Source organism: Silurus aristotelis (assembly GCF_946808225.1).
Source record: "Silurus aristotelis genome assembly, chromosome: 13".
Taxonomy (NCBI): Eukaryota; Metazoa; Chordata; class Actinopteri; order Siluriformes; family Siluridae; genus Silurus; species Silurus aristotelis.
In genome coordinates, this window is record NC_139586.1 from 29,019,888 (window position 1) to 29,082,387 (window position 62,500).

A 62,500-nucleotide genomic window follows, 5' to 3' on the forward strand; every position below is an offset into this window, starting at 1 on the left:
TGGTGTAGTGTAGTGTAGTGTATTGTGGTGTGGTGTAGTGTATTGTAGTGTGGTGTGGTGTGGTGTGGTGTGGTGTAGTGTATTGTAGTGTGGTGTAGTGTAGTGTAGTGTGGGGTGGTGTATTGTGGTGTGGTGTAGTGTAGTGTGTTGTGGTGTAGTGTATTGTAGTGTGGTGTGGTGTGGTGTAGTGTATTGTAGTGTGGTGTAGTGTAGTGTGATGTGGTGTGGTGTATTGTAGTGTATTGTGGTGTGGTGTAGTGTAGTGTGTTGTGGTGTAGTGTATTGTAGTGTGGTGAGGTGAGGTGTGGTGTAGTGTAGTGTAGTGTATAGTAGTGTATTGTTGTGTGGTGTGGTGTGTTCTATTGTGGTGTGGTGTATTCTAGTGTAGTGTATTATGGTGTATTCTATTGTGGTGTATTGTGGTGTGGTGTATTGTTGTGTAGTGTATTATGGTGTATTGTATTGTGGTGTATTGTGGTGTGGTGTGGTGTGGTGTGGTGTGGTGTGGTGTAGTGTAGTGTATTTTGATGTATTGTATTGTGGTGTGGTGTAGTGTAGTGTAGTGTAATGTATTTTGGTGTATTGTATTGTGGTGTATTGTGGTGTGGTGTGGTGAAGTGTAGTGTATTTTGGTGTATTGTGGTGTGGTGTGGTGTGGTGTGGTGTGGTGTTGTGTGGTGTGGTGTAGTGAATTATTGTGTATTGTATTGTGGTGCGGTGTAATGTATTGTATTATGGTGTGGTGTATTATGGTGTATTGTGGTGTGTTGTGCTGTAGTGTATTATGTTGTATTGTAGTGTGCTGTGGTGTGGTGTATTGTGGTGTAGTGTATTATGGTGTATAGTATTGTGGTGTAGTGTATTATGGTGTATTGTATTGTGGTGTGGTGTGGTGTATTGTATTTTGGTGTATTGTGGTGTGGTGTCGTTTAGTGTATTGTGTTGTATTGTGGTGTGGTGTGGTGTGGTTTGGTGTTGTGTATTTTGATGTGGTGTAGTGTATTGTGGTGTGGTGTGGAGTGGTGTAGTTTATTGTTGTGTATTCTGGTGTGCTGCATTGTGGTGTAGTGTATTGTGGTGTGGTGTATTGTGGTGTGGTGTAGTCTAGTGTATTGTGGTGTATTGTGGTGTGGTGTAGTGTAGTGTATTGTGGCGTGGTGTATTGTGGTGTGGTGTGGTCTAGTGTATTGTGGTGTATTGTGGTGTGGTGTGGTGTGGTGTAGTGTATTGTGGTGTGGTGTGGTGTGGTGTATTGTGGTGTGGTGTATTGTGGTGTGGTGTGGTGTGGTCTAGTGTATTGTGGTGTATTGTGGTGTGGTGTAGTGTAGTGTATTGTGGTGTGGTGTATTGTGGTGTGGTGTGGTCTAGTGTATTGTGGTGTGGTGTGGTGTAGTGTATTGTGGTGTGGTGTAGTGTATTGTGGTGTGGTGTATTGTGGTGTGGTGTGGTCTAGTGTATTGTGGTGTGGTGTGGTGTGGTGTAGTGTATTGTGGTGTGTTGTAGTGTATTGTGGTGTGGTGTGGTGTGGTGTGGTGTGGTGTAGTGTGGTGTATTGTGGTGTGGTGTATTGTGGTGTGGTGTGGTCTAGTGTATTGTGGTGTATTGTGGTGTGGTGTAGTGTAGTGTATTGTGGTGTGGTGTATTGTGGTGTGGTGTGGTCTAGTGTATTGTGGTGTATTGTGGTGTGGTGTAGTGTAGTGTATTGTGGTGTGGTGTGGTGTGGTGTGGTGTAGTGTGGTGTATTGTGGTATATTGTGATGTGGTGTTTTGTGGTATATTGTGGTGTAGTGTTGTGTGGTGTAGTGTTTTGTCTTATATTGTGGTGTGGTGTAGTGTTGTGTTGTGTAGTGTATTGTGGTATATTGTGGTGTGGTGTAGTGTAGTGTAGTGTAGTGTTGTGTTGTGTAGTGTTGTGTGGTGTAGTGTATTGTGGTATATTGTGGTGTGGTGTAGTGTAGTGTAGTGTAGTGTAGTGTAGTGTAGTGTAGTGTAGTGTAGTGTTGTCTAGTGTTGTGTATTGTGGTGTGGTGTAGTGTAGTGTAATATGGTGTATTGTATTGTGGTGTATTTTTATAATTATTTACAATATACAATAACATTTCTAATCACACACATGCATTAAATGCAACACTGCAGAATAAAGTGTAGCTGATATTTTACCCAGATGTGAATAAAGTTCCCTTTTGAGCTTCTCAGGGTTTCTTTAAGGAATATCAAATTTAAACTCCTCATCTATTGATTTCTCTAAAGCTGTTGTCGGACAATGTTAAATGTTAAAACAAAGTTAAATGGTTGTGAAACTTGTGTTAGAGTTTTGTTGCGTTTTTTACTCCGACAGGTCTCAGCTCACCGCCTGCAAACATCACGTCTCCAGCCATGCCCAGCATCATCACTCCGATCGTCAACGGCTTCACCGGCATCCCTCACCAGCCGAACGGCCACCCCACAGTGGAAGCTGTGTATGCCAATGGCCTGCCCCCCTACTCCACCCAGAGCCCCACTGCCGCAGATACGCTCCAGCAGGCCTTCACTGGGGTGCAGCAGTACACGGGTAGCGCTCACACTCCCATCAACTATCAATTATTCCATGCAGCATTAGTGAACATTCAGGGTACATGGTGCAGTAATACTTTGACACGATTGTTAATTAAAACCAATAGTGTTTGTGCTGCTTTTCAATGGTGAACTCACTCAATTTAACTCCTGGATCTGGAGTTTTCAGCTTTAATGCAATGTTTTGAACAAATAACTGTTGGGAAGTGTAGCCCCTATGCATGACACCCCTATTTGATATTTTTAAAAATCCCAGTGCGAGTGTGTAGACCAGACATAAAGCTCACTGCTTCCATTGTGTCCTTGTGTGATGTTTTGTTAGAAACGAGGTTCAGTCATTCTCCAACAAGTCTATTCATCTCTAAAGAGAGAAGGCGTGACATGCCTCATCCAATGTGATACCCATCAGAAAATAAACTATATTTTTTTTTCTGAGCCTTCGGTTCGGTGTTGTATGATGCGGATTGTTGCGTCTGCCTGAACTCACTGCATCCTTGTGGTTTGTTTCTCAGCGATTTACCCGGCAACCACACTGACCCCTATTGGCCAAAGCTTGCCACCACCACCGCAGGTCATTCAGCAGCAGCAACAGAGGGAAGGTGAGGGTGAGCTGCTGTTCTTTCTGTATACATCACACACATAAGCACTAAAACAAACCTTCTAAACCTCCTTCTGATCACATCTTCTCTCCTGTTCTCCTTCTTACACAAGTTCTTCTGTTAGAGACAAAAATCTCCCATTTGGACTCCACAACATCCACTCCTTCACTGTAAAATTCTTTTATGTTTTTTTAATTTGTTGCATAGAAACAAAAGGAACATTCATAAGTCTGAAAAACAGTCCAGGTGTTTGCATACATTTCACAGTACATACAATAAAAATACACAATAATAATCTACTGATAAAAATAGTGTAGAGTTGAATAGGGACTGAGAGATAGTGTGTGATTGTCAAGAACAATATAAATGTTAGAACTGGTATTTTCTCTCATTCAGCATTTTGTGGAGATGTTTTCTCAGCTAGCTTTTGGCAACAAACTCTTGTATCACATGGTATAATATGGAATCAGATTATGAGTAAATGAACACCCGTATCATCTGATGCTAATGTGTTTTTTTCAAGGCCCTGAGGGTTGCAACCTCTTCATCTACCACCTACCACAAGAGTTTGGCGATAATGAACTCATGCAGATGTTCCTGCCCTTCGGGTCGGTCATCTCTTCCAAGGTGTTCATGGACCGAGCCACCAACCAGAGCAAGTGCTTCGGTAAGCATTTAAGATAGCTAAAACATGTTTGTGTGTGTGTGTGTGTGTGTGTGTGTGTGTGTGTGTGTGTGTGTTTGTGTTTATTCTACACGCATCCCTCTCCTTTTTCTCAAACAGAAGATTCAGAACGCGATTAAGTGAAGTTACGAGAGAAAGTTCCGGCGAGATGAGACGAGACGAGAGGTGTAAATTGCATACTAATCCGAGACCTGCGATAATTGTCTGCGAACCTTTCTTATTAATAATGAATATGAAAAAGAAAGAATTTGCACGTCGGGAAAAGGCGCAGGTTACGTGAGGTTTCAAATTAACACTGGAGCAGGAACTTTTTTTCAGAGATAAGGAGCCTTTCATTATGATGAGCATTTGAATGTAAATGGATATCATTGGGGAGGCTGCGGTCTCGCGTACAAAGCTGCTTGGGTGACAAAGGCTCATTGAAAGATGGGGGGGACGGTGGGGGTTTTAAAAGGATAGAATACTAAAAATAATTGAAAAGAAAAATTTCTTGCAAGTGCCAAATTACCATATTGTGTCACATGGGGGCAGGAGAGAGGGGTGGACTTCTCTGGGGTGTTTGGGAGGACACCAGTTTTGTCCTGGACCAGTATTTCTTCTATAAATTGCCGATTTGTGGGCGGAGCTTAAGTTTAAATGAGGGTGTATGAGGGGACCCTCGTCCCGAACAACTACTACTTCAGATCGTTGCTTCAAGAGAGTTTAATTATAGCAGTGTGTGAAAGGGGATAAAAAAAGCTTATCTGCAGTGCTGCCTTATATAGTGAGTAATTAAAATGCAATGTCAGGTCAGAGGTGTGTGCACTCAATGCTGTAATTAATCCACTGAGGAAGCGACGGATGGCGAGAAATAAAGCTGTGACGTAATACAGAGTGAGTCGGTGTCTCATCCACCTCACAGGGTCTGTTTCATATATTATGGTATGCACACGATCGTGAAAAAGGGCGAGGAGCCTGAGGACGCTGTTGTTCACGGTTCAGCACCGGTTTCCTGGACAGCGCTCATGCAGCAGCTGGAGCCACACGCTACCGAACAACACTTTTTGGTCACTGGCTTTTGAGGTTCGTTTTTTAGAGCGCGACAGGGACATCTGCTGTGTGTGTGTGTGTGTGTGTGTGTGTGTGTGTGTGTGTGTGTGTGTGTGTGTGTGTGTGTGTGTGTGTGATTCACTTATGACCTTTGGAAATAGTTTCCTTCCATATGTGCAACGTAAAAGCTCTAAAAACACTAAGCAGTTCAGGGCATTTAAGTTGTAAAATCTAATGCAAAAAATTATGTGGTTATAGTTATTATCCATAAAAACATGCTCTTATGCCAAATACACAGAAAAAATAAGTACTGATCACAAGGAAACAATGTTTCACGTTGAGATCACAAGAAAATTAAGTTAACGAAAAAACAAGAAAAAAGTCAATATTACAATGCGTGGCCTCTTAGAACTTCCATACATGACAACAGGTTCAGTAAAAGAAGAACTTTTCAGTAGACAATGTTGCTGTTGGTGGAACTGATGTTGGATGTGGAAACCTGCTGAACATTGGGGTTTTAGTCAAGTCAAGTGAAGTTTATTTCTATTGCGCTTTTCACAACAGACATTGTCTCAAAGCAGCTTTACAGAAATCCACAGTGAAGGTGAATGGTGTGTGTGTATCCCTGATGAGCAGCCGTGGAGACTGTGGCAAGGAAAAACTCCCTTAGATGTTATGAGGAAGAAACCTTGAGAGGAACCAGACTCAAAAGAGGAACCTCATCCTCATTTGGGTGACATCAAGAGTTTGATCATAAATCTTTCAACACTACAGAACACTGGAGAGTGAGAACTAACATGAGTACTGGAGTGTAAGATTATAAGATTATAAGTAAATGTTCTTTCAACAGTCTTTGGTATAAAACTACATCAGCATCAGCTTCTCCATGCCAGAGCCATTAAACACTTCAGGAGGTCCAATGTCAAACTCCACACATGTAGTGGGATTTAATTGGCACTGGTACGTCTCTAGATGGTTCAGGATGTTTGCGAGTTTGGCATCTACTTCTTTAAAGTCCATAATCTTCATGAGGTGGGACGTGACTGGAGCTGGCCAAACCTCAAAAAGCCTCGGGATGGGGAGAGAAAGAGAAGCAGTGAAGAGGAATTAGCGTAGCTGCTGTTCATGATATTAACAGCACAAGTTGATAATGTGATGTGATCAGATGTTCTGGAGCACAAGGTTATGATGTGAGACGTGTTATGTGTAGGCTTTGCTAAAAAGATATGTTTTTAATCTGCACTTAAACTGGGAGAGTGTATCTGAACCCCGAACACTGTCAGGAAGGTTTTAGGCCAACCGTACATCTGGGGTCTAAATCATAATGTCTAAACAGGATTAACCGTCTTCCGTTTATTAACTATCAGGAAGATTCACATCATTCAAATCAGGTTTTGTCTCCTGACTTCATGAAGGAGACGTGTCCTCACTCCTGCGTCCTGTTTGCGGCTTTTTTTCAGGTTTTGTGAGCTTTGACAACCCCGCAAGTGCACAGGCCGCCATCCAGGCCATGAACGGCTTTCAGATCGGAATGAAGAGGTTGAAAGTGCAGTTAAAACGGCCGAAGGACGCCAGCCGCCCATACTGACACAGCCCCAACACACACAGAGCTCTCTGCTACAGCACAGGTAACACTCACACACACACTCACACACACACACACACACACAGACCCGTTCGTGTTCCTTTTGTTTCTATGCAAACAAACTCATTAATGCAACACACAGAGGCCCGTGATTGGCTCGTGATTGGCTCGTCTCACAGTGATTGAGAAGAAGGAGAGTATTCCGTCCCGAACATGCAATGATTTGCAAATCTCATAAATCCATATTTTATTCAGAATATGACACAGAACACATATCAAATGTTCAAATTGAGGACATTTACCTTTTTTTAAGGAAAAAATAAGTTAATTTTTAATTTGATGGCAGCAACATTTAAAAAAAAAGTTAAGACCAGGCAAGAAAAAGTCTGGAAAAAGTAAGTGTTATTAGTTTGAAACAGTTGGAGAAACAAAAAGGTTCTGTGACAGCAGGTCATTTAGGTGACTGGGTATAAATAGTGTAGATTAGAGAGGCAGAGTTTTTTTAGAAATAAAATGTGTGGAGCTTCAGCAAACTGTGAAAGACTATCTACAAATTGTGTAACATTTCAGAATAATGTTCCTCAACATCGAATCATTTACGGAACATAATATCATCAAAGGTTTCTAACAGTCCAAAAAAATCTCTGTGTACAAGGGACAAGGGTGAAAAAAAAATCAATACTGGATAGTCGTGATCTTCTGGCCCTCAGGGGCCACTGCATTTAAAACAGTCATGATTCTGTAATGGAAATCACTGCATGGGCTCATGAACACCTACAGAAAACATTGTCTGTGAACACAGTTTGCATGTCATCCACAAATGCAGGTTAAATCTGTGTCATGAAAAGAAGAAGGCATGCGTGAACATGATTCAGAAACGCCGCCATCCTCTCTGGGTCAAAGTTTATTTAAAATGTACTGAAGTAAAGTGGAAAACTGTTCTGTGGTAGACAAATCTAAATTGTATTTCTTTTTGGAAACCATGGACACCACGTCCTCTGTACTAAAGAGGAGAGGGACCATCTGGCTTGTTATCGGCACTTGGTTTAGGAAGCTTCATCTGTGATATTATGGTGGTGCATTAGTGCCTGTGGAATAGGAAGCTTGTACATTTGGAAAGGCTCCATCAATGCTAAATGCTACAACTCAGGGAAGGACTTACATAAGACAGGACTTGTGTAAGACGATGCTAACTGCATACTGCATCTATTACAATAGCATGACGTCATAGTAGAAGAGTCCGGGTGCTGAACTGACCTGCTGCAGTCTCGACCGTTCACCATTTGAAAACATTTGGCACATTGTGTAACGAAAAACACAACAAAGAACACTTAGAACTGTTGAGCAGCTAGAATTGTGTATCAGACAACATTCCTCTCCCAAAACTTCAGCAACTGCTCTCCTCAGTTTCCAGATGTATATGGACAGAAGATGTGATGCTATGCAGTGGGAAACATGGTCCTGTCCCAACTTTTTTAAAACGTGTTGCCGTCATCAAATTTAAAAAGATCATACAATTTTATATATTCTTAAGCATTTGATATGTTTTTTTGCTTTATTGTGAATAAAATATGGATTTGTGAGATTTGCAGATCATTGCATTCTGATTTTATTTACATTTAACACAGTGTCCCAACTTTTCCAGAACCGGAGTTGTATCTGAGAACATAAAGAGGAGAAATACGATAACGTTTTGTAATATTTATTAATTTATATAAGGAACAAAAGAAACCAACGAACACGACGTACAAAGAGCTCTATGAACTCGAATTCTCTTTTAGAAAAAGTCAGTGTTAATACGTTTCTCTTTTGATTCTTTCCACAGGTTTTGAAAAGTGAGATCTCAAAAGGAGCTTGATTTTTTTCTTTCCAAAAAATAAAAAAAAAAACCAAGATAAAAAAGATGATGATGATGACGATGATGATGATGAAGATGGAAGTTTTTTTTTTTTTTTTCTGAAGACATATCAGCATATCCTTACGAAGACGAGATGTTGATCCGAGCGGAGAGATGCTGGGGAGGCGCTGCAGCGCTACAGACTACAAACTACGAGCGTCACGTTGCGAGTCAAAGTCGAGGCGGGATCATGGAGGGAAGAATCTCTAAAGATGAGAACTTTGAAGCTACAGAACATCTCTCCCTAGTCGACGAACACGCAACAAACGAACACACACACACACACACACACACACACAAATATACACACAAAAAGAGCAGCAAGAACAACATAGATTTCTATATACATATTATCTACACGTGCTATATTATGGAAGAGGCGCTTCCAAGCTTTTATCGAAACTGGACGAATAAGGGTTAAAACTTGAAAATCAAGGAAAAAAGACAGTGGAGGAAACGTAAAAGCCACTGGGAGACCTTCTTTCACTTTCTCTTTCTCCGTTTCCTTTTCGACTGTCTTCACATCTCTGAGAAAGCGCAGGACCTTTGGCCTTGTGTGGTCACGGAGGTTTCCAGAGGTACAGTACGACTGAAAAATCTTTCACTCCAAGGGACCAAAGGACCAAAAACCTTTTTATTGTTACAGTAATATATAGTATTATGACTAATACTACAAAAGTAGTACTGATGATGTTACATGTTCGAAGAAAAAAAAAAGAAAAAGAGGAAAATACTTGCTTCAGGTTGGAAGAGGAAAGAGATTTTGATTTCTTTTCCTTTGACATTTAAAACTACTGGCTTTCAGAATATTTAAACAAAATAGAAAAAAAGAAGAAGGAGAAAAAAAAAAAGTATTTTAAAGCTATACTATTTTAGAGGAGTAGAACAACGTGAATGCGAGATGGTACAGGGCGCGATCGTTTCGGTTTAGTTTTTTCCATGGATAGAGGTTGAAACTCTTTATTTGGGACGCGTGGCACGGACCGACCCGCTGCCTTTCAGCTCCACGTCTGACCTTCAGGTTCACTCAGACATTAAATTGAAGCACAGAGAAATCAAACTCGCCGGACTGAAAAGCATCAGCAACAGGGTTTTCGCTAAAATAAATAATTCAGGCATAAACGCACACGATTTACACGAGCTCTTGGTTAGAACTCGTTTTAATGCTGAGGTTTTGCGTCTTCAGTTTCTGGGGCGTCTGATCCAAACATTACACCCTGTGATTCTTAATAGTTCTTATTTTGTTGATGGAAAAGGAAAGTTTTCATACAAACAACTTAGTCTAAGCACACTCGTGTTCACAGGGTTACCAGGACCGAGCAACATTTCCAGGTACGACTGTGTTGCTGTGATAAACGTAAGAAGACCTGAAACCTGCCCAAAATGTTGCTGCTGTATGGTGGAACGTAGCTGCAAATTTGAACAAAAGTCCTTTCTTTTACTTAATAACCTTAAAAAATAATCTTTGTTTTTTTTAAGACTAGTGTTAATGTGTAGGTTGAACTACAACACCAATCCTAAACATACACCTTCCCTAACCCTCACCTTAAATCTAACACTAACCCTGCTAGCTCAATGGTTAAGACTCTGGATTATTCATCAGAAGGTTTGAGTCCCAGCACTATTAAACTGTCATTGTTGGGTGACTGCATTCTGACCCCAGTTTCCAAACAAGCTGAAAAATGCAATGAAATCATTTCACTTCTGTACTGTACATGTAAAAGCCCCTTTCTTCCTGACCCTCACTTTACTGTATCATAAACCTGAACACTCACTCTAATCCCACCCCAAACCCTAACCTAACCTAACCTCAACCTTACCTAACCTAAACCTTACCCAAACCCAACCTAACCCTCACTCTAATCCTACCCCAAACCCAACCCTACTTTAAACAACCTAATTCTCACCCAAACCCTAACCTAACCTCAACCTTACCTAACCTAAACCTCACTCAAACCCTAACCTAACCTCAACCTTACCTAACCTATACCTTACCCAAACCCAACCTAACCTCAACCTAACCCTCACCCAAACCCTAACCTAACCTCAACCTTACCTAACCTAAACCTCACCCAAACCCTAACCTAACCTAACCTAACCTCATCCTTACCTAACCTAAACCTAAACCTCACCCAAACCCTAACCTAACCTATACCTTCCCCAAACCCAACCTAACCTAACCTAACCTAACCTCAACCTAACCCTCACCCAAAACCTAACCTAACCTCAACCTTACCTAACCTAAACCTTACCCAAACCCTAACCTAACCTCACCTAACCTCATCCTTACCTAACCTAAACCTCACCCAAACCCTAACCTCACCTAACCTCATCCTTACCTAACCTAAACCTCACCCAAACCCTAACCTCAACCTTACCTAACCTAAACCTCACCCAAACCCTAACCTAACCTCAACCATACCTTACATATACCTTACCCAAACCCAACCTAACCTAACCTTAACCCAACCCTCACCCAAACCCTAACCTCACCTAACCTCAACCTTACCTAACCTAAACCTCACCCAAACCCTAACCTAACCTCAACCATACCTTACCTATACCTTACCCAAACCCAACCTAACCTAACCTCAACCCAACCCTCACCCAAACCCTAACCTAACCCTCACTTTAATCCTACCCCAAACCCAAACCTACTTTAAACAACCTAATCCTTACCCAAACCCTAACCTAAACCTCACCCAAACCCTAACCTATCCAACCTCTCCCTCACCCTTACCCAAACCCTAACCCTAACCCTAACCCTAACCCTAACCCTAACCTCTATCCTACTTCTATTTCTCAACTTAACTCTAAGTTAACTCTAGCCCACCCTTAACTCTCACATTCCCCTGACTTTGAGTCTAACAGTTAATAAATGATTAGGGTAAATATGACAAAAGATTTTCATTAACAAATTGTTTAAAAAAAAAATCAGCAAACCTTTAAATCCTTCTTTAACATTATTTATTTAATTTTCCATCCACAGACTCACGGAGTAAACAAACGCTCTTTATCCAAGTCTTTTTATTGCTGAAATGTTCATTTATGTGAATTAGATCTCGACAAATGACGCTGACACTCTGCCAGCAAGCCGTCGTGATCGGCCCGGCTCAGCTACAGCGTTCTGTCCGAGTCCTTATAATCTCCTAAACTCTAAACACTTCAGGGTCCTTTAACAGGATTATGATAATCCCGGCCCTACACCCCCACATCATTACCATACGGCTCGTATCGATCGAGCGTCCGGGTTCGGCTTCATGGCCGCCTCCGCACAATCAATTAAACACAACACGTTCATTTTTCTACACTTTATACAACAAAATCGAGAGAGAAGCTCACAGAAGGGACGGCTTAATAATACAGGCTGAAATGTTGTTCGAAAAATAAAGATAGTGAAGAAGAAAAAAAAAACGAGCCTGAAGAGCGAGTGCTATTAGTGAGGTCATGGTGAGGGCGGTTTAAAGGGCATACGCAACGACACCTTGATGTACTTACAGCAGCTGCTGGTGTTCTGTCTGATGAATAGCACACACACACACACACACACACACACACACACACACACACACTCACACTCTGTTTGACAAAAGGTCAGAGCATGGAACTGCATTCCTTTATAACATGGTAAATGTCCACTGAGTCCCTCATAAAGAGCTGAAAGGGTGTTTTTTTTATTTCCTGTTCGCTCTAAATCTCATATATATTTTTCGGTCATCTGTCCTCATGTCACCTACTGATAATTACACATGCCTTCATGTTCACCTTCATGTTTATAGATGAACGTCTGCTACGTCATGGCAGAACGGCATCGCCCTCAGGACCGGCTCTTGACTGTAGATGTTGGTGGGACAGAAAAGCATAAATAACGTGGTTTTATTCAAAAATGAGACTATCGTGATTAATTGACGCTACAGTCAAGTAAAAGTTTTTTAAAGCGGATGTTTAAATGTCAGCGGAATATCGTTAAACGACTTCTAGTTGTCAATATACTGATATTCACTGTCCTCTCGTCTGCTCCTTGTTCTTCAATAATCATAACAATAATGCGAACAAAGTTTTATTAGATTTTACCTTAATCGGTACATATTGTAGTTCTCATGTTTGCCACTAGGGGCAATAATAACCTCAGTCAAGCTAAGAGTTACACATTTACAGTGACTGTGAAAAGTGTGGAAACACTGTGTGTTATGGTTTTTGAGAGACACGTCGATACTTCTTTTGTTTCAAACTCGGTAATGTAACTTTCTGAAAATTTCCTTTGAACAAAACTTTATTGAAAAATCGTCCCTTATTATGAATTACAGCTTTACACACTCTGGCATCCGGACACTTCGTTTCTCCAAACGTTCATCTAAAACTTTGCCGTGTCTGTTGAAAAACTCGCCAAAGTTGTTCTTCACTAGTTGGAGATTTCTATCTTTCTTTCTTGTGATCCAGTTCATCCCAGAGCAGTTCACTAGGATTTGGGTGCGGTGACTGAGCAGACAGAACTGCATGGTGTTGATGTATGGAATGGGAGCCGTGTTGGTTCACTTTCTGGAATATTCCCTGCTCCGAAACAACCTCAAACCATTAAGCTTCCACCTCCATGTGTGAGTGTGGGGTTGAGGGAGTCTAAACACATCTTCTCACCTGTTCTCCTTCTTACTCAAGTTCTTCTGTTAGACGTCTCGTTTGAACTCCACAAAACTTACTTCCACTCCTTGTGTGTTTTTCTCTGGCTTTTGCTGAGTTTATTGCATAGAAGCAAAAAGAACGTGTGTGTGTGTGTGTGTGTGTGTGTGTGTGTGTGTGTGTGTGTGTGTGTGTGTGTGTGTGTGTGTGTGTGTCTCATAAACTCAGTGTTTCTACACATTAGGTAAGAAGGTGGGAATGTTGAAAGTGCCGATTGCTGCTGATCGCTTTGTTTTATATTGGAATTGGAAATTCGCTATTGAACGCGGTTCTGTTATTGTTTTTAATCCGGTTATATCGGACCTCCATTCGCCGCGCCTCTTCCTGCCTGGTGATAATGAATGACAACATGGTAATATACTGTATACGCGGCCCTCGGGCATCCGTGCTCTAATAACGCTCTTGCGGAATCTCTACATTGCAGACGTGTGAATTATTAAAATCAAATTAAATTTGGTCCCACACATAACAGCAGGACTAACGCAAATTAAAAATGGCAACTCGTGCCTGAAGTTTAATACGTTTTGAGACATGATATGATTATGTCCACGTTGCTCTGTTTCTCTGTCGCACTTCTCATAGTCGGACTTCAAACCACCAGCATTTCTCGTTTTGTGTTCTCATTTCAAAATCCATGTTCAGAGTTGATTTTCTTACATCATGATGCCCAACATGTTCAGACCTGGTGGTGGTGGTGGTGAGGGTGTTGTGTGGGGGCGGGGTTCAGGCAGACGGGGGGGGGGAAGTGGGGGGTGGGGGGGGGGATGAAGAATATTTAATGGTACTACTTGTATTATCAATAAATTAATTTAATGGTTTGTATGCTATAAGGAAAGTAGCTTATTATAGATATCAAATGTGTATGTTAGGGAACATGAGCACAGGAACCTTCAGGGGGTCTCTGTGGCGTGAAAAATGGAGGGTGGGTTTCTGCGGGGTCAAAAATGGAGGGTGGGTTTGTGAAGTTTTCTGCTTTATGAGACCGTGTTTAACTTCTGGTTTTCTCAGCACAAAACCTATGAAAGTCTATAAACTGTATACGAGATTTTTTTTTGAAGAAAAAAGCACGTGGACACGTGTGACGGAGGAAGCAGGAAGTCCGTAACGCGGGTCACGTGCATCACAGCCCCGATGAGACGATGCTGTTTACAGTCGCTTTTATTTCTTTACATCTTCTTTCCTTTTTAGTTTTTATTTTAGGTAACAGAAGAGTAAAGTTCATGTTCTGCTCAAAACTGAACTGAAACGAGATGCAGCGCAGTAATGATTTCTTTTTCTTTTTCTTTTCGTTGCAGAAAAATTCAGGTTTTTTTGTTTTTGTTTTTTTCTCCCAAAGACCAGACATTGACTTTTTTTTGTTCTTCGGGTATTTGCAAAGATTTATTGTCATGGCAAATGATATTATATTCATGTTTATTTATTTATTTATTTATTTATTTTATTTATTGGTCCGTTAATGTGATCACGAGTCCTTTTATTTATTGGCAATTCAAAAAAAAAAAAAAAAAAAGTCATCAAAAGGAAATGCATAATGGGCTTTTCTCTCTCTTTTTTTCAATTTTACAATAAAATTTTGAAACGATACACGTGTGTGTGTGTCTCTGTTCCTGATCCATGACATTTACCTCCATCACGTATTGTCTTAATTGTATATTATACTCAAATGATCATGATTATTTCTTATCGAATGAGACACAGACCTTTTACAGCCCTGCGGTTTCTCTTTAACTTTCACAAATGTACTTAAGTATCCAAAGTACTGATTTATTATAACTCTAATGTTCCTGTGATCATTTTTATCACAAGATTCTTCACTTAATCACCTCAGTTGATGTGTAAAGACTCGAATGTGACTCTCAGCACACTGATCTATTAATAGAATGAGATTAAAGAATCAAACACTGATTGATTTCTATTACAATCATCATAAACCCAAAACCTTCTTTTTAACTACTTTAATAAAAACGTGTAAACGAGGTCACGTGTGTTGTGGTGAGTTCGAGTCTGGAGTTTCTTCATCATTTGTTCCTCTCTAAATGTTCTGCTTGATGTTGAACTGATGCTGAACTGTATGTTGGTGATCAGTAGATGCACCGAGCGCCGATCAGAACACGTGTAAAACAGAGCGTGCGCTCGATCCTGATTGGTGACTCGCTGCGTGTTTTACCAGTTACGTTTTAATCCTCATTAATAAAAAGGAACGACTGATTTCACTTAATGTAGAAAAAAGAAACATATTTGACTTCAATCAATTACATTTACTTCGTTTCTGGTCCACCCCTGATTTCTACAGTGCACATCGTCTCACAGCAGCTTTACAGAAGGCAAGAATAACAGAACTATGTGTATTTTTCCCCAATTAGCAAGCGGCCGAGGGCATGACACTTACCTCCCAATACGTATCGTCTTAATTAGTTTAATAATTATTTTATTAATAAATTCTTTATAAGACTAAATAAATTTTTTTAATGCATGGATTAATGAATTGCTGTGATGCATATTATTGTCACATGATCTTGATTCTTCTGAATTTGTCTGAATCATAAGATTTATCGAGCAGAAAGGCAGAATTTATAACAAATCTCTTGAAAATGTCATTCGCCTTTGTGTGTTTGTGAATATTTGATCGTTTCTATTTGTAGCGCTTTTTACGAGACATGGCCACAATGGGGGAATATTCTGATTGAAATCCCCACTGGCCTACAGGCGCCGGTGCCCAAGAAAAGTAGCCAGACTCAAAAATGTGATCGATGTGAACGAATAACTCGTCCCAAACCAAGATTTCGTTTTTCAAAGTGCGCCCCCTTTTGCCCACCAATGCAATCGCATCCTGCATCCTGCCTTTAAGCTCATTACGACTCGACATTGCGATTGAAATTCGCAAAAACAGAGCGAGTGTGAAGGCAAAATGGCATTCCATGATCTTCTTTCCTCATGCCAAGTTTCTTACTTTGTTCTATTTCCGTGAAGCTTCGTGTTTATTTGTGTAGCGCTTTTAACAATCTTCTTCTTCTTCTTCTTTCGGCTTCTCCCATTAGGAGTCTCCACAGCAGATCATCCGTCTCCATACCCCCCTGTCCTCTACATCTGCCACTTTCACACCAACTACCTGCATGTCTTCCCTCAACACATCCATAAACCTCCTCCTTGATCTTCCTCTTTTCCTCCTTCCTGGTGGCTCCATCATCAGCATTCTCCTACTGATATACCCCATGTCCCTCCTCTGCACATGTCCAAACCATCTCAATCTCACCTCCCTCACCTTGTCTCTAAAACGTCCTACATGCGCTGTCCCTCTAATAAACTCATTTCTAATCCTGTCCATCGTCGTCACTCCCAACGAACATCTCAACATCTTCAGCTCTGCTACCTCCAGCTCCACCTCCTGTCTTTTACTCAATGCCACTGTCTCTAATCCATACAACATCAGTAGCGCTTTTAACAGTAGAGTGTGTATTTTATATATGTGTTTATATATCCGCCAATGTTGAGGTTGAACATCAGCTGTTCACTGATGGAGACTCGAGTACAAAGATGTTTGTGTCCAAATGTCCAAAGTGTCCTTCTTCATGATTTCTGAGTTCCTCAGCAGCATTGAGTGATTTTCCATTGATGGGAACTCTGTGAGGGCATCAGGATGGATCAGGCAGGTCTGGATAGCAGAAGTGAACAGGATCACAGAATCACTCGAATTAAATTATAAATGTCTCTTCTAGAGCTGCAGGGTCAGAGAGCAGAAAGTGTGTTAAAGGGATGGTTAGTATGAGTATATTGTGTCTGAGTAAATTCTGGAATGAACACAGAAGAGTCTTCATGATTACAGCAGAAATCAGCAGCATGCATGTGAGATTATCCAGTGAAGTGATTTCAGGGTCGCTAATATTATTTACAGGTTGTACCAGTTCCACTAGGGGGCGCCATGAAACCACGTGTTTCTAACAATACTGACTACATGCTGAGACTCGTGTAGCTAAAAGTTGATCTCAAGAACCCTCTGGTGTAACAAGAAACTCTGTTGAACATGCAGTTCTGTTTGTATATATAAACACTAATCAGCCATATCTTTCAAACCATCTGCCTGATACAGTGTAGGTTCCTCTTATGTCGCTAAATCAGCTCTGGCCCAACAAGGCCTGGACTTCACAAGATCTCTGAAGCTGTGTGTGTGGTATCTGACACCATGACGATGGTAGCAGATGTTTTAAGTCCTGTAAGTTCGGAGATGGCGCCTTAATGGATCAGACTTGTTTGTCCAGCACATCCCACAGACGCGTTCCTCAAAACATTCCTAAACAGCGTGTGAATGTGCAGGGAGCTTTATCCTGGTGAAAGACTTAAACTGAACTTGACTGGCTGAGGATCAAAGTAGCATCCATATGAATTCCAGGACCCAAGGTTTCTCAGCAGAACATCAACCAGAACCTCCTCCCCAGGCCTTGCCTTTTTCCCATAGTGAAACCTGGTGCATCTCCTCACCAGGCAAGCCATACCTACACACCACATAATGGAAAAGTGATTCATGAGACCAGGCCACCATCTTGCTACATGGCCCGGTGGATGGTCTGATGGACTATTGGGGTTTTAAACGGCGTGCAGGGGGTCGACGTTGGATTTCTGATCGTTCTCCAGCTTCACAGCTCCATACTGTTCTGTTGTTTTGACTCCTTTTTGATCACAACCTCACTTACTCAGCAAATTATACTTCGACATCTAGTGGGAGAAGACCGGATCAACTAGCCATCTTTCCTGATGTGCTTCAGTGAGCCTCAGGTCTGCTGGTTGTCCACTTTGCACAAGTCCGCCTGTTTTGGAGACGCTCTGACCCAGACGTCTAGACAGCACGTTTGAAAGTCTCCCAGATTTTTACTTTCGCCCATTTTCCCTGGTAGTTTTCCTTTAAATTGTATGACTGATCGGCGTGTCATCATGATGACGTAATCGGGTTAGATTTTGGGTTTTTGGTCAAAGCAGATTTGAAGTACGAGAGCACGAGAGCAAGGAGGGAAAAAAAAGTGTTCCCCCGATCGTACACACGCTGGAGGAAAGCAGTGTGTGAGAGAGACACAGGTGAAAGGATAGGAAGAGAGAGATAAAGTGATAAAAATGAGAGAGAGAGAGAGAGAGAGAGAGAGAGAGAGAGAGAGAGAGAGAGAGAGAGAGAGAGAGAGAGAGAGAGAGAGGGAGGGAGGGAGGGAGAGCATAAAAAGTAGAGGGAGCGACTCCAGAAATAAATTGGCCCAATTACAATAAAGTGTGGCTCTTGGTCAGCGCACAGAACCAGTAGTTCATCTTTATTACAATCAGTTAATGAAAATCAATCCCCCTCCTGATACACTCTTATCTCCGCGGCCTGTGTGCGCCACACAAGCATGGAGATAATAAATTAGGCTAATATTGTCTTTGATGAGGGAGGGAATTGCAAATTATTATACATTTCTAAGATTTATGACTCAGACGCCTAATGTCTGTGCTCCGGGTGCAGAACAGGCCATTCGTTAGAAAGTTTCCATGGTGTAGACTTATGACCTGAAGTACCGAGAGGGCCATCGAGTGCAGTGTTTTATACGAACAGGCGAAACATTAACACACTTAATAAAGCCGGCTGTAATACACTGGAGAGGGTGTTATCGGGTTACAGTATCCTACCTGGTGATAATGCACTAACAGGGTTCATAAATATCCTATAGGTCATTATTACTAACTCACACACTGTACGTTCATACAACCTTCAGTCGCAATAGCAAGAGAGACGCCCCCTAGGTTTCTACATCACCACTGTTATTGCCTATTATTTTTTCAACATGAATCTTTAACACCTGGCAACCAGTCATTCCATTCAATTTAATTTCTTTAGCACTTTCAATGATAGAAATGAATTAAATATATACTTCATAAATTCATTCCCAATACGTTGATCCCTCATGAGAAGACTACGGTGAAAAAAACACACCTGACTGAAACCCTAAAGGAACCTCATCCTCATCAAGACACCGGATACTCATTCATTATACTTCATTGTTGACGTTATCATCTGCTCACTGATGGAGACACGACCTGTTCCTCTGCTCTCCATCTTCCATTGTTCCACAGTTAGTAAAGTCAGGTTACTGATGTAGGTGAGGAAACCTGCGTTCACATTCATCATGTTTAACAGGGTTGAGGTCAGAGCTCTATAGCTGGAGATCTCCCACTCCACCCAACGTAAAGCAGATCTTCATGGAGCTGTTCATGTTGAACAAGTTTAAGTTTCATAGTTTAAGTGAAAATAAATTACAAACCAATACATCAGTCTGGGGAAACATTTTGAGGAAGACAGATTTGGAGCACGTTTTTAAAGCTGGCGATAAAAACGTTGATTTAGTTCGTGAAATTCTGTCCGGAGAAAATAAAACCACATCACGATGCTGTGCGAGATTTATTCAATAAATATTTAATAATAAAAATCTTTTTTTTTTATATTGAAACGAATATTTTCCCATAACCATTTTCCACAAGGCTACTGTGGAGGGACGTTCGGAATTTTGTATTTTGATGTAATATGGCAATTAAATGCACTAAATCTCTTTAGTTTTCATCAAAATTCTTGTGTGCGATTTCAGCAATAACAATGTTAATATTTCTAGAAAGAAAAAAGATCCGACTTATTTTCTCTCTTTTATTCAGTGTTGCTCTTTAATAATTATAAAAAGTACCGTAATTTCCGGACTATTAAACCCACCCATATATAATCCGCACCCACTGAATTGTACAAAGATTTTTATTTTGAACATGAATAAGCTGCACCTGTCTATAAGCCGCATGTCTACACTGAAACTAATGAACTTTACACAGGCTTTAATAAAAGTCAGTGTCTGTTACACGGCTTGTATCTAAACAGTAGCCTACCAAGAAGGTCATTGTTCACTGTCTTCCTCCTTCCTTTCACAACTATTTCTCTCTGGAGTTTATCTTTTGGCATCTTCGTGCGTTTAAAAATCACCATCGGTGAATCTTTTCTCCCGATGCAGTGCAGCTCAGAACACAGGTGAAGTGTGTTTTCATGCCCGGTTGTTTTCAGCGTGACGAATGATTCACATTTCCTGTAGACAGTCCGAGTGAGCGGCAGGTCAAACGTCAGAGGAACATCATCCATATTTATGATGTGGTGCGGCCCGATTCAGTGGGAGCGCATCTGATTTAATATAAAGAGTTTCATTGGTTCACCTGAAAACGTTCAGCAATTTCATTGGTCTAATGTTCTGGGGTTCAGTTTTTTTGGCTTGAAGTTTGTGAAACCGGGAAAAACAGAAATAATCTATAAATTAGCCTCTTCATTGTTTAAGCCGCGAGGTTTAAAGCGTGGGCAAAAAAGTAGCGGCTTATAGTCCAGAAAATACGGTAGTTCTTATCCGATTAACCAATAGAATAAATGTTAGAATACTCCATTGGACAGTAGCAGTCCTTATATTATATATATATATATATATATATCTAAACAATGTTCTAGAACGATTAGATGCTTATCTGGGACAGCTATCAATCCAACAATTAATCAATCGGAGAAAAGACAAGGGCTGTACCATCAATTTATCTTTCCGTACATCTTCATTAGATTCAAGTCCTCGTTGCGATTATTAATCACTCTCATCGTCAAGCTGTAATTATCCTTGCTTGTTTATTAGAGGACATCACAAATTCAGCGACCTGCGACGTGACTCTGGATTAAATCTGAGAAAAAAGGTCTGCTTTACCCCCCCCTTCACCACCACCCCCCACCCCCCCTTACACATGAACCCTCCTCTTGTACAGTCTGCAACAGTTCCAGATGTTTAAAACATTTTTATCGTCCCCACAGTGGTTTGTGGTATACCAAAGCATTTATGAGTTCCTCCACCCATTACCTGCTTGGTTAGGTAAACAACCGTCTGCTTCGTTTCATTTTCTTTCCAACACCAATAATACGGGACAAAGAGATTCCTTTTTGTGGTAATTGTGATTGTTGTGGGGTAAAACTGAGAGCGGTTATAGTCTGGATTAAAGGTACATACAGATACGAGCACGCAGAAAAAAAAAAAAACAAAAAAAGCAGTAAAACATCAGGGTGGAGTGACGACTTATTTTAATATGGAAAAACCGAGGTTACATATTAGTTCGTTCTGACGATTAAAAATAATATTAATATTAAAAAAAAGAACGGCTGCAAAAACATTACATTTACAAATCATCTATACACAGGAGAATGTACACATTATACACACGTATATACACACTTTCAATATATTATTATATAAAGAATTTGTTTCTTTAGCCGTAAAACGGTAATGCGGGAACCGAGGCGGCTCGGGGACTTGTTCGTTTTTTGTACCTGGTGTTTTATACTGTACCTGTAGAACTCTATGGGTAGGTAGTATTTTCATGTAGTTGTTGGATCCCACGTTGTTGTTAATGCGTTTATTATATATATATATATATAAAAAAAAAAGAGCAGCATAAAGTGCCGTGTTCAAGCCCAGAAAACTGAGTGACGCGTGTCCGCGACGCATCTAAACCTCGTGAATATCCTCCAGGAACGTGATCAGTGATGTTACGCGTAACGTCCGAGCTGATTGGATTCGAATAGCTGCCCTTGTCCTTCACAGATTGTACTGCCTTCTTCAAGATACCGGGATGTGAACATAATTCCATTTCTGTAAAGTTTGGAGGTTTAGAAGACCACGAGTGTGAGCTGTGTAGCGCTTTAGTGTGTAAGGATAGACGATTAGAGTTGAGATGAGAAGAAGAAAGGGGAAGTTCTCTGCTAGCCCGGGGTCTTCAGCAGGATGAGCGAAAGGAGCAGGGCGATGACGAGGATTGATGAAGAGCTCTGTCTTGCTCCGTTATAAACGTGCGGAGTCCTGACTGCGCTCTGCTCCAGAGTGCTGGGAGGAAGAGCCTTTAGGTCCTGCAGCGCTGCGAACGCCGCCATGGAGAACTGCACGTCTCCTGTTGTGAGGACGTCGAAGACGCACGATTGGAAGTAAACGTCTTCGACCTGCAGAGTCTCCCTGCATCTGGAGGTGGCGCGCTCGAGCAGGTCGGTGCGACCCGGATGCACCTGTCCGTCGCTCTCTACCTTCCACTGGCCTCTGCCCAGGATGTGAGCGTTGATGAGCTCGCTGCGTGGGCAGCCGTGTAGGCAGAGCTGTAGGCCACCGCTTTCCTCCACCATCTCTTCGGGAACGCGGATGGCAAAGGTGAGGTAGCGGCCGACCCGCCGCACAATAATGGAGGCGCCCAAGTAGCGGGCGTTGATGGTGACCTGGCGCACGCCACCGTGTCCGCTGCCATCGGTGATGCGCAGGCTGTCCGCGTGGCCCCCGCTGCGTGTGCCGTCCTGGAAGGCGGAGGGAACGTCCTCTGTGGTGGCCTGGTACACCTTCTGCTCAGTGCAGTCGCGGTACGCTTTGAATATGACCGTTATCTGTGAACGAGACGATAATCAAAGTTCTATGGTGCGCCTCTACAGAGTCACATCATTTGTGATTTGTGCACAGAAAGGCATGTGGCTGAATTTTATACGCATGGTTTGTATAAAAGCAGACTATAGCCGAAGTATTAAACCTCACCACAGAGTGGCAGTACGGGAATACAGAGCTAACAAAACAAAAAAAAAAGGGGAGAAGCATCAAAAATAAACTACTAATGTTGTTCTTTATTCTTCTAAAACCATTGATTTACACTCGACATTAGAAAAATCCCCAATACGGTTTAGACACTTTTGATACGTCACTGGAATACGATCTAACGACATCATTTTCTCCTGGAATTTTCCGTTTTGTTCCAAGAAGTCTGCCAATACTTCACAAAGACATTCTAACTTCTCACACACGTTATAATTAAGTCAACAGAGAGTAAATTCCCACAGAGGAGGCCCATGTGCACCAACTACGGCTGCATCTTATTACCTGATGTACCACTGGTTTGTGTATTTGGTCACATGTGGCCTATGAAGTCATATTTACAGAAGTCAGAAGCAAATTTTTATGACCAATAATTAACAGTTACCATTGAAAATTTGTCACCAGGTTGCAACCTAAAACGAAAAACCTGCTACAAAAACAAGCCAGTGTTGATATCTCACCTTGTTGGTTGCCGTGGCGCTCGATCCCTCCACGACTGGAACGTTAGTGACCTGAACGGAGAGGTAGCGATTGTGAATGAGCGGCCACGCGCCTTCCACCCTGCACGTCTGAAACTCGTCTTTAAACGTGCGCAGGTGAGGGTCGCCGAATAGCCCGCAGTGCGCGTACTTTTTCTTTCTTGTGCCTGCCGGTCCTGAAGCCAGCGCCCTGCTCTCGAAATCGCACGTGTCCACCGCCGTGGGCCGGGACGTGCTCGGGGCTTTAACCGAAGCCGTCGGACCCTCGCTGGAGCAGTTGTGCTGAACGAAGAGCTCTTTGATTCGGAACACGGCCGAGTGGAAAACGAGGTCCCCCCTGCAGCCACGGGCTGTTCGCTTGGTGCACAAGGAGTACGCCCTCAGAGCCGTGCAGTAGTCCACATCGGACGCCGTGTCCTCCTGGTGGCCGGTGGCGGGAGACAACGACGACACGTATTCCGCGTTACAGCGTTGGATCCGGCATGACTGACAGAGTGCTGCGAATCAGACGGAGATAAGACTGTCACTCAGTGACGAATTTGATTATATACGAAAAAATTCATTTTATAGCCACGTCCTCAAATATGCAGCACACACAAGTATCAATAATGTATATGACTGAGCGTACGAGTAATGTGTCATAGATTATAAATTATGTTTGTAAATTAAAGATCACTAATCTGCCTAGGAACATTTTAACCCAGAGTTTGTGGCATCCACTTATTCACAAGGTGTGATTTATATCACTCTACATAGAAAGAAGTCATATCCAGACAACCAAAAATCCGGACAGAAAACAAATCCCGGTGGTCTTTACAACTGGAAACACCGAAAATAAAAATTAGCTAAATAAAAAATATAATTATTAAAAAGTAGCCATCAAGTAGTACATAGTAGGTGTTTCATGCCAACTCTGAGTCAACTCTAAGACTCCAAGAGACTACAACTCGGTTTTATTTTCCTATTTCTCTGAAACTCTACACATTCGATTGCTATCAATGTGAGCACTTAAGGGTTCTGGTCAGTGAAACAGTCCTTTAGTGGATATTTTTTATTTACTGGTGAATTAGGGATTGAAATGCAGGTCAGGCCTTTAACAACCCACTCATTTATAACCGTGGATATGAAAAATCAGCACAATCCTGTTTAAACCCCAACTAAAGAAAAGCTGTGTTCACTAGGGTGTTCTTCACATCTTCTTGGTTGGAAAGAGCTTACAAAGCATGCATTGTAGATGTTTTTTATTAGGTATCAGTATAAAAATTGTATAAAAAAAAGTATAGGTAAATATAGTTTATATAAGTATATATATTTAAAATATATATATAAGTTTAAAAGAATGTCAGGAACATCTGCTGTACAATAGAACAATGTAAAGATCATCATCAGCAAATAGAGAAAATGGAGTGTCCCTTCAATAGACAAAAGCTTCCAGGAAGGCTCCTGAGAGACCTACGGAAATGTTAAAGGAGCTGCAGAAACATATGACAAATACAGATTGACTCTCAGCACGTGACAGAAATCTGACACATTATTCACGTGTGTGGGCGATGAAGCCAAATTAAATCAGACCAAATCATGTGGCAAAAAGTATGTCGGTTTGATTAAAAAAAAAAAACGATTCCAAAAGGAAAACCATGGAAGGTTTATAAAAAACGATTAAAGATCAAAAATAAAAAATCAGCAATAACCACAATGAAGCATGGTGGTGGAAACATCGGGCTTTAGGGCTGTTTTTTGGGGGGGGAGTGGGGTGTCATGAATAGCTACAAATACCAGATTTTAGCACAAAAACCTTTGAGTGTCTGCTGGTAAGCTGAAGATGAAAAGGAATTTCAGCTTTCACCACAAACAATACATCCAAATAAACAAAGGAATGGATTAGCCCAAAGACTATAAAGGTTTTTTTTTTTAAATGACTAATGACCAAATCCCAGATTTGAATCCGATCTAAAAAAAAAATATATAAATACCATGAGGTGACCCAAAGCAAGCTACTCATAGAAAGACCCCCTTAGAACTTGATGGATCTGGAATGCTTTAGAAAGAAAGAGTGAAAAAGCCCTTTGATCTGGAGTGTAAACGTGTGCAAATTCTATACTTTTTCTCCTTGAAAGCTGACAGTGTTTGAAAACTTTTCGATTGAAAATATTTTGTAAGAACTCAGTAACACAAACGTATAGAGAATATTTTTAACAAGTGAAAGTCAAAACAAACACAATAATAATAATAATAATAATAATAATAATATCCTGGTGCTGAAATTGATGGTCAATAACAATGTATTAAACTGTTGAGTTCTAGCACAGTGGTAGCAATATTAGTTAGCATTTAATAATAATAATATGAAGTAGTCTTTAAGTGGTACATTATTAGTATTTTAATAGTTATATTAGTGCTGGAATGAAATGCTAGACCTAGTTATTAATATCAGGAAGTATTTGACTCAAAGTCTTATAGTAGTGATTGTAGTATGAGTCAGTGATTTATAGTAATAGAGTAATTTAGTAGTGGCATATATGAGTATAATATTAATGCATAGTAATTAGTTAGTTGTATTTTTAATGCTAATGGTAGCAACATTAATAAGCAGCTGACAGAAATGCTGCACTTAGAAAAGATCCTAAAGCAGTGGTTATAACGTTGGAAAGTTATTGAACTAAATGATGGACTTAGAGTTATGAGTAATATAAGAATGTTGCTAATGTCGGATCTAGATGATAGTAAGAATAGTCAGTAGGTAACTTAAACGTTAGGCCTAGTTATGGATCCTGAAGAAATATTAGTGAAATATGGGATATAATTATGAGTTCTACAGCAGTGGTAGTAAAATTAGTAATAATAATAATAATAATCTATTTTTTTATAGTGCTTTTAGAAGTTACATCACAAAGCACATTCCAAGCATAAATGTAAATAAAATTAAATGAATGAAAAAAAAGTAAAAAGATCCAGAAATAAAGCTGGGTCTAGTTATGATTTCATAATAGTGGTAGAAACAGAAGTACATGCAGAGGATGAACCGTGATCTACACAATCCAAGTTCTATAGCAGGTAGTTGACCAAAATGCTGGAAACGAAAACAATAAATTAACTTGATTAATAATAATAATAATAAAAGGAGAAAGTTAGTAATCCTGATCTGCACTAGTGGTGATCATATGATATACAACAAGTATCTTAATGATGTTGATCTGAATATCGTGAATAATCACATATATACATATTACACACCTTTCTTTAGATATACATATATGCATGCATATAGTGTAAAAATCAGCATATAAATCAGGAAACTAGTTAGAGGTAATATCAGATAAGGATAAACCCTATGCAGGGGTTCAGTAATGCAGATTAGAAGCCTGTTGTTGTAAACAATGTAGTAAACAAACAAATAAAAGCAGGAAAGTAGCTGCAGGAGCCATGCAACAGGCTGCAAATACAACTTTCTTGACGATGGGGAATAATCTCCATGAATTCCATCACTACAAATTTATTATAATTATTATAATAACAAAATCAAAACAGCAGAATGGTGAGTTCGGAGCGCGCGCGCTGAGATTGTGAAGGGGAAAAAAAACAGCAAAAAAAAAAACCTGAATATATATATATATATATAAACAACAAAAACAAAAAACAACAACAAACCGAAAACGGTGATATTATAACATCATGGTCCAGAGAAACTTAGGTAGCAAATGAAAATCACGTTTTTATAAACAGTAATAATACCGTTATCTAAGGGTTAAAAATCCCTCGCGCACAAAGTTTTCTTTGCTAGCTCGGATTAGCATAGCCGCCTGTGGTGCTCGTCTGAAGAAGCGCTCAGATCAAAACATTCCCTTCGTTTAAAGCTTCCTGAGGTAAAACATTTTTTCAGGATATATCAATAAAGAAATAAAAGTCCGAGTGCTGTAGGTTTTATGGAGACTTCGAGAACTTTGAGGAGAGAACTAGCTCAAACTGAGGCGAAGCCGCGGAGTTTGTGAGGAACTGGGAGGAGAAAAAACAGGAAAGTCCTCGCTCACCTGGTTGAAGGATGAGGGACAGGGAAAATATGAGAAGTGAAATCCGGTTAGAAAGCTGCAGCTTAGCCGAGCTGAGAGTTCCGCTTCTCCCCATGCCAATCCATTCAGGTCGAATGGAGATCTCCAACTCGGGCTCCTCAACCGCGCTGCGGAGAAACACAACAACTCAATGCACGGAGCTGCTCGGGGGGGCGGGGCCTACTCGCCTCAGGGGGCGGGGACAGGAAATATAACCCCGCCCCTTGTTGTGCACACGATGATCAGAGCAGATACTCAGCATACACACTGTCTACTTTATTTCTTTAATATATAACTACAAATATTATAAACAAATTACTTATATTACTACCGCTGATATAGAACTCATAATATGCTCCAACATTTGAGTCAATTATTTACTAATTTTACTACTTCGACTATAGAACTAATAACTTTAGTATTAAAGTATTAAAGAAATTTCCGCACTGTGGGACGAATGAAGGTTTATCTTATCTTATCTTATTACTTACTAATATGACAACCAATGCTATAAGATCAATAATCACAACCAGCATTCAATGATTGACGAAGTACACAAACAAAATGATTATTCAATTGAAAGTAAAATTACTCCCCGTTTCATTTGACTAAAAGTACAAAATTATTTGCACTTCATCTTCATGTACTGAAGTATCCAAAGTGCTATGATTAATTATGGCTATAATGTTCCTATTATCATTTGTGACCCATTGCACATTAATAGAATGATATGAATGAGTCAAACACTGATTGTTATCTATTACAATTATCATGAGCCCAAAACCTTCTTCCAAAAATACTGTATGTTGGTGATTCCATCAATCGAAAAACAGATACTTAAGTACAGGAACGAATTACATTTACTTCATTCTGCCAACCACTGAATAAAAGTGTCTGACCAAAACATGTAAATGGAAATGTACTACCACCAATTTAAAACTAATAATTAAGTCCAGCATTTTATTCACCTACTTACTAATATTACTACCAATACCACAATACATTGGACCTTAAACTGCACCACTGCTGAGACCCTGAGTAAATCCCCTTAACCCTCTACTGCTGAGCTGGAAGTCGTTCTGGATAATGGCGTCTGCCAAATGCCATAGTAAAGGTACATTTACATTTTTATCAACCAATTATGTGTCAAGATGTCAGATTGCATTACATCATGCACATAAAGGTCCATTTTTTATATATAGATACAGTGCTCTTTATTAATATTGGCGCCCCCTGGGAAATACTGAAGAAAGCCTGTGTCATCTTTAACTTTGTGCTCTTTTGATCCAAAAATCCATCCACTTCACAGTGTATTAAAACTTAATAGATCCCAATTCAGATTGATTTATAACCTTAAAATTGATTTAGAACCTTCTCAATTATTGCCCTGAGAGTAAAAACTGGCAATTCACTTCAATTCAGTGTTATTTGTGTCACGATTTGTCCCAATGCAGCTTTACAGAGATTAAGAGGTTATAAAGTTGGAATGTATACGTTTAGAGTCTATGAACGTGCATATAGTGTATATAAAGGTAAGCTAGGATACGTAATAAAAAATCTATGAGCAGGTGTTCCAATTACAGTGGACGGTAAAGTGTGCTTTTTAATAATGCACCTTGTCTCAAAGTAGCTTTAAAGAGATAAAAAGGTGAAGAATACCACTTTTAAATGTATGAATCAGTTCATATAAGTTTATCCTGATAAACCTCCTGATTGCCCCCTGACATGAGCAATAAAATAAAACATTCGAATGATCAACCGAAGTCTACTCGAGAGACTGTTTTTGTGTTGACCAATTTCAGGTGTCAAAAGGCTCTGGCATGGAGAAGCTGGTGCTCGATCTGTGATGATCACAAATGTTGAGTTTTATAACCATAAAGACTGTAATAGACTGTAGAAAGAACATCACTTATAATCTTACACTCCAGTACTCATGTTAGTTCTCACTCTCCAGTGTTCTGTATTGTTGAAAGATTTATGATCAAACTCTTTATGTCACCCAAATGAGGATGAGGTTCTGCTTTTGAGTCTGGTTCCTCTCAAGGTTTCTTCCTCATTACATCTAAGGGAGTTTTTCCTTCACCACAGTCTCCACGGCTGCTCATCAGGGATAAACACACACCATTCACCTTCACTGTTAAATTCTGTAAAGCTGCTTTGAGACAATGTCTGTTGTGAAAAGCGCAATAGAAATAAACTTGACTTGACTTGACTTGACTTGACTTGACTTGACTTGAGTGAAATAAAAGTAATTAAAAGATAGATAAAAAAAAAAAAATGACCAAGCAAACTGTTATACAGAAATAATACATATTTGTGTTTATTTACAGCACAACCTGAAGAGTTTCCAAGATTATATGTCAGAAAATTACGCAACACCTTCTGACCAATCAGAATCGAACATTTGACAGCGACATGTTATAAGCGTTATAAAGGTTGTGATGAAAAAAAGATGTTGTGTGTATCCCAAAATACACGTATAAACACACATATACGTTTATAACATATTATCATACATTAAATTTACGATACATAAATACAGAATTACATATGACACAGAAGAATATTGTACCTTCTCAAAAGTAGACTTCCAGAATCCATTTGGAGTCGACGCTAAAATAAAAAAAGGAAGAAGAAGACGGTGATTCAATTTTCTTGAAATAATAATAATCTTACCAAACACGACCGCACATTTGTGTGTAGTTTACGGGTTTTCGGTTAGAAACATAGTTATTATTTAATTCCCAGCAAAGCAAACATGACCAGAGGCACCATCTTCTGCATCTTCCACAATAATGAGTGCATTAATGTTGTGTGTGTGGCAGCAGTAATTACATGGTTGTGGTTCTGCAGTGTGGTTTGCTCTCATAAAGTCATTCATCTCTCGGGCCTGTACGGGTATTGATGGCATAGAGGCATCATTCACATACAGAGCACTGAAGCAAACATTTCTTTCACTCAGGTGGATGGATGAGTGAGCTTCTTACAAGTATCTCCTGTCAGAAGACGGCCTGAAGAGGATGATGGGTGGAGAAAGGCCTCTTTCTTCGACCCTTACCGCCTCCCACCCCCTACCCCCGATCCCAAATCCAACCCCAACCCCCGGGCTTGTGAACATATTGTATTGCATGATCCAGTGAATATACATATTCCCCGCTCTTGAAGAAAGTCGGTGGGCTTTGTCAATTCTTGAGATGAATAGGATGGAAGGAAGAAAAGGAGAGGAAAAGGAAGAATAGGGCCAGCACATTTCTCCTGACACTGACTCACTTGTTCTTATACAATAGAGCAATGATGTCAGGCGGGTAAAATTAGCCCTCTGCTTCACAGCAAGCCTGAATGCCAGACGAGTGAGAGCGAGAGAACGCCAGGGGAAAGAGGAGTAAAAAACGTTTATGGAATGGGGGTGAGTGAAAAAGACAGCAGGATAACAACGTCGCTTCTCGAAAACGAGAAGGCGAGAGATCAGATCAACAAAGTCCAGCTGAAAGTTACAAAGCTGGCTGACAAAGTGAGCTCTTTCTCAGCCCTTAAAAGGAAGAAGTGCGAAACAGAGGTGTGAGTGGAGAGAAAAGCAGGATTCAGATGAGGAGAGAAAGTGGAAAAAGGTGTCGGGTTTCCACTGACTGTATGTCTGGGCAGCTACATCTGTTCCCCATTATGGCACTCACACGGCGGGAGCAGATCCACACCAAGCGGCTTGTTTTTGTTATTAGGACCATCGAACAGACACACACACACACACCCATCTGGTACGGCCACAACCTCCACCAGGACACCACCTCCTCTAATATTTAAGACCAAAGTCAACGAGGAATAAACACTAGCACAGGCTTCATCACGTTTCGTTTCGAGCATTAAATAAAACTAGTCTGGAGTTGAGCTCTGGGATTTGCTTTAGAGCAAAACAGAGACTGGGTTTTTCAGAGCAATTATCATCACAGATAAGCGAAGCTGAAGTGTGAGGGTCTGTAAGAGGCCGCTGCTGATAGCATCTCTGCTGAAGAATCCCACTTAGAAGCTTTGATTGATGCCTGACCAGGCTCTTGTGGGTAGGCAAGGCTGGGAAGTGGGGCCTTCTGGGGGCAGTTCAAGTGGCTCTTTTTTATCTCTGACACCGACAATTTGTTATTTTACACTGAGCGTAGTAGAAAAGAAGGCTTGTGAACTTCTTCAAGGCTGTTGTTAAAAGGCTTCCAGAACTAAAGCGATAAAAAGTCTGGAATTTTTTTTTTTACTCGTTAAAGAATTTAAGCACTATTCTTTTTGCATAAAGTTTTTTTTTCAAAGCTAAAATCTGATAAACAATCAGTTTGCGTCCGAAATAATGATATTACTGTACAATACATGGACAAAAGGTTGTGCACCAGACCATAATCAATCACATTCCCATTTCCTTTTATAATAAGCACCACTCTTCTGAGAAGATGTTCCTCTAGATGTTGTGGAGAGTTGATGTCAGTGAGGTGAGGATTTTCAAATGTGTTCAATAGGATTAAGGTCAGAGATTTTAATCAGGAGATCTTCCAAATCTTCCAACCAATGTAAAGCAGATCTTCATGGAGCTGGCTTTGTGCACAGGGGCATGGTCATGATGGAACAGGTTTGGATCTTCTAGTTCAAGTGAAGGGAAATTTAACTGTCTACCTTTAACAGTTTGTGGAAGAACCACATATGGCGAGAAATACTTTTGACCTATATAGTGTAAAGCCTTACATACAGTTCCAACAGAAATGAATGGAACTCTGGACTTGACAGAGCGTCAACACACCCATTAGGGTCTTTTTTTTTCCCTTTTGAGCTTCTTTACTTTTTCACGTCCCAAATCTTTTTAACTCACGAGAAACTCGTGGCATCACTAACATAATACCTTTCTAAACCAAAAGGTCACCTGTAACCTTAGATTCAGGGTCACAGGGTCTCCTGCCTTTGCCAAGCAAAGGTGGTGTCAGGAAACAAGAGATAAAGGGGAAGGGGGTAAAACCTCTGATCTTTTCTTACAGAACAATAGACCGTGTCAACAAAACTCTGAAGCCTCATAACCTAATCCAAGGCCTTACCCCATAGCAGGTGATAGTGAGCTGGACTGCTTTACTTGAAAGTTTTATGTATTGTGTGTGGGTCGCATTTTATATACAACTCGTTACATCTACATTTCTGCTGCTCCGAATCCCACACTGAGATAAAATAGTGTTGAAGATTCAATTCAATTCAGTTCGGTTTTACTTTTATAGCAGTTTCATCAATGGACGTTTTCCCAAAGCAGCTTTTACAGAAAACACATCCATTTATTTACATGAATAATTCACTAATAATTACATTATTAATCCACTACTAATGAAGCTGCTGAAGTTTGAACGTTTTCTTCTCCAGTTCTTAAAAGAGTTTCTTCAAATTCATCATGTCTCGAGTTGTTTATGAAAATCCATGTATTCACCAAAGAAGTTCCACCACAAGCAAAACTCCTTCGTGGAGCTCAGTGAGGTCATTAGGAAATGTGTACAATATCTGTGAACTGAACTGGAACTGGATGTTACTATGGTTACAGGTGTTTTTAAGCAGCGCATTCATTTAGATTCAACTGAGAAACGTAAACTACCAACCCTCTGAACTCACACCTGAACCCCTTCCAGCCAATCACAATCCACTATTCACACCACCAGCCAATCACATTCACCTATTCACACTCGAACTTCCAGCCAATCACGATCCAGTATTCACACCTGAACTTCCAGCCAATCACAATCCACTATTCACACCTGAATTTCCAGCCAATCACAATCCACTATTCACACCGGAACTTCCAGCCAATCACAATCCACTATTCACAACTGAACTTCCAGCCAATCACAATCCACTATTCACACCTGAACTTCCAGCCAATCACAATCCACTATTCACAACTAAACTTCCAGCCAATCACGATCCACTATTCACACCACAACTTCCAGCCAATCACAATCCACTATTCACACCTGAACTCCTTCCAGCCAATCACAATCCACTATTCACACCACCAGCCAATCACATTCACCTATTCACACTCGAACTTCCAGCCAATCACGATCCAGTATTCACACCTGAACTTCCAGCCAATCACAATCCACTATTCACACCTGAATTTCCAGCCAATCACAATCCACTATTCACACCGGAACTTCCAGCCAATCACAATCCAGTATTCACACCTGAATTTCCAGCAAATCACAATCCACTATTCACACCTGAACTTCCAGCCAATCACAATCCACTATTCACAACTAAACTTCCAGCCAATCACGATCCACTATTCACACCACAACTTCCAGCCAATCACAATCCACTATTCACACCTGAACTCCTTCCAGCCAATCACAATCCACTATTCACAACTGAACTTCCAGCCAATCACAATCCACTATTCACACCTGAACTCCTTCCAGCCAATCACAATCCACTATTCACACCTGAACTCCTTCCAGCCAATCACAATCCACTATTCACACCTGAACTTCCAGCCAATCACAATCCACTATTCACAACTGAACTTCCAGCCAATCACAATCCACTATTCACAACTGAACTTCCAGCCAATCACAATCCACTATTCACAACTGAACTTCCAGCCAATCACAATCCACTATTCACAACTGAACTTCCAGCCAATCACAATCCACTATTCACAACTGAACTTCCAGCCAATCACAATCCACTATTCACACCTGAACTTCCAGCCAATCACAATCCACTATTCACACCTGAACTTCCAGCCAATCACAATTCACTATTCACACAGGAACTCCTTCCAGCCAATCACAATCCACTATTCACACCTAAACTTCCAGCCAATCACAATCCAATATTCACACCTGAACTCCTTCCAGCCAATCACAATCCACTATTTACACCTGAACTCCTTCCAGCCAATCACAATCCACTATTCACACCTGAACTCCTTCCAGCCAATCACAATCCACTATTCACACCTGAACTCCTTCCAGCCAATCACAATCCACTATTCACAACTGAACTTCCAGTCAATCATGATCCACTATTCACACCTGAATTTCCAGCCAATCACAATCCACTATTCACACCTGAACTTCCAGATGAATGAGATAAATGTAAGTCATCTGCCAAATGCCATAAATGTGCTTTTATGGTTTACTATTTCTAGTAACTCTTTAAAGTTTGGATCTTTGCACACTTTCAGAGAGATGTTACTGAAACGTGAAAAAAAGTGTAATTATATAATAAAAATGAAATGCATATGGAATTGATATGCAACTAGAAGTTAATGGTCATGGTGTGTGTAACCAAGGCAACATGTGTTACATGGTATTATGTCCTTAGTATCTGTAAACCTTTTTAGCAATTAAAAGTATATTGTTCGGGCATATACACACCCATATGAACAGTATTGTTTCCATGGTAACAGCTCATTCACAGGGACTTGTACGTGGGTCGAGTTGATTAAATTAGGGTTAATTCATTAATGATATTAATAACTGATACTGTACAATGAAGTTTCTGCAATTCTGCGTCATTCTTATGGAAGGAGTCTCCAGTGTCAAAACTTCATAATGGACTTAAAGTTTTTTCCACAATAAAAATGTCTTCAGGATAGAAAACATTCTGCTTTTCAGTTTATTAGAAACTTGACAAGATGTGTTTTTATTTGGCTTATAAACAAAAAAAATAATTAGTGGCTGATTAAAAAAAAAAAAAAAAAAAAAAGAGAGGCGGCACATTAAATGTAAAGCATGAATAATTAAGAAGAAGAATGAACTTCTGTATTTATTTATTGAAATTTGTGTGTCTGTTTATTTATTAATTAATTTTATATATATATATATATTTCTTTACATTAAATTTAATAACTATCATTATAATTTTTTTTATTTATATGTTTGTAATATTTTCATTACTTATTTATTTGAGTTTATATTAATTATCATCGTTTTTTCTTCTTCTTTTTCTTTGCAGTTGTATCTTGTTTGTGTGTACCACCATTTTCTTTTTACATTGTTTTAGCTAAGATCCAATGTTCTGTTTTTCCCCTGTTCTATTTTTCTGTGTTAATGATGAGGGACGTGAGAGGAGACGAAAGAGGCAGGAAGAGAAGCAGGACAAATTCTCCTAAATTCCCTTCTCTCCCACTCGAGCACCTGCTCAGGATCTCATTTCAAACCCTTCAGCTGTTGCAGTCCGGTGTGTGGGAGCACACAATGGCTCAATAAATCCCTGGAATCAAATGTGACCTCACTCTCAGGCTCTCGCTTCGGACCGGGTCAAAAAAATAAATTCAGGACGTATTGTAACTGTGAAAATACCACTTCTGATGACCAATTGCTCGGAGCATGAAGGACGGATCAAGGAGTAATTCCTTTCTGCGGAATTAGAACGATGTCAGAAAGAAGGCTTTGTGTCCAAAATTCCTGTAATGAAAAAGGCAGCATGGGACGGAGTCCTCTTAGAGCGAGTCGTTGTCTTCTAAGAAGTTTGCGTTTTTATAAATATAAAGCTAAATTATTTATAATAAATTTTACATCGATTCATTTAATATCTCGTACTGTTTGTTTTGGTTCAATCCATAGTGAAATGACTTCATGAATTAGGAACTGATCATATTCTCGAATCCTCGGAAGTCTCCTCGATGCAGTGTAGAAGTTATGGGTTCTTTAATCATCTTAAAATCCAATCAAAACATCAGTCATTTTTGTACAGTGTTTGTGAAAAGTGTGGACACGCCCGGTCTTTTACGGTTTTTAAAAAACATGCATGTTCCTCTTGTTTCTATGCAACAAACCCGGTAAAGGACAAAGAAAACCATACGAGAATTGGACAGTGATTTAGTGCAAGACGGTTCTGTGGAGTCCAAACGGGACATTTTTATCTCTAACAGAAGAACAGGAGAGAAGATGTGATCAGACTCCCTCACCCCCACACTCACACATGGAGGTGGAAGTTTAATGGTTTGGGGAAGATTCCAGGAAAATGAAAGGAATCCTGAACCAACACGGCTCCCATTCCGTACTTCAACACCACGGAGTTCCGTCTGGACTGTGGCTCATTGGATCAGACTTCACCATACAACAAGACGATGATCCAAAACGTACGTCTGAGTTCTGTAAGTGTTATTTATTTTTTTTAGAGTGATATATATCATGGAACGACCTGCCCAGTCACCGCAACTAAATCCTACTGAACTGCTTGGGATGAACTGCATCACTGGAAAAAAGTGAAGAACAACTTTCCAGAGTTTTATAAGAGGCACGGAGAAGTGTTTCAGCTGAACGTATGGAGAAATGAACTGAAGCGGTTTTTCATGCTAAGGGAGAATATTTTTTGTGGAAAAAAATAAGTTCTGGACATTTCTAGATTTGTTTGCTCAAAGAAAATGATCATTCCATCACATGACCTGGTGCATTGAAACAAAAGGGATCAAAACATCATTTGTCTCTCAAAAAACATTAAACTCTGACTCTGGCTCTCTCTGATTAAGAGAAATGGTCAAATAAATAAATAAATGCAAGTTTCAACCCAGGCTCCTAAAGAGAAGATGAATGATGTCACGTGTAGGTGCGATTAGTAAAGAACACGTTTGTTATAAATTGGTGTAAAAATAACAAAGAGGACAAAATGACTTGAAAATCAAACGTCACTTACCATGAAGGTGAAAGAGAGAAAAGGCGAGTGAGGAAGAGTGGAAGAAAAAGAAAGATTAAAGCAAAGCCGGGTTTCTGGGCCGAGTGCACAGAGCGACTGTGCGACTATGTCCGGCTGTGAATTAACACACACATGACACCAGCTGTCTTTTAAAGAATCGGCACTTTGATAAGTGTCTGGTTGAGAGATGTTCTCTGATTCCTGGATATTATTGAAGGGAGATTAGAGGGAATATGCAAACACTTCCACACACACACACACACACACACACACACACACACACACACACACACACACACACACACACACATGAGCACTGGAGATATGACTTGCTCTTTGGCCAGGATCCCATATTCTCTGAGTGAACGTATGCCAAGGCAATAATGTTAACATGGCTACGTGAACGTACGCCTGCGAGAATGTATTTCCGGCCTTTAGTTTGCTCCCTTTCACGTTTACGCACATGCACGTAGAGTATAACGTAACGTCGAACGTGATTCTGCGTATCGTAGGACAACATGGTTTAAGCAAACAATCAAATGTTAACGAGTAAATAAGTCATCTGAAGAAAGGCGAGTGCCTCTGTTCTAACGTTGGTCAGATTCCTTTTATTTTTTTATTTTTGGTCAAATATGTTGAAAATGAGCAGCTGTCCAAACAGACAGCTGAAGTGGCCTTTCATTCCAACGGAGGCGCTTTACAAATCAAGCCAATGTTGTCTTTGAGTTGATCCATTGCTATTTCAACAAGTAATCCTCCTTCTTGTGCTCTCATGAGCACTCTTGGTTGCACGAATATGCGCACACACTCATACACACACCATCCTGTCTTACTATCCTTGTTAGGACATTCCATTGATGTGCTTATTACTATCACTAATTTGTGCAATGCCTTGTTCAGCTGTGACCCTCAGTAATCTACATGGTGCTTCCTTTTGGAAAAGAATCGAATAAAGTTTGCTTTCTGGGGACCAGAACGTTAAGATTCAGCGATTTGTTGGTATTTGTATCGCGATGCGTTGTTTTGAACATATCGCCAAAAGAATTATTTCTATATAATTATTAGTATACGTGTGCTTTGTTTTTATTATTTGGAAATCATTTATGACCAGTATTTTCTATGCAGAACGATTTTCTCATCGTTAAACGTTTATCGAGCGCGTTCTCTCAACACCGCTGCTGCGACGCAAACATTACGTATCACAACACTACGGAGAAGAGGCGTGTCCTGAGAGTCACATAGAATACAGATTAACATGGCAGAGGTAGAGCTGTAACTTCCTGCAGACACAACAGGAAAAGAACGTCTGGTTTTAATTCATCTTTTTGTTTTTTTTGCACTACAAAGGCCTTTGTGTTAAAGAGTCATGCGGGCACTTCATTAAATTGATGATTTGCCGTCTGTGTTGAATCGAATCGCATTAAATAGGCAGCTGCTTTATAAGAATCTTTAATGCATCGTATCGTTGGCTATGCATCGAGATGCAAATTGCATCAATCTCAGTTATGAAGATGCACATCACTAGTATGTAGGTTGAAAATGTGAGATTTTCCTCTACCAGATTTGGCTGCCACCGATGTATATACAGTGTATATATATATATATATATATATATATATATATATATATACACACCCTGGATAGATAATAGACACACACATTAACACAGAAGGTGACTAAGTAGTGTACGAGTCTCGCTGTTGGAATGGAATAAACATAGTTTCCAAATGTGGAAGAGTCGAGACCTTGGCATCATGACTGGATTTTAATAGACCGACCCCACCAGGAGCCTTTTAATCTCTGCCTTGTTGTCGGACACATTTTTTCCATTCCTCCCTCTCTCCCTCTCTCTCACAGTGACCATCTAAAGCCCCAATGGCGACAACCTGGCTTTCCCGAGAGGGTTAAAACAAGTAAAGAACCCACACACACATGATGTCTCCAGTTGTTCTTTGCTCTTACAGTCACACAGCAGGTGTAGGGTGGATTCTCCCAATCTCTGTCCCTGGTTTTTTTTACCCTTTAGAGAACAGCGCTGCTATTGTTACGGCATTTGCGTTTGTTGCGTGATGAGAATGGAAATCCGTGTCACGCTCTGGCCGTGGAGCGGAATGCGAGAGCACAGCTGCAGAAAAGTGTCTGCAACAATGCCAGTTAATGCCTCCATGTGTTTTTCTCTCTGACTATGAAACGTCAAAGCTCTCTGCATGAGGCAGTTTTCTTTATCAGGTGTGGTTGGGGGAAGAGGGGGGGGGGGGGGGGTTCAGAGGTGCCGAGGTAGCATTAGCTTCATGGGAGGAATTGGATTGCGGTGTTTTCAGGTATTTGTTTGAAGTGTCTTTTACTAAACATGGAGTTTAATTGTAAATTGTGCAAGATAAAGTCATTTAATTCAAACTAACTCAAATCTGAAAGGATTAAACCAGAGGTCCCCAAACTACAGCCTGCAGGCCACAACATTTAGAACGGCCCTCTGAACAATGTCAGAGACATATTTTACTCATATCATCTGTATTTGATAATAAAGGTTGGCATTCAAACTAAAATGCCCCTTAGTTATTAAGAGGTCAAAGCAACAATAGTTAATCGCTGAAACAATTGACTATCAGCAATGATAGTTTTTCCGGCCTCCGATCCGCTGTAATAACAGGAGCGACCTCTAGAGGCAAATCACTTCAATTCATTTTTATTTGTATTGAGCTTTTAACAATGAACATTGCGCAGCTTTACACAGATAATGTGGTGATAAAAGATGAATATTTTCTTTATAAGTAAGTTTGTCCCTGATGAGCAAGCCCGTGGCGACTGTGGTGAAGGAAAAACTCCCCGAGATGGCATAAGGAAGAAACCTTGAGAGGAACCAGACTCAAGAGGAAACCCATCCTCATCTGGGTCACACCGAATGTCCATTTGAAGCAGATATACGATGTTGGCGGGGTACAGTGGTGATGATCAGAAGCTAACTGTAGTCCTGAGTCAATGTAGCAGTCTGTTGACATTAACTACAGTCCAGTCCATCCTCAAAGCTCCTGTTCTTACTCTGGAATTTCATGGAACCACCCAAGGTGTTGATGAGGAACCGTCCCAAGCTGCACAGAGTGGCCTTCAATCGAAGAGAACACTATCCAGAGGCAGACCTGGACGAAGTGGGAAGATCCACAGAGGGGAGAGGGGCAGGAACAGTGATTAGGAGCATGTTTAACTCGACAGAGAGAGAGAGAGAGAGAGAGAGAGAGAGAGAGAGAGAGAGAGAGAGAGAGAGAAAGAGAGAAGAGGGTGACAGGAAGAGAAGGATATGGATTATTAAGTGTCTTTATTGCTGTATGAAAGTTAATGTCACTGTGTAGTTAAGACTCTGGCAAGACTCGCTATAGCAGCATAGGTAAAAGGGAGAACCAGAAGGTAACACGGACATGAGGATCTCTGGGATAAGAGACAACCCACCACACCACCGTCAACAAACATGAGTGAACGTGTGAGAGTGAGGAGACGACAGCAAACAAATATCCCAGTTCGCCAAACACTCAATATCCATGTTCCCTCCGGATCTGAGCCTTTGCCTAAGAAAACCTACTGATAAAAAACTTGACTAAATAGATACGTTTTCAGCCTCGACTTGAACACTGAGACTGTGTCTGAGTCCCGATCACTGGTTGGAAGGCTGTTCCATAACCGTGGGGCTTTATAAGAGAAACATCAGCTCCCTGCTGGAGTCTTCATTATTTGAGGTACCAACAAATAACCTGCACCTTTTGATCAAAATAGCACTAAGAGATTTTTTTATAATTTAGGGGATTCTCCTTCCATGCTATTTGAAATACTGTAAATTTTGTTTGACGCCATTTACGTGCTAATTTCCGAGCGGTCTGTTTTAAGGTGCGCAAATGATCATTATACCACTATGCTAATTTTTGTGCAAATCACTGATGCTATGTGCTGTATGTTTGTACACGTGAGATGGCGCGCTGAACAGAGAGCGCTATATTTATTATTTATAATTTATTCATTATATAATTTTATTTAGCAATTAATATATTAATATATACTTTTTTTGCACCTTTTTCATAATTAATGATTGAATATTATATACAGCAAACTTGCACAAAAATCCATTAGACAGCAACATGGTAACTTCGAATGGCAATCATTTATAATTAGATGATGAATCGTTTTTTTTTCTAATTTCCCTTGGCCTAGCTGTGTCTTACATTGTGAAAGGTAAATAAGCTCTAAAGAGCATTTAACTGGACAAGCACATAACCAGTGCATCAATTTTTTTCCTAGATATAAAAAATATAGATAAAAAAATGGTGTCCAGTACAATAAAGGAAATCACTCAATTCAATTTTGTACTGAGGTTTATTCACTTTTCGTAGGATCTTCTTCATGTCCAGGATGTCTTTTTAAGTACCAATTTCATTGCACATTTAGTTGTATAGGGTTGAATTCAAAGCTCTATAGCAGGAGATCTTCCACTCCAAACCATCTTATACAATTGTGTGCTTCCAAGTTTGTGCTAACAGTGTAAAGAAGCACCACATATGCCCGGAAAAGACAGTGGACAGTGGAGTGTACCAATATTTTTCTCCATATAATGTATTTCATTAACAAAAAGAAATTTCGGTTCATTTTGAAGGAACTGCATATAACATTTGGGCCACATTCAGCTGGTACATATGTACAAGTTATGGCATGGATCACCACTGGATTTGGTCAAACCTGATCCAAATAAGAATCATAACCTTGCTTTATCCTGATGGACCAAATAACAGTTGCACTGGGCTTAAGGGAGCCTGTGGGTTTTCCCATACAGGGTGGAATCAAAAAGTTTTGAGAACTTTTCACAGAAATGTACTTCTACATTTCTGTGCGATCACCTTCAAAATAGTCTCCTTGCACAGTAAAACAGCTCCCAGCGTTCTTCTGGAACATGTCCTGGTAGTCTTCTTTTCAAAGCATGTCAAGCACGATGTCAAAACGGCGAGCGGGATCTTCAGGCAAGTAGGGTGTGTGCACAAGTGAACTCATGTGTAAGGATAGCTCGGTGACAGAGTGCCCACGTGGTCAGAATAGCACAGTTCCCAATCTACAAAGGACCATGTCTTTTGGCACACTGACTTATGAAGTCCGGTGCTCCTTGTGACTGTGCGTGCAGCTTTGTGCTGCCATCTGCTGGCGTGTTACAAAACTAGTCTCCAAACTTTTTGATACGACCTCGTACTTCTTCAAACTGACATACATTTGTCATTTACACAAATACCCCAGCAGTGGCACATTAGCAAGGCTGGAATATGAACTTTCGGTTCGGTTCGGTAACCTTCCAATTAATAGTCCATTATCCTCCCTATTGAGCCTAGACCTCTCAGAGGTGAAGAGAAACGAAAAACTTTAGGCATGCTGTGTGGTAGCATACTTTATTCTTCACAATCCTGTCCAACTGATGATTTTCCTAAAACAGCAAACCGGAGATGTGATTAATATCCAAAGAAATGTGCTTACAGTAGCAATCGACTTTGCTGTATACTCAGTATAAATTATATTTATAAGTTCTGTTATTCATAGTATTTCAGAATTAGATTGCTAAATCAAAACCTGCATTTCTTTTGCTAGTCAGCGAACAGCAACCTGTGAAATGTGTGGAACGGAGCGTTAAAAAGGAGTAGATCTGAGCGCTATGGCATTACTTGGCAATTGAATGTGTCAAACCTCGAGTCCTTGTAGTACGTTGTATTGCAGATGTACGTTCAAGAAGACCCAGAATAACGTGAAGCTTTAAACGCTAACCACCAGACGATTATCTGTACACTGATTGCTGTATATACACCTGGGAGTGTAACTGCAAAAGCACCAGAACCAACAGAGAACTAAGATCTGAGGTCTGAGAATGATCAAAGCATGTCTGCTAGCCTGCTCGGAGAAACGTTGCAAAAACACAAACCTATTTTTTATTTAATAAGTGATTATTTTTGAGAGCCCACAGGTGAGATCATGGTGTTCAGTGGATTGTATGTGTGGAGGTTGGGGGTGGGATGATGGTGGGAATCTGAGGGGGGTGAGGGGTCTGGAAGGGTGGCAGGAAACCGAATGAACAATTCTGAAACCTGAGAAGTGGAGCAGCTGTGCTGGGGGAACACAAGAACACTAGCAGACCATATATGGACTTCCAGTTTGTTCTCATTGGTGGTATATATGTAAATAAAAATAAACATATATGAATGATTTGATCAGGAGGCTGTGTAGCTACTCGATCTGTTTTGGATTTGAACTGTGCATGTGCACAAATGCATCTACTTCCTGTCGAAACAATTTACTGCAGTACGAGTATTTATAATAACGTTGACGTGAAAATAGTTCAGTAGTGATCGTCTTTATATAAATACCAGTTTTGGTCAAATATATCAATTCAATTATATTGATAAAATTGATTAATCGATTAAATTGGAACAAATAAAATTGGTTAAATAAAATCAAATGAACAGAAATTTTTTAATAAATGGTGAAATGATATGTTTAATTTAACAAATTTGTGCATTCATGAAACGCAAAATATTCATTTATTTATTTATTTATTTATTTATTTATTTATTTATTTATTTATTTATTTATTTATTTATTCATAAATGAATTAATTCCTTTTATCCTTTATTCACTCACATAGAAATGCTTGAGGCGTGTACATGAACCGCTTAAGGATCCATATCGCTAGACTCAGTTTTGTCAGTAAAAATGTCGCAGATGACTGGAAGTGGCAGCAATTTCGTGCATGCGCAGAACAAATCGTGTTTCCTGTACAGATCGAGTAGCCACAAGCACTGGTGATTCGAGTTAATCCCAATAAGTTTAAACAACAAACAAACATAATCCAGCCATTAGTGTTGCACAAACCAGGTCACTCTCAGTGTCGGTCTCAAGCCCGGAGAAATGTGGAGGGTTGTGTTATGAAGAACAACCAGCGTAAAATATGTGCCAAATTAAATATGGATCCCAAACCTAAATTTCATAGCGGATCGGTCGAGGTCCGGGTTACCAACAACCACCACAGGTATCATTAGCCAACAGGGTACCGGTGGAAATTGGGCTACGTCTACAGAGACAGCAGGGAAAGGAGAAGTGTAGAAGTGGAGGAGGAGTTGTGTGTTCACAAGGCCAAGTGGAAAGGGAATAAGACCAGGGTTAGAGTGAGGAATGTGGAAGGTCAGATGGTGGTAGATTTTGCTAAAAGGATGGAAATGGCAGTGGTGAACACGTATTTTAAGAAGAAGTAGGGTCATAGGGTGACGTCTAAGAGTGGAGGAAGGTGCACACAGGTGGACTATGTTCTATGTAGGAGATGCAACCTGAAGGAGATTGGAGACTGCAAGGTGTTGGCAGGGGACAGTGTAGCTAGACAGCATCGGATGGTGGTCTGTAAGATGGTTTGCTGGATGATTGGGCAGAAATGATAAGGGAGACAGCTAGGAAAGTACTAGCAGGAGAAGAGGGACGTCGCAAAAGCCAAGGAAAAGGCATAAGAGGAGCTGTATGAGAGGTTGGACACGAAGGAAGGAGAAAAGGATTTGTAGCGATTGGCCAGTCAGAGGAACCGAGCTGGGAAGGATGTGCTGCAAGTTAGAGCAATAAAGGATGGAGATAGAAATGTGTTGACTGGTGAGGAGAGTGTGTTGAGAAGATAGAGGGAGTATTTTGAGCAGCTGATGAACGAGGAAAATGAGAGAGAGAAAAGGTTGGATGGTGTGGAGATGGAGCAGGAAGTGAATAGGATTAGTAAGGAGGAAGTGAGAGCAGCGATTAAGAGGTTGAAGAGTGGAAAGTCGGTTGGACCAGATGACATACCGGTAGAAGCATGGAGATGTTTATCAGTCACACCATGAAGTTAGGGGAAAGAGTAGTGAAGCCAGACTGAGAGAAGAGGTGACCATCTGTGAGCAACAGTATAGGGTTCGTGCCAAGGAAGAGCATCACAGACGAGGGACAAGGATCAGCTCTGAGCCCTTTCCTGTTTGCAGCGGTGTTGAACAGGTTGACGGACGAGGTCAGACAGGCATGATATAGTGATTAGTGGTGAGAGTAGGGAGCAGGTGGAAAAAAGTCTGGAGAGGTGGAGGTACACGCTGGAGAGAAGGGGAATGAAAGTCAGTAGGAGTAAGACAGAGTACATGTGTGTGAATGAGAGGAAGGGCAGTGGAGGGGTGCGGTTACATGGAGAAGAGGTGGAGAAGGTGGAGGAGTTCAGGTACCTGGGGTCAACAGTGCAGAGTAATGGAGAGTGTGTTAGAGAAGTGAAGAAAAGAGTGCAGGCAGGGTGAAGTGGGTGGAGAAGAGTGACACCCCTAATGGGAGCAGCCGAGAAAAGAAGAAGAAGAAGAAGAAGAGGAAAAAGAAGAAGAAGAAGAAGAAGAAGAAGAAGGCTTTAACAAACATAAAAAACACACCAATGTGTTTTGAGACAGAATGGCTAAAGCTTCAGATTGAGCTCTCCATCCTGCTTGGAGGAACCTCCATTAAGGTAATGAGTGCTGAAAAATGTTTCCGGTTTGTTCTGGCCAGTATTTCATTTAATTTTTAAATATACTGATACATAAATAGATGGAAGAATGATGATCAGAATGCAGGAACATGAACGTGAAGGGATCCTTGCAATCTCCTTCATCAGCCTGTCAGTGAAGCCCAGGCCTGTTTGTAGCCCTAATTGTTAGCGCATGGCCCACGTGTGACCGAGCGCACCGACCGAATTTATCTGCGTCTATCTTTTATCTCTCTGCTTCGAGTTACAGATTTAAATTTGTTCAAAAGAGCACGAAGGAACGCTCCGGAGTCAGACATCTGCTGAGTATCCAGCTGTTAAAAGAAAGAGGGATGGAGAGGGAGCAGAGAGGACAGAAGAGCACCTTTCTTGTCGTTTCTGTCAGGGTGGAAATACAGAGGAACACTAAAGTGGAGATTGTAGGGGGGAAGCATTGCTTTGCAGAGGATCCTTTATGCTGAAATTGCAACCAGATGGAGTGAAAGCGTCCAAACAGGAACGAGTGCATGCCTGCAATTTTTGGCAATTTGTCAGATTTTATGGTTCACCCCCTGATACCACCTGATAGACAAATAAAATCCTCCCTGCCCTGCACCCGGGCTGTAATTTGAACCATGCAGGCAAAAAAAAAACTCCTTGGTGGCACAGAGCTTCATCTGGATTAATAGCAACCAGAGGGATAAAATGTGCTTCATTTGAGGACTGGGGTTTCTATGTATTTATTAGGGGTGTAACGGTACACATTTTCGTGCTGAACCGGTTCGGGGGTACGGGGCTTTCGGTCCGGTTCGGTGCACATGTGTACCAAATACAATCCTTTTTACATGCGGAACATAGTTACAATCTGAGTTCCCTCAGGAACGTATTATGTGACGGACCGCAAGTTTGTTTAGTCTCCGTTTCGCATTTCGAGTGCAGTGTCACTGTTTTTTTTTTTTTTTTTCGTTTTTTTTTTTATTATTATTCAACACGAAAACATACACAACAACACCAGGGGTTTAAAAAAGAAACTAGAGTTAGCGCAGTGTCACTGCGGCTGCTCACGTCATACCAGAAATACGATTTGTAGTGCGCTGAAATATAATTTGTAGTGTGTTGTACTTTGTTTTGCGCATGAAAAGAAGAAAACCCTGACAAATCCACATATCGAGAGGGAGGGAATGAATGAAGGATGGAAGGAATGATGACATTTGTTAAAGTGTGCTGAAGTAAGTAGAACATTTTAAAATTCAATATTAAATATAAACACACACACACACACACACACACACACACACACACACACACACACACACACACACACACACACACATATTTTCCATTGATTTAATTTTATATACTCAATTGAATATGTGCCAATTTAATCAATTACTCAATTTAATTAATATAATAAAAATGTTTACTGTATTCATTTGATTTATTCTATTTTATTTGTATATCTTGCATTTTTTATAAAATATTATAAAATATTGTTATATTTTATTAAAACGGGCATTTTATTTAAAATTGTTAACAAATATTAATAATAATTCATTGTATATACAGTATATATATATATATATATATATATATATATATATATATATATATATATATATATATATATATATATATATATATATATATAAATAATTAAATAAAAGTATATATGCTGCAGGTATATGTTTGTAAGAATGCATTATAAAGTAGGTATTCCAGTCATTATAAACGGCTTATGCAGGTGCCATGAAGTATTTACAGAACAAATGAAATACACTTAGCATCTAACCAGTAGTGCATAAATTAAATGAGGGTATGAGTTTATATGTACAGGGGTGATAAGGGTAATCTAAATTAAGTAATATACAGTATAACTGTGCAAAGATCTCAAAAAGATAACAGTCAATAACATGCTATAAATATGTTTATATATAATATAAATGTTTGTATGATACAGTCTATACAGAATCAGTATGGTAGTATTTACTTTTCTATAATGAAGTGTACTGCGAGAATGATTGCTTTGCTGTCGAAACCTCCTAAAAGCTCATCTGACTGGCAGATGCCATGGAAAACTTTGGCAGGAGTAGACACTTTTTCATGTGGGCTGTAATGAAATCAGAGGATCTGGCACTCGGAGCATAGAGCAGATGATTTCCTTCTGTAATCCTGTAAAACCATTTTCTCCGATGCGTCATGTCATTAAAGTAGACGACTGAATATAGGAGAAGGATTCAAACTGACTAGTGCTGAAGGTTCTGTGTCAAACCGACTGCTTTCATATTAAACAGAGTTCCAAGACAAACCATGAAAGGAAGCAAAAAAAAAAAAAACCCTATCCAAAGAACTAATATTATGCACTATACCGACAAAAGGTTGTGGACACCTGACCTTAATTCTACATTTAGTCCCCATTTGCTTTTAGAATAAGCTCCACTCTTCTGGGTAGATGTTCCACTAGATTTTGTGGAGGTTCATTCCTCTACAAATGTGTTAGTAAAGTCAGATTGATGTAGATGAGAAAGTGAGGAGGTTCATGGGGTGCAGTCAGCATTCACATTCATTCGTGTTGGATAGGAGCTCTATAGCAGGAGATCTTCCACTCTAACCCGTGTAAAGCAGATCTTCATGGAGCTGGATTTGTACACGGGTTTGGGTCTTCTAGTTCAAATAAAGGGAATGTTTCATATGAACGCATCCTACACAATTTTGTGTCCCAGTTCTTTGGTCCATATAGTGTGTGTTTCATCTCAGGGAAAAGTAACGCTAGGTGTTCATCAATGTGGATATTTTCTGCTTATCTAATTTATCATGCAGGTCCAAAACGAGCCCTTTAAACAATATAGACAAATGAGAGTTGTGGTTCTGTGTTCTAAAACTAAACCAGGAACGGTTTCTGAACTGGTGTTTGTCTTCCCTCGCATTTGAATTAGGCAACCACTGGGTTTTCCAAATAGGCTGTGTAAATAAGGTTACGTAACATTCTGGATGCTGTGACTAGCACATGACCGAAATGTTAAACGGAAAGAATGCGAAGGATGTTGGAACAGTCAGAGCTGCGAGACTGAAAAGAAATTCGTCCAAATCGATTATGGACAATCAGAAGGATTTGGAACATCTGAGGTCAGTAATACAGGAAATCTCATTAGATAACAGGAAGACGGTCTCACCAGTCTATGAATAGGCAAATTGTCACACTTAACTCTGGATGCTTTTGTGTCTGTTTAATGCAGACACGGATTTGTCATCCAGATTTTCAAAATCTTCCCTTTTCATCTAAAAATCCTATAAAAAAAAACAACACAGCTGTACACATTGACCCGTGTTTTACCCCAGTCCTTCAGTGGTGCCCTGCCAGAATCAATCCACCTCTTAATCCATCATTATGATGCCACGTCTATAGAAACCATCACTATTATAGAGAGACACGATAGAACAGAGTGCTGCAATTCAACACGTCTCCTTTCACTGTAGCCACATCTCTAGCAGAAGCATCGGTATTCACCTCATCATATCACCCCCACGGGGTTTTCTGCATTTCTGTACAGTGCGTTACGGTTTTCCTGGGGAGTTGAAATAAAGGCAAAGTGTGTGTTTTTGTGAAAATTGTACACTTTAAGAAAGTTTAAACGCTTAATAAAAAAAGCTTAGCAACTGTTTTAAACTGTTTGAGCGACTTTTTCAAACGATATCCAGCATTCCTTGAAAAGTCCGTCTTGTAAATGTCCTTGTTGTTTCTGCGTCCGAATCAATTTCTTCTCCCCTGTCAGTTGTTGTGGAAGAAATAAAAGCCATTAAATCCACATGAATATATTTGAGATTGTGTAGTTTGCTACAGATGCAGTTTGCGAGCTCTGACTAGTGCGCTCTCTGACCGCCCAAGCAAAGGACGTGAAAATGCAGACGTGATCGGACACCGTCTAGAGGGACTCAGAGTCAGCAAGTCGAAATCTGATTGGATTGTAAGATAAAAGCTGTCTACAGGTGCAGACTCTGAAAACCTTACAGCAATAGATTATTGGGAATAATTGAATACATATTCATTGGAAAAAAGTCGGATATTTACTCCTGGTAGACTTTAGGCTACAAGGGAAGACCTTGTAGCACTGATGACCCTCTACTGTGTAACTGAGTGGACACACATTCACAGAACAGGTGAAGACTGGAAAAGATTTTGTCTGGTTTATGATCACTGTTATCTTCTATCTACCATCTGCAATATATTCAAAATTCTGCAGTAAAAGCACTGACATTACCATTATACTATTTAACCTTCACTGATCTTATTCTTTCTTCAAAATCCGTGACCTTCTGCACGTGAACTACTCACGAGGTGATTTTAAAAAGTTTGGATCTTCATCTTCAGAAAGAGGGCGAAGTCTCCAGGAACCAAATCTGATGAGTAGGGTGGGTGGAGAAGTGAGTTCGTGTGGATCGGTTTCTGACGATCATCATGCACAAGTTGCTGAATGCTTTTTCGTGGGTTGAGCTCGTTGAAATCTTTCTGATCTCCAGTGATGTCCTTCCGCTCATGCCGCTCAAAACACCTCGAACATATGTCGTGTCAAACTTCTCTGTGGCAGATTTTCCCAGTTTCACAGAATTTCACGTTTGTTCTTTGTTCTGATTCGCTGTTGGTGCCGAAATCGCAACAAGGTGCTACATGTAACTGAACTGGCTTTTGTTCTGGTCTGGTTAAATGTCCATGTCCATATCATTGGCTGACGTATTCTCTGTCTGTTATTGTTCATCCTTGAGCTCGGGACAGATGTTATATAAATTCAGCGTTCTGGGATGCTTTTCTGCTCACCATGGTTGCCATGTGTTATATTTTTCTTCCTTTTCGTCAGGACGACCCAGACCGGTGTTTCAGCTGCCAGGTTTGTTGTTTGTGTTTTTGCTGTGTTAAAGCGGCAGAGTGAACATATGCAAATTTTTGTCGTTTATTTTATTGTTTCCTTTTTAAGTAAAGGGAAAAAAAAGTCTGAAGCTGTTCAGTGTGGCACTGCCTGGATTTCTCATTGCAGGCCTGCGCTTTCGGCACTGCACCTACGGTTAGAAACCTGTGTGGGCGTGAGAATGAGTAAAACCGGCTTACGCTTATTTTCCACACTGCTGTTTGTGTGTGTGTATGTGTGTGTGTGTGTGTGTGTGTGTGTGTGTGTGTGTGTGTGTGTGTGCTTAATGCTCACTATGCATTGTGTGTAAAACTCCCACCTGTTTGTTTAACTCTGTGTGTGCATGTGTGTGTGTGCATGTGTGCATGTGTGCATGTGTGTGTGTGTGCATGTGTGCATGTGTGTGTGTGTGCACATGCAACACGTGTCTTTATTCTTGTCTGTGTTTCTTTATAAAGACCCAAAGCAGTTGGCAGGCAGCATCTGTGCCCCCTGTTGCCAACCGCCATCATCCTCCTGCCACACCCAGGACACACGAGGACCTTATGTTATGTCTACAATGCATTGATTGAATACACACCAAACTGGAGCATGTTTTATTCTACACACACGTCTGCAATTGTTAAAATAGAATCCAGTTCCATCCATATCCAGTTGTAATAATATGGTCTGTCTGAATACTTGATTCCGATTAGCTGGAGGAAAAAATAAATGAATAAATAAATCCTCTCAACAGATTTGTAGGCTGATTAAACTTAAGTTTGTAATCCAGTGTACCAGTGTGGATTAATTCATTGATTGAGACTCGAAGCACCTTTGTATGCCACAAGTGTAAATGTAGATGTAAGAAGGGTGTGTATTTAAAATGCTTCACACACACACAAATTTAAACACTATTCCAGGCCTCCTCATCTCACCTACATCAGTACCGGACTTTAATCCCACTATTGGGGCTGAATGAATCGCCACAAATCTTAACAAAATCTAGTGGAACATCTCTAAGTGATGAGTCAGTCATTTTGAATGACTCTGTAATGTGACTCAGAAGAACGAGTATCTTTAAAGAGTGATTTGTTTATTTTGAACGACTCCTTAATGTGACTCAGAAGAATGAGTAGCCTCAAAGACTGATTCGTTCTTTTTAAACGACTCGTTAATGTGACTCAGAAGAGCGAGTATCTTTAAAGAGTGATTTGTTTATTTTGAACGACTCCTTAATGTGACTCAGAAGAATGAGTAGCCTCAAAGACTGATTCGTTCTTTTTAAACGACTCGTTAATGTGACTCAGAAGAGCGAGTATCTTTAAAGAGTGATTTGTTTATTTTAAACGATTTGTTATTGTGACTCAGAAGAACGAGTAGCCTCAAGGAGTGATTCGTTCATTTTCTATTGGAAGTGCACGAGTATCTCTGTAGGTTACGTACAGGAAACAGTATTGAGTAGTTAATCTGAAAAGTCCTCTGCTTTGTACTTGACTTGACTTGACTCTTAACTTGACTTAACTATAGGTTTTTTCCTTATAAGCTTATCCCTTTAGAGGAACCAGATTCAAATGGGAACCCATCCTCATCCTCAACACCTATGTCTATTTATTACAGTGCAACCATTGGTCCTGAACCAGTGATGTTGATTATGATCCAAATCCATCCTCAAAGTCCTTCAGTTGCTCAGGAACTTTATGAATCTTTAGAATGTTGAGGTTGAACCATTCTCACACAACTAAAGAGAATTTAAAGTGGAGGAAGCGTGTCAGGATCAACTGGGAAGAAAGAGAAAGAAAGATATACAGTATATTTATTTTATACAGTATGAATATATGAAATATTACTATAATACAGTAGAACCTATAGGCGGTTCTGGAGAGGGGCCAGGTGGAACCTGTGGCTCTGTGAATGCGAGCTTGGACCCCTTATGTATAATACAAATGTATAGTGAGGTCTTTTTGATATAAATATTTATTGCTTAAGTCTTAATATGTCCTTTGTGTGTGTGTGTGTGTGTGTGTGTGTGTGTGTGTGTGTGTGTGTGTGTGTGTGTGTCCTAAAATGATTACAAAGACACACAAATGAAACACAAACCTTTTTGGGAATAGAGCAGGTTTTTTATATTAGGCTTTTGTTCTGAAAGTCTGAAAGAGGTGTAGAGGGAGGGAGGGAGGGAGGGAGAGAGAGAGAGAGAGAGAGAGAGAGAGAGAGAGAGAGAGAGAGAGAGAGAGAGAGAGAGAGAGAGAGAGAAGGATCTGTACATGTTATTTTAGAGTTGTGGGGGTTCAACTCCCACAATGCACTGCTGAATTCCTTTAACATATGGCACATCAGGAAAGAGGTGGTTGACCTCTAGCTTCCCCAAGGGTCCCGTGAGAGGGTCTAACCCGGCTTGGCCATCATCACTCGTTTGCAACTGGTAGAACAATCATTCCGCATCTTCTTTCCCTCCCCCCCAGCTTTTAACGACGTGGAATTCCATTTGGTGTCTTCTGATGACTTGTGACGGAGGAGTGATGTTTTCTCTCTCTGTGCTGTACGCTCTGTGCAGATGCTTTTCGTTCAGGGCCATACATCATTTTCCACATATGTGATCCATTAAGGTAGAGTCGGGAGAAAGCACAGGAAGCGGTCACACTGAAAACATGCCTACTTTCAACTGTTTCCAGAGGCAGCGTATGGCCCCGACTCCCCTCCACTTCCTCCCAGAAGAGGTGATTTTCTGACCATTTACACATGAATACTGTCAGATGTCAATGAGGACTGGTTTTAGCAAAAAGCTAACAGGGAAGCAGGAAGCAAAAACAATGGTGCAGGAAGAGAAGAAGAGGCGATCAAATCCAAAATGGCTGAATTTCTTTTTAGTCATTTTAAATAAATAAAGAATGCATTTAATATCCTAATAATACCTTATATATCTATTTCTATATATATATATATATATCTGATATAGTTTAAAAAATAATTTATATACAGTATATATATATATATATATATATACAGTGAGGAAAATAAGTATTTGAACACGCTGCTATTTTGCAAGTTCTCCAACTTAGAAATCATGAAGGGTCTGAAATTGTCATCGTAGGTGCATGTCCACTGTGAGAGACATAATCTCAAAAAAAAAATCCAGAAATCACAATATATGATTTTATAACTATTTATTTGTATGATACAGCTGCAAATAAGTATTTGAACACCTGAGAAAGTCAATGTTAATATTTGGTACAGTAGCCTTTGTTTGCAATTACAGAGGTCAAACGTTTTCTGTAGTTTTTCACCAGGTTTGCACACACTGCAGGGGGGATTTTGGCCCACTCCTCCACACAGATCTTCTCTAGATCAGTCAGGTTTCTGGCCTGTCGCTGAGAAACACGGAGTTTGAGCTCCCTCCAAAGATTCTCTATTGGGTTTAGGTCTGGAGACTGGCTAGGTCACGCCAGAACCTTGATATGCTTCTTACAGAGCCACTCCTTGGTTATCCTGGCTGTGTGCTTTGGGTCATTGTCATGTTGGAAGACCCAGCCTCGACCCATCTTCAATGCTCTAACTGAGGGAAGGAGGTTGTTCCCCCAAATCTCGCAATACATGGCCCCGGTCATCCTCTCCTTAATACAGTGCAGTCGCCCTGTCCCATGTGGAGAAAAACACCCCCAAAGCATGATGCTACCACCCCCATGCTTCACAGTAGGGATGGTGTTCTTGGGATGGTACTCATCATTCTTCTTCCTCCAAACACGTTTAGTGGAATTATGACCCAAAAGTTCTATTTTGGTCTCATCTGACCACATGACTTTCTCCCATGACTCCTCTGGATCATCCAAATGGTCATTGGCAAACTTAAGACGTGCCTGGACATGTGCTGGTTTAAGCAGGGGAACCTTCCGTGCCATGCATGATTTCAAACCATGACGTCTTAGTGTATTACCAACAGTAACCTTGGAAATGGTGGTCCCAGCTCTTTTCAGGTCATTGACCAGCTCCTCCCGTGTAGTTCTGGGCTGATTTCTCACCTTCCTTAGGATCATTGAGACCCCACGAGGTGAGATCTTGCATGGAGCCCCAGTCCGAGGGAGATTGACAGTCATGTTTAGCTTCTTCCATTTTCTAATGATTGCTCCAACAGTGGACCTTTTTTCACCAAGCTGCTTGGCAGTTTCCCCGTAGCCCTTTCCAGCCTTGTGGAAGTGTACAATTTTGTCTTTAGTGTCTTTGGACAGCTCTTTGGTCTTGGCCATGTTAGTAGTTGGATTCTTACTGATTGTATGGGGTGGACAGGTGTCTTTATGCAGCTAACGACCTCAAACAGGTGCATCTAATTTAGGATAATAAATGTAGTGGAGGTGGACATTTTAAAGGCAGACTAACAGGTCTTTGAGGGTCAGAATTCTAGCTGATAGACAGGTGTTCAAATACTTATTTGCAGCTGTATCATACAAATAAATAGTTTAAAAATCATATATTGTGATTTCCGGAATTTTTTTTTAAATTATGTCTCTCACAGTGGACATGCACCTACGATGACAATTTCAGACCCCTCCATGATTTCTAAGTGGGAGAACTTGCAAAATAGCAGCGTGTTCAAATACTTATTTTCCTCACTGTATATATATATATATATAGAGAGAGAGAGAGAGAGAGAGAGAGAGAGAGAGAGAGAGAGGTAGAGAGTGAGTGAGAGAGAGAGAAAGAGAGAGAGAGAGGGAAAGAGAGAGAGAGAGAGAGAGAGAGAGAGAGAGAGAGAGAGAGAGAGGTAGAGAGAGAGTGAGAGAGAGAGAGAGAGAGAGAGAGAGAGAGAGAGAGAGAGAGAGAGAGAGAGAGAGAGAGAGAGAGAGAGAGGTGATCTTTTAAGTATTGGAGAAAGAGGAAGACCTTTAGATGCTGTTTGAAGACTGATAGCTGCTCTGACATTAAGTGGAGGTTTGTTCTAAGACTTCTCAGTGCCAGAACACAGAAAATGGGAGTTAAGAAATGGTATTTATTTATTTATTTATTTATTTATTTATTTATTTATTTGGAACCCCATTAGCTTCCATGAGTGGTCGCTAATCTTCCTGGGGTCCATTTTACAAAATCAAAACATATTATATACAATCACACCACACTTTTTACAATATGTTATTAAAAAAATAAATACAATTCAATTTGAGTCATTACACTTAAGTTTTCATTACAAATCATAAATTTTTTCACCATCTTTTTAAAATAATATCTGTTACTTATTTGTCTTATACACATTGACAGTTGATTCCAAGCTATATGCATAATGCCATCTATAAAAATAATCCCAGATTTTTTGTGGATTATTTTTATAGATGGCATTATGCATATAGCACAGAAGACTTATCTTTACCTTATCCTGTACCTTCAGCCATACTAATATAGTGTGCATCTCATTCACACTGGTCCTGTACGAACAGCCAAGAGCTACCCTGGCAGCTCTATTCTGTGCAAGTTGAAGTTTTTTCAAGTGCTCCTGTGTAGCACTGGACCAAATCACTGAGCAGTACTCCAGGTGTGACAAGACCAGAGACTGGACAACTGTTCTCATGACTGAGGGTGGACAAAACGGCACACACTAACTAGACAAAGCAATGCCTCTGCCCATCCTGGAAACAATATGATTTATCTGATCAGTCCATGAGAGCTGATTATCCAGCTTGACACCCAAGAGTTTAATTTCAGTAACCTGCTCAACCAAAATTTTTTCAATAGTCAAATTTAGGTTACAAGGTTTATTTAACAAATGTTTAGTACCAAAAATGATACATTTGGTTTTGAAAATATTTAAAAGTAATTTGTTCAAATTAACCCAGTTGATAATCAAATTTAATTGGTTTTGAAGGTTCAGACTTAAATTAGTGATTGAAGGAGATGCACAAAATAAACTTGCATCATCTGCATACAGTACAACTTCTGCATTTCTAACAACATGGGGCAAATCATTCACAAAAATTGAAAATTAAAGTGGACCCAAACAGCTGCCCTGTGGAATACCGCATGATATACATTTACTGTCAGAAAAACTACCATTAAAAAATACTTGCTGAGTTCTGCCATTAAGATAACTCCTTATCAGTGAAACAGACAGTTGTGAGAACCCATAATACTTGAGCTTTGACAACAGAATATCATGGTCAATTACATCAAATGCAGCTGTAAAATCTAAAAGTACTGCACCGACAAGTCTTTTATCCTCCATATATGTAAGCCACTGATCAACCATATGCACTAATGCAGTGTTAGTTGAATGGCCTGGTCTATAGGCATGCTGTGAACTAGTAAGCAATTCATTTAATGTAAAGTACTCTAACATTTGATTAAAAAGTAACCTTTCAAAAATTTTGCTTAATACAGGAAGAATATGAATTGGTCTACAATTCATAATAAACCCTGCCTTATCTTCTTTAAGTAAAGGTACGATTTTAGACTGTTTCCATAGCTTAGGAAAAACTCAGCTGAGCACTGATCTGTTAAATATGTGACATATTGGTTTGCACAAAATATTTGCAACAATTTAAAAAATTTTGCCATCAAGATGATCAGTACCAGGCGTATAAAATTACAAGGAGCAAGTTTTCCCTCTCATAATAAATCTAACATTGTCACAAGGAGATTCAATATCTAGCATTGTCATACAAGATCTTAATTGTTCTACTTTGCATATAAAAAAATTATTCAAATGATTGGCAATATCATATGGTTTACTAATAATGTCACCATCACTAGTCTCCATATACATATTCAAATTATTTGGCTTTTTACACATCAGTTCCTGTAATACTTTCCACAATTGTTTGCTATCATTCATAGTATTAGAGATTTTTTTTGTCCATAATATGCTTTCTTTTTTATGTTATTTAAGTTTGTAGTTTTGTTTCTCAACTTGCGATAATGTGCTCTGTCTACATCACATTTTGATTTAAAGGCCAGATCTTTGACATTGTCCCTTTGCCTCATGAGGGACATTAGCTCTTCATCTAACCATGGAGCGCTGTTGATTTTTATAGATCTTTTCCGGAGAGGTGCGTGTTTATCAACTATTTTACTAAAAGTGTCCATAAAAATGTTAAGAGAAGCATTTACATCCTCCTCCTGAAGAACTGCCGACCAATTTGAATTATTGATCTCATCGACGAACAGGCTGGGATTAAAGTTTTTATACGATCTACGATACGTGATCCTTCCACCAGGTTTAGGAATTTTCATCATTATTGAAATTGCTATCAGGTTATGATCACTGCATCCTACACCCACAGAAACTGCTCGTGAACATAAATCAGGAACATTAGTAAAAATATGATCTATACATGTTGATTTAGACGTATTATCCATAGCAATTCTTGTGGGTTGTGTCACCACCTGTTCGAGATTGCATACATTAGCCATTGTGATCAACTTTTTATGTAATGAGCACTTTTTTGAAAACCAATCAATATTAAAATCCCCAAGCAGAAAGACCCAAATTCTCAGCTAGCACTTGTTGAATCTTGATTTCTAGACCACTTGAAGTTTATCCTTTTTCCTCTGCAATCCAATCAATTAGAAGATTGGATCTGCTGGACTGATTATCAATGTAGTCCAATTTATTAAATAAATCGTCCATCTCCTGCTTTGACTTTGTAATGCTGCTTTTAAATGATTAGATTTTTACATCAATGTCTATATATCCTTTTTTCATATCTTCCATGATGCCTTGATTGAATTGTAGGCTTGTTTTCAACTCCTGGACATCTCTGATAACACCATCCAACCTTTTTGTGTTTCCATCCATGATTATTTGAATAAAACTCTTGAAGTTTTCTTGTTGCTGTTGTAACATGTCCTTGTAGAATTCTTTCTGTTGATCCAGTAACTGGGTCAGTGTACTCATGGTCACAACAGCATCATCATCAGGCATTGCTTTAGATTTAGGAGGCATGATTACTCACTCTTACCACGATGTACCAAGTTGCATGTTAATGTGAGGATATCTCTTAAGGCCTAACAAGGCCAGAAGCCTCCAAAGCGCAGTACAAAATGTTGCAGATTACAAAGTTCTTTACAGCTCGTTGTTCTCAAAATCCACTGTATATGATCAAAGTGCATATATTGAGCAAATCTCAAACTTGATGTAATGGTCCTTAATGCGATTAAGTTGATTTTTAGTAGATTGTAAGCAGCCATCCTTTGGTAGAGGATGGAGGGATCAGTGCAGCAGTGGAAGATAATAGAGGGATAAATGGCAAAGTGGTATAGGATGGAGGGATTAGTGGAGCAGTGATAGAGGATGGAGGGATTGGTGGAATAGTGGTGGATAATGGGAAAAAGTGGAAAAGTGGTAGAGGATGGTGGAATCAGTGGAAGATAATGGAGGGATAAGTGAAGAAGTGGTAGAGGACCGAGGGATAAGTGATGAAGGATGGAGGGATTAAGTGGAATAGTGGAAGAGGATGGAGAGATTAATCGTGCAGTGATGGAGAATGAAGGGATGAATAGAAATATTGGAAGAGGATGGAGGGATAAGTGGAGAAGTGGTAGAGGATGGAGGGATAAGTGGAGCAGTAATAAATGTTGGAGGGATTAATGGTGCAGTGATGAAGGATAGAGGGATGAGTGGAATAGTGGAAGAGGATGGAGGGATGAGAGGAGCAGTCATAGAGGATGGGGGGATTAATGGTGCAGTGATAGAGGAAGGAGGGATAAGTGGAATAGTGGAAGAGGATGGGGAAAAAAGTGGAGCAGTGGTATAGGATAGAGGGATTAGAGGTAAAGGATGGAGAACTTGTGGTGCAGGCTGTGGCACATTTAGAGCTGTGAGGTAGAGGAGTGTTGGTCTGTCTGATGCAGAAGCTTCAGGAAGCCAGTGGAGAAGATTATCAGTGGGGAGGTGTAGAAGAACTTTGAAGAAACAAGTCATGCATCTGCAGCCCTACAGAGGCCAAATTCATTGGTTTAGATGCAAAGCTGCCAGGAGCAAAGTGCAGGAGATCAGTCTGGAGGTGATGAGGAACTGAGGAACCCGTGTGGATAAATTCTTCTAATGATGTAAAGCATGAACTCCTTATGAGCATGTCAGGTGGCAATGTGAGAAGAAAAGAACGACTGATTGCCCTTGGTTACCCTGAGGTTTCTCCTGGCTGAAGAAACCTTCCCAGTGCCAGTGTGTGACAGTGTGCTACATCATATTGAAGATAATGAAGATGATGATGATGATAATCTGTGCATTAGTATAAATCTTGCAAATGGAACTAATATCAGAGCAGCTTTTAATAATCAATCAAACTTTTTGACCAATCAGAATTAAGCATTCAGCAACATTATAATAATATGGGAGCTTTTGGTGATAGTTTGTTAGAAGATTAAACCACTGGATGGACCTATGAACTCTCCTCAGGAAGGCCATTCATTCGCCAAAATATAAAGTCAGCGTGACCCTTGTCAGTGAGAACGATCGATCTGAATGTCCTCCAACAGGTGCAGGACTCTGAGTGACCCAGGACCTCTAATTGATGGCTTTGCTAATATCAAAGGCTGAACTAATAACTGCTCCGGGCGGAGCTTTGGGAGAAGAGAGGAGAGGAGAGGAGAGGAGAGGAGAGGAGAGGTCTGAGGGTCAGGTCCAGGGGTGGGAAAGCACCCATAGCCTCTGCTAGACAACTATGTGTGTGTGTGTGTGTGTGTGTGTGTGTGTGTGTGTGTGTGTGTGTGTGTGTGTGTGTGTGTGTGTGTGTGTGTGTGCTCATGAATGGGACAGCTGCATGAGGCTGAATAGAAGATCTCTTTGTGTCCTGAAAGACAGAAAAATCTGTGAAGAAATCTGTGACCAATTATCTTCACCAAACCCCAAACATTCTCCAAAAGTGCTGCAACACAATTCAACTATCAGCACCCGTGTGTGTGTGTGTGTGTGTGTGTGTGTGTGTGTGTGTGTGTGTGTGTGGATCTGAACATTTTTGCGTCTTTATTTGTCGTTCAAACGCAAAGTGGGTGTGGCTTACATTTTTCTCTTTTTCCTTTCACTCTTTTTTTTTCACTATGCCCTCAGAAGCAATGTAAAAACTGTGAAATAAATGCGTGTGTCATCAAACAATCCTCCCTCATTCACTCCTTTTTTCTTCTTTCCTTCCTTTCTTCCTCTTCCTTCATGTATTTCTGTCTTTTTACCTTTCTATCTTCCTTTCCAAGTCTAAATATATATAGAACATTACATAAGAGATGCTTCCTTCCTTTATTTATTTCTTCACTCATTCACTCATGCATTCCTTCCTTTCTTTATTAATTCCTTCACTCATTCTTTTCTTCCTTCCTTCCTTCTGTTCTTCCAAGTCCTTCTTTCCTTCTATCCTTGCTTCCTCTTCCTTCCTTTCTTCTTTCTTTCCATCCCTACTTCCTTCCTTCATTTTCTTTCTTTCTTTCTTTCTTTCTTTCTTTCTTTCTTTCTTTCTTTCTTTCTTTCTTTCTTTCTTTCTTTCTTTCTTTCTTTCTTTCTTTCTTCTGTTCTTCCTTTCTCCCCTCCTTAATTTCTTTCCTCTTTGCTGCCGGTGTTCTTTTCTTTCTTCCACTTTTCCTTCCTTTCTTCCTATCTGGCTTTTATCCTTTTCCTTCCTTTCTTGCTTTCTTAATTCCTTCCTTACTTTCATTTTCTTCATGTCTTTCTGTCTTTTTACCTTTCTTTCTTTCTTTCTTTCTTTCTTTCTTTCTTTCTTTCTTTCTTTCTTTCTTTCTTTCTTTCTTTCTTTTTTTCTTTCTTTCTTTTCAAACACAGAAACATATTTATATAGGGCATTAGATAGGAGATCCTTCCTTCCTTCCTTCCTTCCTTCCTTTCTTTCTTTCTTTCTTTCTTTCTTTCTTTCTTTCTTTCTTTCTTCCTTTCTTTCTTTCTTTCTTTCTTTCTTTCTTTCTTTCTTTCTTTTCAAACACAGAAACATATTTATATAGGGCATTACATAAGAGATCCTTCCTTCCTTCCTTGCTTCCTTCCTTCCTTCCTTTCTTTCTTTCTTTCTTTCTTTCTTTCTTTCTTTCTTTCTTTCTTTCTTTCTTTCTTTCTTTTTTCCTTCCTTTCTTCCTTCATTCCTTCCTTCCTTCCTTCCTTCCTTTCTTTCTTTCTTTCTTTCTTTCTTTCTTTCTTTCTTTCTTTCTTTCTTTCTTCCTTCCTTCATTCCTTCCTTCCTTCCTTCCTTCATTCATTCATTCATTCATTCCTTCCTTCCTTCCTTCCTTCCTTCCTTCCTTCCTTCCTTCTTTCCTTCCATGCTCACACGTTCCTGCACTATGCTCACACTAAAACACAACATTAAAACCATACAGATGTTTTTCAGACTCGTCCTCGTCCTCGTCCTCATCTGTGTCCTTCAAGTTCATATTTTCTCTCAGTTTATTCCACTAACACACATTTATTATATCAGGTTAATAATTGACCACATTTTCTAACAAATGTTTTAATTTCTGTAAATTTCATTCAGTAAAAAGTTTAATGAAGCTCTAAATGCTGTAGAAGTTTCACACAGCTCACACACATTCCTGCTTTACAGACCACTCACTTGCTTTCATTATCACAAACTGTGTGTATCAGGCAGGAGATGATCTCTAATGAGCGAGCTGAAGGTGACGGTGGTGTCGGGAGAAAACCCCTGAGATTTCATGAAGAAGAAACCTTGAGAGAAACCTCACCAGATATTCATTATATAGTAGTTTCATCATTGTTGCCGTTATCAACTGTTCACTGATGAAGTCTAAATCCATCTTCATGGTTCCTAAATGTGTTTCTCATCAACAGTAATGGCATGCATCTTCAGGATGTTCATGTGGATTCATTCCTCAGGAACAGTGAGTGGTTTTCAATTGAAGGACCTCGATCAGGATGGATCAGGCAGGTCTGGAGAGCAGATGGGTTACAGGGTCACTCGTATCTTTAACCATTACCACTATATATTGTGAGGCTACAATGATTTCTGGTCAGGAAGGAGATGAGATGAGATGAGATGAGATGAGATGAGATGAGATGAGATGAGATGAGATGTTTTTCTTCATGCAATGCATCAAGCGTAAAGTAGAGCATTTCACACGTCCTCGTTAAGTCTATTTGAACGTTTCAGCAGACATTCCTCAGCAATGACAGACACGACCAGCGTTATTATCGGCGCTAATGAACGTGCTTTACTCTTCCGGCTCTGGGGATCATTCGGTGGGAGTCAGTGGGAAGATCTTCCAGGCTGAGGGACAGTCTGAGACACGTTTTGTTTCCTCGGCGGCGATCCTAAGCCCTTGTTTTCTTTTCGTTTCGGCTTTTT

At 40.1% G+C, this 62,500-nt stretch overlaps 2 protein-coding genes and 1 long non-coding RNA gene across 11 annotated transcripts in view; 2 read left to right on the forward strand and 1 right to left on the reverse strand.

Annotated features, from left to right (window-relative positions):
* Positions 1–9,182, forward strand: part of celf5a (cugbp, Elav-like family member 5a) — a 194,291-nt gene extending 185,109 nt beyond the window's left edge. For 4 of the 7 annotated variants that reach the window (XM_083559235.1, XM_083559238.1, XM_083559236.1 and 1 more), the window contains exons 8-12: positions 2,339–2,551; positions 3,066–3,152; positions 3,676–3,819; positions 6,327–6,494; positions 8,277–9,182. In XM_083559235.1, coding sequence (XP_083415361.1) covers positions 2,339–2,551; positions 3,066–3,152; positions 3,676–3,819; positions 6,327–6,454 — 572 coding nt within the window. In that variant the 3' untranslated portion in view covers positions 6,455–6,494; positions 8,277–9,182. Of the gene's footprint in view, positions 1–2,338; positions 2,552–3,065; positions 3,159–3,675; positions 3,820–6,326; positions 6,495–8,276 lie in introns of all 7 variants that reach the window. The other 3 variants (XM_083559233.1, XM_083559237.1, XM_083559234.1) reach the window with 1 other exon arrangement.
* An 11,924-nt stretch (positions 9,183–21,106) lies between these two features.
* On the reverse strand, positions 21,107–37,050 carry rgmd (RGM domain family, member D). Of its 2 annotated transcripts, none has more exons than XM_083559271.1 (5): positions 36,837–37,050; positions 29,761–29,801; positions 27,171–27,316; positions 23,125–23,639; positions 21,107–22,464 (listed from the first exon to the last, which is right to left on the reverse strand). In XM_083559271.1, the coding sequence occupies exons 1-5, from the start codon at positions 36,837–36,839 to the stop codon at positions 21,802–21,804; spliced, it is 1,368 nt and encodes a 455-aa protein (XP_083415397.1). In that variant the 5' UTR covers positions 36,840–37,050; the 3' UTR covers positions 21,107–21,801. The 2 variants fall into 2 exon arrangements, with proteins under 2 accessions (XP_083415397.1, XP_083415396.1); XM_083559270.1 differs by lacking the exon at positions 36,837–37,050 and adding an exon at positions 30,860–30,925.
* Positions 35,814–50,838, forward strand: LOC310736089. 2 transcript variants are annotated; one of them, XR_014536433.1, is made up of 4 exons: positions 35,814–36,282; positions 50,190–50,219; positions 50,367–50,393; positions 50,696–50,838. It is a non-coding gene; the product is annotated as an uncharacterized lncRNA (long non-coding RNA). The 2 variants fall into 2 exon arrangements; XR_014536434.1 differs by lacking the exons at positions 35,814–36,282; positions 50,367–50,393 and adding an exon at positions 48,333–48,462.
* Positions 50,839–62,500: the final 11,662 nt, after the last annotated feature.

Excerpts from the sequence above, each read along its gene's own strand:
- rgmd (XM_083559270.1), bottom strand. The coding sequence starts at position 30,910 with ATGGTCCTAATAACAAAAACAAGCCGCTTGGTGTGGATCTGCTCCCGC. Across the intron at positions 27,317-29,760 it reads GGAAGTCTACTTTTGAGAAG|CGCGGTTGAGGAGCCCGAGT; the intron begins GTACAATATTCT and ends GTTTCTCCGCAG. Across the intron at positions 22,465-23,124 it reads GCGCCACGGCAACCAACAAG|ATAACGGTCATATTCAAAGC; the intron begins GTGAGATATCAA and ends TCTCGTTCACAG.